Genomic DNA, 60,948 nt, shown 5'->3' with positions numbered 1-60,948 from the left:
TTCGAAAATAAGGCAAATTTTTTCAGACGCGTAACTTTTGATGGGTAAGACTAAACTTGATGAAACTTATATATTTGAAAAAGACGGGCAAAGGACATAGAAAATATTGCCATCATTTTATATACGCAAAGAATAGTTACAACGACAATGATCGTTCTCAAAGCCAATCCTTGTAACTTTAATTTTCAGTTATTTCAAAAGAGGGAGGGGGGTATAAGTTTACGCTGTCAGGGGTTCATTGACACACATAACTTGTTTTTTAAGTTTTTAGTTACAGAATACTAGAAAAAAAACTTCCTCTTTCCCTTTTCAGAAGCAAAAAAAAACAAAAAAAAAACATTCAAAGCTTGAAGCTTGTCTACTCTAAACTGAATCAAGATCATAAAAATAGGTTGCTAAAGCTTAAATTTAATCTACTAACAACTTCAACAAGCTACATACTCCGTGCAAAGTAACTTATATACAAACACAACAAATCACATAATTAATCAGTTTCAGTACGAAGGAAATGCACTTCATCTCACCAATTACATCACGGAGCAATTTTTACTTCCCCCTTCACGTTCACTCAAAGCAATAGCTCTAGCTAGCATTTCATCTTCTTCTTCTTCCTGTGCAGTTCGGCTACTACCAGATTGCGCTTGTCTTGTATGGTCAGAGGCTTTGGAAAGTTCCAAGGCACGTCGTAATGCTTCTTCTTCACTCTAAAATTAAGACATGAAACGGTTCTTTAAAAAAATTCAAGTGGATTTCTAGACCAATGCAATCCCGACTCCTCTTTATGTTGATATTGGAGAAAGCAGGGCCATCGAGAAGGGGCGAACCCTGTTGTGAAATTTTTTTTAATGTGGATATTTACGTTACCTGTTTAAATGTTAAAATAAAGCCAAGTACAAGGTCCCAGAGACAAGTCTTGGGTCTAAACGATCCTGCTAGTAACCACAATTAACGCAAAAGGCACTGATTATAAATTACCATAAAGCACATTATCTAACATTAAAATGAATATTGTACTCTTGAATATTAGCTAATAGGGTGGGGTTTATTAGACCGTAAACTATTGCTAGATCTCGTTTTCCTTTTTCTTCCTTTTTTTAGGGTACAGGGCAGAACTTCTGTGTAATCTCAACACATGGCCAGACACCAAAAACAGAAAATGTGTTTGAAGGTTGTGTCTGCAAGTGCAGAAATATAAGTGGTTATAGATCCTTTTTGACCACATCCCTTTTATAAATCCAAAAGCAGTCTTCCATCTGAAAATACTGCTACATCATTGAAAACGACGCTCTTGTGTCGTAAGCCCACAACATAGACATACAATCATAGCACAATAGCCTTTTCTACAGGAACTCAATGAGCATGTACACGCTTCGGAAGATATTTTATGTAACTAGATATTTCTTGAGACTTCTCTTATCAACCTAATACCAGTAAATTGACGGCCGAATAAACAAAGAATTGTTTTTGTTCCGATTTCTCGAAGTTTTTTTTTACCAACTAATACTACAAATGCAGTTGGAGTTTCATTTTGGTTTTAGAAATATCAGGAGCATACGGTATATAGAGTAGCTTTACATTTATGTGTTATATGCGAAATTATCTTTTATATTGGTTCATTTCCTTATCCAGGTGAATTTTCCACTATTCCCTTTTCAATATACCGTGGTTAATTAGCCCTTTTCCATATTGATTTTAGCACCAATTTGGTACCACACGCGTTTATTATTTTTCAATAAAAAAGTGTTGCAAAAGGAAATTATTTCCACTTAAAGATACAACTTTTGTGAGCATTTTCAAAATTAACCATGAAACATTAATTAGAACTTTTTTTGGTGAAGAACAATAAAGGCGAACAAAGCTAAGGAGGATCTAAAACCGAACTGGAATACCACTAATTGAAATAGACACCCAATAAAACTCAAAAATATCGCAATTCAAAGCTTGTCCCTTAAAATTGCAATCAACGAGGTTCCGCCATCATACCATCACACTAATATTCAGTATTCACAATAATTTCACTAATATTAAGTATTCACACCATCACACTAATTACACTTAACAGCCCTTTTTCCTTTAGCAATATTATGTGACACCCACGCTGGCAGCACTATTTAAGCTTCCGACAAGGAGGTCGTGTTCTTCTATAGCTTCAGATTTCTAAAATATTATCTAAATTAGAATAATGGGAATCCCACTTATATTTTCCCAAGAATTATCAACATAAAAGGATCATTCATAATATTAGCTGAGAGATTCTTTGAAAATGAGAACTGGTGCATCCAAGGCTAAAACAATATTCAATCTGAAATATAGATTCAATCTTACAGGAGTGAATTTGGTTTTTCATTAGATTATCACTGTGGGGGTCATGATAGATCGTACGAAATAAAACTACCCTCTCCCGATATTGGTATGAGGAACTAATTTACCAGAACTCAGTTTCCTCTCAAACTGAATCTCAAAAGTCAATAGAAATGGTTAGATAATGGGCACACGCGACGTCATTCTGAATAATTTCTGACACAAAATAGCTAATCATGATAAAAAGTAAAATATATTATTAAAGAGAAACACGAGGATTATACAAGCCAGTGAAAAATGTTGAATTAAATGCAAATATTTCGGTCAAGACCTCCGCTTGACCGTCCTCAGTGCACGATAATAAAATAAAAATTACTAATAAAAATACAAGGATATTATAAAAAATTTCAAACCTTAAAACAAAGCACAACTAAAATTTGACGACCCTTTCCATGTAACGGTGAAAGGGTAACTGATTTTTTTTATTAATTTTTCCCCAAGGTGTACTGACTTTTTAATATAAGAAGCTTGCGTCGACATCAGAGGACGAAAAAGTGTGGATAACCATTTTCCCAGTCTGGAAGCTGGCGAACTATAAGAGGCCACAATTGAGCGTAGAGGAACTCCATCTTTGTGAATTTTTGGGAGACCATAGAATTTAGGAGCGGAGCACCCCTTAGGATAAAACATTTTGTACATTTGTGGAGTAACGAGTCTTTCATTTTGTAAAATTCCCAGCTCTTTTCGTACTTCACGGGTGAATTTGTCGGTGGGGTCTGAATCTAGTGATTGTCGGACAATATATCCGTAACTTTTTTGTTATATGATATTTTATCAAAGATAACAATTTTATTCCCTTTATCAAAGGGAATAACAAGTTTATTCCCTTTTTCCCAGACATAATGATGTCTGGGTCTTTTGTTAAATTTTTCAGAATTTGTGTGTCCTGATTTTTTGAATTAGAGGAATATGGAGTGAAGTCAAGAAGATTCTTAAAAACCTCCCCTCGAAGTAAGTCTGGGTTTTCGACAATACCTCTTGAACCAAATATACCCGCCTCCACACTGGATACTATCTCTGAGAAATTACTCATGGATGAGGCAAGCAGAATTTTGGTCCCTTAGACAAGACATAGATTTCTTCCGGTGTAAGAACTTTCGAAGATAACAGTGAGTTACCCTTTCACCGTTACATGGAAAGGATCGTCAAATTTTAGTTGTGCTTTGTTTTAAGGTTTAAATTGTTTTTGATTATCTATGTATTTTTATTAGTAATTTTTATTTTATTGTGGTTCACAGATGACGGTCAAACGGAATCCTTGACTGAAATATGCCTATTTTAGTCCACATTTTTCACTGGCTTGTATAATCCTCGTTTTTCTGTTTTTAACTATTTTTTTTTCGTTTTGTCATTCTGAATAATTTTTGAGACGTGATATAACTACAAGCACAATTGTTCAAATGTCTTTCGCTGATCTTTTTATGCTGGATATTGGAGATACATACGTGAAGTTTTTAAAGTTGCCAGAAAATATTTAACATTTGAACGTATACGGAGATATATACGAAATACGTGTCTGCCATCTACAACTTTCTTAGTCAAGAATATTCGCAGATGGTTCTCGAAGAATACAACTAGAGCCATGGAGCCGAATGATTAGAGATTTAGAGAATCAATTTAACATTCCTGACATTAAACGAATTTTGTGATTGGTTTTAACATAATTTTTTTGAGCATCAAAAACCATTAAAGCCTATCTTTGCTGGGCTTTTTCAGAAAAAGGCAAATGAAAAAATTATCGGTGTTGCGCTTTCATTAGTTTCTTTGTAAAAGATAAAAGATAAAAAAAAAAAAAAAAAAAAAAAAAAAAAAAAAAATCGACTTAAAGCCAAAAGCAACATTGAAACTTAACACAAAGAGAAATTATTCCGTATATGAGGGGTGTAGATTAAGTATCTAAATCTAATAAAACGGCCCTTGTGTTTCAGGAGTCGTTCTTAAAGAATTGGGACGAAACTTCAAATTTTAGCGTAAAGAGCACCGTCTTCAACATTCACAACGTACCCCCCCCCCCCCGCGACAAATGTCTATATATACCCCCAAAACAAATACTATACATGAACAATGGGTAAACTTCACAACTTACAGCCCAGCCCTCAGGGGCTGTGGGGGGCCAAGTTATCCCCAAAGGCATAAATAATGGACTTTTCGACTATGTTGAACAGAATATCTATCTAAAAATTTTGATCGGACACTTTTGGGAAAAAAGGGCAATAGAGAGGGGGCTAGGTGTCCTCCAATTTTTTTGGTTACTTAAAAAGGGCACTAGAACTTTCGATTTTGGTTAAAATGAGTCCTCTCCCGATATTCTAGGACCGTTGGTACGATACGATCACCACTGAAATAAAAAAAAAAATAAATAAACAAGCATCCGTGACCTTAGTCCTGGTAAAAAATAAAAATAAAAAATCCAACATTTTTGGAGATGGGAGCTTTAAACCTTTACAGTAAGATTGTCTAATGCGCCGAATCTGATGGTTAGATTTTCATTAAGGTTCCTTGACTTTTTGGAGGTATTTCCCCCTTTTTTCGAACATCAGGTAAGTTTTATTAGGCGTGTAGAACTCGATGTGTAACGGTAAACTAAATGAATCTTATACATTTGGAACCAGCAGCAAAAATCAATACTTTTGACATGTCTATTGAAATCAAAAATTCCGGTTTTTATATTGAGCCGACTCGCTCTTTAGTTACAGTTCGTTACCACAAATTGTTTGATCTGCCTTTTAAAAATATGAAATGGAAAACCTAACATAATATTCGTGTTTTCTCATAATAAATATCATAGCTGGAAACTACAATTAGTTAGTTTTAATAATAATATATTATCAAAGTAGAAGATCCAGGGATTACAAGATACGAATCTAACATCAAATTCGCTAACACTAAATCTATTTAGAGAAAGTAGCAATGATAGATTTGGTAGAGCAAAGTTTTCCCCTTTTTTGCTGGCTCTCATTTTTCCCGTTAAAAATAGTCTGGCTTTACCAATTTAATTACTACAAGCCTATTTATTCAAAATAATTTTTTAGAATATTTGTCTACATTGCATTCCGTTTATCCTTCAGCCGTAATACAGCAATAGATACAGAAACGGAGACATGGCCAAAAATCTTGCTCACACTCAACACTTTTCCATGCTTCCTTGAAAACATATTACAGAGTCGCTAATATACTTAATTTAAAAAAATTATGTAAGTATTTATCAAGCTAGGTTCTCATATGAGCAAAAATTCACTCACTCCAGTGGTTAGATTTCGCGTCGCTCAATGAAACAAATATCTTCATGTTGGCACAGAATAAAATGTACGGTTTACTTTCTTCCGTATCAGAGTTCGGGAATTCGTCTCTTTGACAGGAATGCAAAATCGAGAAAATGTAGGCGGGGGCGGGGGGATGATTTTTCTTCAGTTTTTTTTTTAATGAGGCTACAAAAGATTATTTGTAATATCTAGTTGGAGAGACAACTAGTTTTTTTTTCAATGAAAAAAAAATAAAAATTTCTAAGATCTAGGGGAAGGCAATTGCCCTCAGCCTGCCTCCGTCCCCCAGTTAGCACCCGTGCTCTTCATGGTAATATTGTGTTTAAAATACGGAAAACCTTCCCGCTTATACACTGGTAAAAATAGGCTACTGTTTTTTTTTCCTTTTTTTGTCTTTTTTATAGCTATCTGAAGGAGTCAATTTTTAAAAAAAGTTCTAGGAACAGCAACCATCAATACCATCTAGAAGGTCTGCTACATCCACTAAGTCCTAACCCCTAATGGTGATACACAGACTGATACATCAAGACGAACAGAAAAAACCTGGGACACACTTATTAGTATGAAGAATTCCCCGGAGAAGACCCAAGATCAGCCTGAAAACTAAGATGAACGTGTATGAGGCAACCGTACGATGTATCCTGATGTACGCCAGGGAAGTCTAGCCTCCAAAGAACGAAGAAACTCGCTCCCTAAAAGCAATCAACCATCGTCCCATGAAATATATTCTACATGTCAGCCGATGGTCTCATATATCAAATACATGAATCAGAAGGTGCAGCGCCCAAAAACACCCACTCTAGGTGATAAAAAAAAACGACGACGGAAATTCATTGGACACACGTTTCAACGACAAACCGGCACCATATCCCATGACTTTCTCACCTGCGATCTTCTTCGAACTTGGAAATGTAGTTCCAACTGCCAGATAAAAGAATCTGTAGCAGACATTTAAAAATGACCAGGATCCTTGGGGTGGCTTCCGTCGAAACAGGCACCGCTTGAGTAAATACTGTATGAGGATTTCGAATGAGCCTGCCGCTGACAGATCATGCTGAGCAACGTTAACCATCCTTTCGTCTATTGGTGCCAGGCAGGATGGACCTTAGTTTGGTTCCCACCGAAACTAATAACTAACTAATTCTTATTAGGAAAATGGTGTATACAGTGCAAATGAAAAAGTTGAATACCCAAGGCACATGGTGCATTTTTCAGTTGAAGAAAGTTTGGAAGGATAAGAAGTTAAGTATGCAAACTAAGATTAGAATATTGGATGCCACCGTAATGACACTGCCAATGCATGGCTATAATGAAAAAGACGTATGTCTAAGATATAATGAAAAAAGGTAAGAAGACAAGGTTAACATTTAACGGAGCTTCTTTGCCATCCATCTTGGACCTGACGAAAAGTAGATCGTCCCTGAATGGGGTGGGAAGAGATCATAAGAAAAAAAATTATAGGAAAAAAGAGCTTCGTGGTAGACAGTAAAGAGCAAAGCTTAGAAAAAACTGGGGCAGAGGAGAGTGCAAAGCTAAGTAGACATCAGGAGGCTGGGTGCTTCAGTGAATTGTTAGTGCTAGAAATAGCAAATTCATAATCTTCAACAGTTTATTTTTAACTTCGAAACCATTATATCTCAAAAATCTAATTTACCATGCTATTAGCACCAAAGGCTTTATTAGTTTCAAATCCTTCTAGTACTGCCTGTAAGTCCCCTTACAAACCGAATTTTCCTTCACTCCCAATTTGTTATTTGCCTACAATTTCCCATACATTTATCATAGTTTAACATTTTCTCAAGACATTCTACCAGTCCCTCACTCTTTTACTCTTTCTATATCGACAAGTGCGACAGGCTTGATAAAGCTTACCGTATTTTGGTACTAATAAATAAATAAATATCAATAATTGGGGGACCCATTCCTATCTTTAGTCCGGACTAGTCCAGACGGGTTACTTCTTCTAAATTTCTTAGCATACCAATCCACTATTTTTCTATTGCCGTCTGTCTGCGTCTTCCATATACTCCGTAATTTTATCCTAACCATGTCCTCAATTTCAAATCTCCTTATCACTTATCACTTTAATGTCTTCTCTACTTCACTCCTTTCTTTCCTTTTAGTCTCGGAAAATCTATCTCTCAGAAATTTCTTACACAAACACCTTTTCTCTTCTATCAGGCTTTAAGTATTTTCAATCATATTCCTAGCTGTATTTCTAATTTTCCTTCCTAAAACATCTTCTACTACTTTGCAAACTATTTCCCTAAAATCTTTTCATCCATTTTCTACAATGTAAAATTCTGAACTTCCACTTTCCTATCCAGCTGTTCTTGGAAAGCTCTTTAAAAGCCCATCCCGACACCACGCAAGCAGGGTTCCCCTCTTATGTATAGAGATGGAGGAAGGAGCTAATGCAAGACGGGAGACCATTACCAGAATTTCACAGCATTACCAGATCCTACTATTCAAATCCATTGTCTGTGCTCAGATATATAAATAATTTAAAAACAAACTGGTTGATACGATATCATTGAAGCTAGCGATGCATCTTCCCAATTCACATTAATGGGTTATGGTCTTGTTTTTAAAACACCCCCTCCCCTCTCTAGAAAATCAAATTTCAAAAGTGTTCACTAAAATTCCTAAGATTTTCATACAAGTTGCATATGTTTGTACTACTACATTTTTTTTACACAGTTATTTAAAGAAGTAAGTTTTTTTGTAAGAATTTTCTAGGAGGACTTGAGCAAATTCCATTTTCAATTTTCAGCCGTCCCAGTCGGCATTTATAGAGCCACATAGTTTGGTCATTTTCAACTGAAACGATTTATGAGTGTTAGACCTCATCTTCATAGCCTCATTCCGTAAGTCTTAAGACTTTCCTTCCTCAAAAGTTTCTCAAACTGTCCTATAAATTCTAAGCTATTGCTAAAAAATCAATTTTCCCTTTCGTCACTCCAAATAAATTCGTGGACGTGACCTTTGCTTCCGTAATCCATTGCATCCGTTGGTAGTCTCTAAATTAATCAATTCGTCAAGTTAATATCATGTTTTCTTTATTCGGTATTGAAAACTTGGGGCCTATGTACTTTACATGTTTTCAACCCTCCACGACAAAAACAAAAACCCGAATCCAACCACTTAAAGAAAAGATGGGATATGTGTTCAAGTAAGTTCTCTAGGGAAATGAAACACCCGGTAACAACCATGATTGTAAAAATTTACACCAAAAATACAAATTAGCAAACAAACAATTATAACTTACAAGCCCTCCTTGCAGAGACCGTGCATCCATTCTCTGGGAAGGCTGAACCTTCGAGTTTCTAACTCCTCTTGACGTAACTCTTCTTAAAGCTGCATCTCTGATTGCAGCTTGTCGGCCTTGGCATTCATGATCAGTCGTATGTCGATGCCTCAAACAATAATTCCGTTTGCATTCACTACATACAACTGGTATCATTTCCTTCTGTTTGCATTTCTTGTAAGAACAGAGATTCGAAAACAGTTTCCTTTTTGCCTGCAGGAGAAAAAGAAATCATCATCATCCACAAACGAAGGTCGTATCTAATATTTTCATAATTTTACATGAGAGTCAAATAAGGTTTCAAAGCTTTTCAAGACAACAGTTGTTATTCAGGGGTTTAAACAACGAAAATTGTATTAATGTGGCTTCATTTTAATCTTCGAACAGGAAAGTAACAACATGTTCTCTACCTCAGTCATAAGCAGTCTCTTCTACCTACTATAAAGTAAATCTACCGATGTAAATGCAATCAGCGGATAAGAACGTACTAGAAGAATCGTTTTTGCTTTCTAACCTGTTTCCGAAAACAATGTGAGAGATACATCTTCGTCTTGGGTGTGAAGAGGTTTCGAGACTAAATGAAAGTTACTTTAGATCATTTTAAACAATTCTTTAAAATTCATTTTAAACCAACAGACTATAAATACGCCTGCCAGAAGAAGTTTGGAGAGAGAAGAAAAGACTACTATTACCTAAACCAGCTACATGGAAAACGGTAGCTTTTTAAGAGAAGAACTATATAACTCTATTAGCAATAGCCAGTATGGGTTCCGCCAGAAACGCTCTACGTTTGACTGGATATAGAGGATCTGGTGTGGGTTAAACTTCTGACCCAAGGGCACAATATTAGAGCGTTATCTTTCAATATTACAAAAGCCTCTGATAAAGTCTGTCATAGGGGCCCATTGAAAAAATCCAAGTGTACGGAATTTGTGACAGCATACTTCAGATTTCTTGCAAGTTTTCTAAGAAATCCTTCTGTCCATGTAGTTCTTGATGTGTTTGTGTCCAGCGAGTGTCAACTTCCAGTTCCTGGCGTAAATCGACGATATAGAGGAAAATCTCATTTACCTTTGGCTGACAGCACTACAGTCCATGCAGCTGCCCAAAAACAGGATAATCCTGTACAAGCCTCCCTGTCCCTACAATTGGATTTTCTGGATATAAAAAGTGGTCCGATGCCGGAACGGTGAATTTCAGTACATTGAAGACTAAAGAGCTACTAATCACCCGATCGAGGGTCTTGCGTCGGCATCCCGACTTTACTTTACCTTCAAGGGCAAACCTATTAAGAGAGCTGACATACTTTGCCTCCGGGGTCATTTCTCCTCAGACCACTCTTGGGACACACAACTGAATCGATGTTGATCCTCCTGCATGAAACAAACTGGGTGTAATTCTTCGTTCTAACTGCCAGTTCCTATCCAACTCGATTATCCGTCTTATAAATCATGCACTTGACCTATTGTCATGCATATCAATCGCGCATATATTCCGAATATGGATATTCGCTTTTTGCAAGGGCTCCTATTACACTACTGGCACCAATCCATAGGATACAAAACAGGGTCCCAAGGACGAGCGCTGCACCGATCGAATTAGCTTTACTACCTCTCAGAGAGAAAGACTTGACTAGTAGTCAGTGATCCAAGGCTCGCTATCTTTCAAAAAAAAGGGAAGGGGTGGCTCACATCAGCTGCAGTTAGTTTGAGGGTGGATTCTAGGGTAATCGGGGGCGCTTACAACGAATATCGGGGTGCACAAGTTCGCACTCATGTAGAACATGGTCATTTTAGCCTATAAAGTCAAATTTAACCTATGGCGACCTCATACCACTCTTGATTTTTTTTTTTACATGGTAAAATAAACTGGAAACTGTAAACTTGACATATTCTGAATTCTAAGAACAAGCACTTTCACCTGGTATTTTTAGTTTTTCCCCACAACCTTAATTTTTTAGTTAATCCCTATTTAATTTTGAAAACAAGGTTTTTTAACTACTTTTTCTTATTTTTTCGTATTTTTCTGAAATTTTTGGCCTACATAAGTATATCTTTTTATGCTTTATTTGAATTCTGCTCATAATTACGAGTCAAACCATGTGCCTCTTTTCCAAAAAATCTTAATTCTTGAGCAACTATTTATTTTTTCTAAATAATGTCATACCTTTCAGTAATTAGCCTATAATGACCAAGTTTTTTTTAAATTTATTTTAGCTGTTAAAAAAAAAAAATGAAAACGAATGAAACTGCACATACTTTAACCTTTAGCATATCTCTAACACGCTGTTAACAAAAACAAGGTCCATACTGGAATATGCAAGAATATATAATCGTTTGAACAAGAAAATCAACCCCCCCCCTTTCAAAAAAAAGAAAATTTTCTAAATACTGGCGTTTTATTCGAAATATTTTCGACACGACCTATAATTTTTATCTCACTATACGATATACTACTCTTTTTTAATCAAATTTTGTATTTAAATTTTTATATCTAATATTTGAACCGGAAAAAAACAAAAAAAAACAACAGATGCCTCGTTCTGCGATCGCATGTGCGAATTTGGTTTCCATAGCAATAAAAAAAACCTGAGCATCTTACATATCGGGTTTTAGTTGCATAAAGTAGCAAAAATTACAACATAAAAGGAAAGGATTTAGGATATTTACCTGATCTAGCTACAGGTAAGGATTCCGGCAACAACGATTTTAGGGGGGGGGTGTCAGTTGTCTTGCGTGAGTTACACCTTGTTTTCTAGCTTAATAATGTTGTTTCATTGTTGTTTTCATTGTCGGGTTTTCATTCTTGTGTTACAATTGTTGTGTTTTCTTCTGAAATTCAGTTTCTTCCGTTTCCTGTTTCCCTCCGACCGAGGGTTCCACAACTTGGGAGTGATGTAGGCTACATTCCATGTCCAAATTAATCCAGATTTAATCTCGGAATTTTACTTTTATTGAAAATTTTTGTAATGAAGTTTGATATATAATGATGATTTATTTTCTAAAGATTGCTCTTCAACGTCTCCTGCAGACATCAGAAGAACTGTTCATGTGACTGGTGCGTCGAGCGGATGTTTCGGAATCCTCGGAAAAGAACTTGACAGATGGTAAACGACAACCCTCCTAGCACTCAAGCCAGTGAACATGCCTGGAAGGTTAAAATTCCCATGAAAACGCGACCTTGTGACTCTGCTTCCTTGCTGTCTTTGTTTGAAAATATTTACGAGAATCCGGTACCATTCTAGGTGACGAGCCTGGACCTCTGCTGGGCGCTTTGTAGGTTGTGTCCTACAAAACTTCTTGAAGTGGAATTTGAAGAGCCAACTCCCAGTTGGAAAGCCTTCAACACAAGAATCGTTTGTTTCTGGTGTCGCAAAACCACCGTAGGTTACTTACCCTTGCTTCCCTATTTACTAACATCCTGTGAAGTCGTAGCCTCTGCCATAAGCATCTGTCAAAAAACAGCAGCGAAACTTGGAAACAAGTACACGGTCATCAGTCAGGTCATCTAGCATCTAGCATCAGTCATCTAGCTGTTTATGAAATAGGCTATGGCCTTCGAAAGTCCCAGCCCAAAAAATTCTTTAATCTAGTTCTCTTATTGGGTGATTTTCAAAAGCTCATGAACTATTTGAAAGCGGTTGGATCTCTCATGGATGGAGCAAAGCTAAAAGAAGTTATTGTTGCGGCAGAGATTCTCAGAGAATTTACTGCGAATAAAGTCCTTTTAGGTAAGGATATATACTAAACACTCTATGCCTACTTACAGGTGTACGAAGAAATGAATTCACACTGGTGGGAGGCGTCTAAAAATTAGCGTGAAACATCCTGCTTCGTTTTAGTGCCTTCTACAGTCGAAAAACTTCAAATCCTGAGTAATTCAATTGAACGCTTCAAAATTGAAACTAGTTCTAAAGCATGTAAACAGATAGGAGATGCGTTGGACAGTATTGATCCGCTTTTCTCGAAGTACAACGAGTCCAGATCTATCATAAGGAATCATGACCTCTTGATTAACTATTTAGGTCTTATCCGTGCCGGAAACGACTATCTTTATGCTGAAAGAGCTGTGGACTGGGGATCACACTTAAACGCCACAAAAGAGATGATTCCGATTTTCTTCACCTCTGGAAACCATAAACACGCCGCAGCTGCGCTTAACTACCTAGAAGAAATGTTATGCCTGCCTGAAAAAGCGCCAGAAATTTACAGAGGGTTTGTAAGTGACAATTTTGTTGTTAGAAGAACAACCGAGTTGTGTTTCATGAACTTACGTGCTCTGGACTTAGAGTCGACTTTGAATTTTAATGTCAAAGTTCATCCACGAGTTTCTGGTGTCGTTGGTGCGACAACGAATGAAAATGCCAGGGATCGATATCTGGCTACTCTCCCCTTTCTTGCAGCAGTCACCAGAACGCTGAAAGCAAACCTGAATATGGATGAAGCAAATCTGAAAGCAAACCTGAAAGCCCTGAATGAAGCATCATGAGGATACCACTGCGTTTACGAATTTAACAATAAAAGGCGGAAATTGGGTTATGGATTTGGTAGAGTTGTTTGGAAACCCATTCAAGATGACGATAACAGAGCTGCACAACTTTATGACAGGGGATATAGCTCCAGAAGCCGTAGCAAATAGTCTGCTGAACCTCCGAGAAATTGATTTCGATGCGATGAGCTCGTATCTTAAAGGGACGTCCACTAAACTAAAATTTGGCACAGTACAAACTTTCACCTCTGTGGGCAAAAAAGGAAAAAAGAAAGAGCCACAAAAAAAGTTTTTGTTGGAAACTGAGCTGCTAAAACCAGCTCTACGTATATCAGATTCAACAAAAACTTCGTCCCTCTGTGAGCTGCTGAAGTACGAGCTACAGCCACCTCCGGTCTCACTTGCAGTATTATCATCAAGTCGTAGGGAGCCTCAGCTTCGTACTGGTACAAAGTCAACACCCTTGAACTACATTCTGCAACAGTCTGGCTTGCAGTCATTACCAAAAATGGTTCCACATACGCTTTTTGAAGACTCCTCGATCTGACTCTACGGTTGGTGTCATGACTAGCATAAGGTCTTATGGACCTGAACGAAATGAGAAGCTAGTAGATTTGAAACTAAAAGTTTGCGATTGGATTCTTAGACAAATACCTGAAGCTTGTCAGTCTATCCATTTGTTTGGTGAAAGTTATGACGGTAATAGTGACGATAGAACCGGTGATTACTACTCGTTTTACCTCAAAGAAGCATCTGGCTGTCGAAAAAGAAGAGGAGATCCCAGAGGAAATATTTCCAGACCGTTCACTTCCTCCAGCAAAACTGCAACACTCTGGGACGGGATTCTCAGTAGTCACTCAACCAAAGGTCGACTCTTGAAAGTTCTTTTCGAGGTCTGGGAGTATAAAGTTTAGACCCGTCGGATGGTTCATCTCGCTGGAAATTTCGAGAGTCGACATAGAGCTGTTACCGTTGCGCCCCATGGAAGCTCTGTTGATGACGATCTATCGTCTTTCCATGAGGAAGCAGACACTCGGGTGTTATACCACACAGCAGTTACCGCAAGACGAAAGAGCACACTTGTAATAATACAAGCCAACGATAATGATATCGTCTTACTAGCTGCATACTACTTCCAGTGTCTTGCTAGTCTCGGCCTCAAGCAGCTCTGAGTTTAATTTCCGTCCTACTGCACACCTATTCATAAGGCAGCACAAAAAATAGGAGTAACATTTTGTAATGCCTTGCCACTTGTCTACAGCTTGAGTGGATGTGACACGACAAGCTTTCTGTATGGAATTGGAAAGGTCCGCTTTTTTCAAGCTGCGAAGTCTTCAGAAACTTTGTTGGGGTCTTTAGGTGATGAAGTTCAAGCCCTTGCAGAGAAGCCATCATCTGTGCAAAATGATGGTTTAGTCAACGCCTGTAAGCAGCTTTTGGTTAAAGTGTATGGCAGAAGTGTGACTAACTTCAATAGTATGAATGACCTTCGAGCACATTTGTACCCAAGATTGGAGGATTTGCGGCTTTTACCACCAACTGATATCTCGTTTCTGCTTTATTTGAAAAGGTGCATGTTCCAATCACTGATTTGGATCCAAAGCCACAAGCCCTGTATTGATTTACCTCAGGCTACTGATATGAGCTGGAGAATTGAAGATCATGAACTGAAGCCAGACCTAGTTTCTGCGATACCGCATGGGCTAGCATCGCTCTCTTTTTGCAACTGTGACAAGACGAGGTGTGTCTGGCACTACAAATGCTCCAAAATAGGTTTCTGCGACAGCGCATGCAAGTGTGGAGCTGACCCCCAAAAATGCCTACTTTCTGATGTGAATCAGAACGAGTCCGAAGAAGAAGAAGAAGAAGAAAAAGAGATTTGAGCCACCGTTTCATGTTCAGTTTTAAATATTTGATTTTTATTTGTTTTGATATTTAACTACTAATGCAGTCGTCTACTACATCAGCGGCCGTTGACCCAATCTAACCGATTGGATCATTGGCCCCTGCTACGCTGGGATTTAAAGAAAAATAGTATCTCAAATCAGCCTTAGTCACCTCTTCACCACGTGTTCACACGGCTTCGCCACCTTGAGACTCGTGTATGAGCCTACGTAAGCCAGATTGTATCTACTACTACAGAAAAAATAAATAGTTGCTCAAAATAAGATTTTTTGGAAAAGAGGCACATGGTTTGACTCATAATGACGAGCAGAATTCAAATAAAGCATTAAAAATATACCAAATTCGCGCATGCGATCTTAGAACGAGGCATCTGTTTTTTTTCCTGGTTAAAAATATTAGTTGGATAGAATGTAAATACATGATTTGATTCAAAAAAGAGCGATCTATCGATGGTGATATAAAAATTATAGTTTGTCTAGAAAATATTTAGAGTAAAACGCCACTATTCAGAAAATTTTCGTTTTTTGGGGGGGGGGATTTTCTTTTTAAAAAGCGTATATATTCTTACAGATTCAAGTCTCGACTTTGTTTTTATTACCAACGTGTAAAAGACATTCTGAGGGTTCGAATGATGTGCAGTTAGATTCGTTTTCAATTTTTTAACAGAAAAAAAAAATTTAAAAAGAAAACTTGGTCATTGTAGCCTTGGCCTAATTTCTGAAAGCTATGACGTTATTTAGAAAAAATAAATAGTTGCTCAAGAAGTAAATTAAAAAAAAAAAGGTACATAGTTTGACTTGCAATAACGAGCAAAATTCAAATAAAGTATAAAAAGATATACTTATGTGGGCAAAAATTTCAGTTAAACCGAAAAAACTAAGAAAAAGTATATTTAAAATTTTGTTTTCGAAATTAAATAAGGGTTAACAAAAAAATAAATGGTTTTAGGGAAAAACTAAAAATACCAGGTGAAAGTACTCGCTTTTAGAATTCAGAATCTGTCAAGTTTATAAAGTTTTTAGTTTATTTTACCATGTAAAAAAAAAATCGAGAGCGGTATGACGTCATTACATGCCAATTTTGATTTCTTATGACAAAATTACGGTATTCGAAGTGCTTGTCAACTCATGCCCCCCGATATTTGTTATTAGCTTCACTAAATGCACTGATACAAACCGTCAGGACCGTTGCGGTGACTCTGAGCCAACCTTGGAAAGATAACGGTCCCTGGATTACTGACTATAGGCGTCAAATGATGTTTTCTACAAATGCATCCATTACCCTCCCTACAACGAATTTTCTCTTCTTTTATCGCCGTTTGCCAAACCAATACGGCCAACATGGAGAAACATGTTACGGCTCGATTACCCATAATAGGAGACACCCTGCACAAAATACTAGAAAAACAGCTTTGTAAAACACTGAGCTACCATTGGGAATGGTTTCCAAATGATGTTATCCCTGAAAACCAATCTGTAAATCCCTTTGAAGGAAATTCAACAGATTTTATATGAGAAAACCAAGGGAGACTTAGGGAGAAAAACCTAGACAAACGGTTGACTAATGGTAAATCCGGGGCTAAGTTTTTAGCACACCGTCACCATGAACTTTGTCATAAAAAACATGTTTGTTCATATTTTGCTTAGTAATAGCTAGGAAGAATTTGTTGCTGATTCTATACGAAAAACAAGTGAAATAAGAAATTCGAGGGAATAGCTTAGTCCTCTTGCCAAATTAGCACGGTTGCCCATAAGCTGAATTTTTTGGGAGGGGCTTACCTGGTCTAATCGGCACTTCCAATGCTGTATAATAGAAATCACAAAAACAAAAATATCATAGGCAGCGCAATAGAGCAATGTGGAACACAAAGAGCAATGTGGGCACAAAGTACAATTTTTTTTTTTACCAGGGCACTTTTGAATGGGTCTCCAAACAACTCTACCAAATCCATAACCCAATTTCCACCTTTTATTGTTAAATTCGTAAACGCAGTGGTATCCTCATGATGCTTCATTCAGGTTTGCATAAGTACAAAATTATGTTCTGGCCTTGGGAAGGCATAGGGGTTTTGAGTCCTACTCATGTTAATTTCTGTTGTTGTTTTTTTAGTTTGACTCGGTTATTTATTGTAACTTCTGTTTGTTTGGGTTGCATTTATTTATCGATTCTGATTTGTGATAGTTTCACGCTTGGTAGATTATTTTATTTTTTGCTCATTTTTGGTTTAATGGAATACTTTACTTTTCTTTGAAAAACTTATTTTGTGGAAAAGGTTTTTTTAATTAATCATTGAAACATTTAAAGGAGCTAATTCAAAACAAAATTAAAAGTTCTTGTGTCCTTTTTAAAAGTAAAAAGATATTGGAGGACAATCAGCCCGTCTCTTAAGGGGAATTATTTTACAAACACATCCAGGCAAAATTTTGAGACAACGAACTTGTTCAGCATACTAGAACGGTCCAGTAACTATGTCTTTAGCAACTATGTCTAAGTCTTATTGGGCATGTCAACCAGCCTCCCCCCTTTATGCAATTGACTCATTATGATATAAAACTAAATGCTACTTTAAAACCAAATCAAAATGCTTTGTTTTTATGCTTGCCAATAAGACCCTTCGTCAATATATCTAGAACGACTGGGGGTATTACGTTGCAGGTTTCGGGCTACTATTATTACTACTTCTCATACAATTCAAATAAATAAATAGTGTAAATGTATCCAGGTTGTCAAAGGTAATAGATAGAATGTTTTGGGAATGATATTAACTTTTATTTTTCAGGTCAACTTGAAGCGATATAAAATTAAATTAAAAATTACTATGGAATATACTGTTTTCAGTAAAGCGCAAATTATGTTCTGGTCTTGAGAAGGCATGAGGGTTGTCCGCCATACTAATGTTAATTTTTGCTCGTTTTGAGTTTGACTTGACTATTTTTTCTAATTTCTGTTCGTTTAGAGTTTCATATATTTACTGATAGTGATTTGTGGCAGTTTTACGCTTTGAAGATCATTTGACTTTATTTCTACCTATTTTTTAGCTTAATGGAGCTCTTTACTTTTCTTTGAAAACTTTGTTTTGTTGAAAAGTTTTTTAAAGTAATACAAATACAAGGCAGCGTCACTCAGCTTGGGGGGACTGGAGCCTCCCTCCTGAGAGAGATCCTAAAGATTTGTGACTGGCAATGCTTATTTGTTCCATTTTTTTAAACCCCAAGAGGGGCCACTAGCCAAAACATTTTAGGAGAAGTAACGTACTTTACTGGCCGATTGTTCTATCGACCAAGATTCAAAGCATAAATTAAAGAAACATTCGGGGAAATATATGAAAACAAAAGTACCAAGGGTAGACATCAGTGTCTATCCTAATGTATGTTGTTTTACTGAAGTTATATGTGGAGAAACAAATTCTTTGAAACGAAGGAGCTGAAACTTACCATCTGGAAAAGCAATACATAGCTGTATTAAAATGCTTATAAGTATATTTACCTTAGCTGGGTCCGATTTACAATCATTATCAATATGACCACTAACAGCTATATCAGGAGGATCATCTCGATTTCCAGGAACCGGTACATTACACAAAGGGCACACTGGAACTTGTACGTTCTTTTTCTCAGCTGAAGTGCAGGAATGTGAATCGTATTTATAATGTTCCAAACTGTAAAGAAAATTCAAATGCTATCATAGGTGTACATACAGGTACGCATCGCCATTTCTTCTGATTGTCCTTTGACAAGGACAATCAGAAGATTTTCCTACAAATGTTATGAAAATTTTCTTATTGCCCAAGGAAATAACACAAAAAGAGAAAATAAAAAAAAAATTTCAAAGGATTTTCAAAACCAGAGATCATGAAATAATAAAACAGCCCAATTTAGGCTGTAGATCTATTCCTACAAGTTCTAATCAGTTTGCTTCCAAGTCCCATCACAACTTTCCAAGGTCCCTCATCTACTTTCGCCACAAAATCTATTCTTACATTTTCGAGTATGTTTTGTTGTATGAAGAACCCGTCCCCTTTGATAAATCCAAGATGCCTGCACAAGGTAGCACCGTACACAAAACAGATTACCCAAATGAAATAAAAAAACACACCAACTCGAAACTCCATTCTGTTGGACAGAGTAGAGGTAGTCCAAAGAGGTGCCTAAGAATTATCTTCCATGAGGGCAGAGTCCCTCATATCTCCCTTTGTGGAGAGCCAATCTGGTCACCCTGAAGAAACGGAGAGCACAAATTTCCTTGCGTTTCACCAATACACCTCTCCATAAACCTGAACACATTCGCTTTGCCAAGTCACCCCCCCTTGACCTTGTTTCCCTCATTCTGCTTCAAGAAAAATCGCTGTTTTTACCTATTTATTTATCTTTACTCTTTTTCTACCATTTTTTTCACCTATTTTTTATATTTTGTTATATTTATTCCTATCACTGTACTAATTTTGAACATTCTTATTATAGCCTAGTCTTTTTTTACTATACGGTATACAGTTTTGTATATTTTAGTTACAAGACTAATGGGTCTTTGTGCTTTTCTTTACCAATGCCATAAGTTTTATTTGTTTTCAACCATTTGACTTCTTTCTGAGCAACCTCATCATATTTGGTGTCTTCTTGCTCCTATTGTGAATTGCAAATTTGGCCCATGAGAGCTAGTAAAAACAATGTTTTAGAAATCAATCTTATCTTAAGATTCATTTTGAGATGAACAGAATAGTTTAGAGCATGATTATCCTAACGTCTGGGCTTTCTGGATTTCATACACAAAAAAAGCAAACTTGCCTTCAACTACACTTACAATACAACATTACAAACACTATCAACACGTCATGAGCAGAATAGGGAAGATCCTCGGGCAATTTTGCAATTTCTGTCATAAATTAAAATTGCGACAAGCTTATGGCTTTCTCCTGTGTTGAATAAAACAAATAGAAAGTCAGATTTTTATTTAGGTATGAAATACATGAAAAGGACAAATTTAACTTTGCTACTCTTTCATGGCAGAAGCAGAAATTATGTGCAACATTAAGCTATTTTTGATTCGAGTATATTTCTGAAAAACATTCAGGTGGACCGAACTGCTTGAGCATAGTGTCCGTGCAAAGGTAGTTCAATTGAAGCAGGAATGTCTGAAAAATATAGATAAAACATTTGCTATGGCTGTGGTAACTGTGTTTTATGAAGATTTGACCAGGTAATATTTGCAACCAGGTATCAAGTTTCAAATTTGGAATTCTATAAAATAAAGCCCTATAATTATTGAATGGTTGTCTTGACTCATGTTCAGTTTGTTGTCAATTTTGAATATTTAATTCACCAGTTTGCAATAAAATGAACACATTTTATTTCATTTCTTCTGCTTTATTGCAACTTGTATTGAATCAGGCGGGTCTTTGCATTTCACATATTGAACCTACAATCTTTGAAGATGTGCAACTTATGTATGCTAGCCACCCAATCAAGCAGGAATTGTTTTAATATGTTATGAGTAAAATTGTTTATTTGGTGTGCAAGAAAGAATACACTAAGTTCTAATTACTTTATTTTTCTGAGTGAAACTTGGGGTAAATAAAACTAAACTTAAAAATTTACTTACCAAAAGATCTTCCTGCATGCATCACATTTGAAAGGCAGAAAATCTGAAAAAAAAGATGTGTTATGCATGTGCAACATATTTTCTTTGGCTCAAAAATTGCCAGTTATAACTTAAGAATTTGCCTGCCAATGGCAGTTCTGTAGATATTGTTACGTTTTTTTTGTTTTTTTTTACTGGTCCTGGACAATCATGTAAGGGTGCAACCTCAACCAAGTACATTTTTGTAATAGTGTCAATAAAGGAACTCAAATGAATTTGCCTAGTATTAATTCCTAAGATCAGTAACATCTATGATAGCTTGCTGGGGATGCAACGAAAAATTCGAACTGTTGACATTTGCTTGAAACATGGTTTCTAGATCTCTAAAGGCAAGTAAACTTTACCCAAGAAATGAAAATAAAAGTATTCATTGACTCCTGAGCTCTATAGTCCAGCTGCAAGCGGGCTTCAAAGTTTCACAATTTAGAGAACTTCAAGCTTCTGGAACTTTGAAGCCTGCAGCACCTTGATATAAATAAACCAATTAGATAGAATTTCTTGGGGAAAGTGTTTCTCAATGTAAGTAAATAAGAATCAAATGGGAAGGTAAAACTCTCCTAGACTTAGATTTTGCAGAGATCATGAGTGTCCTAGATTAAAGTATTAGCAAATGAGTGATTTTTTGAAGGTTTATAGAGTTCCGGGTGTAAGAATATTTTTGAATATTAATGTTAAGAAGACAAAGTCACTTAGACTATGAATAAACGAAGGCGAAGAGGTGATGTTGGGTAACGAGAATATTGATCGAGTGGATGATTTCACTTACCTAGGCAGCATTATTAATAAATATTATAGATGTAACGAAGATTTAAAAAGTAGAATAGCAAAGGCGAGGGGTGTTTTTTTTTCACAGTTGAAATAAGTTTGGAAGAACAGGAAGACAAATCTGATGGTGTATTGGGATAGTAAATGGTATTTATTTCTTTATTTTTTAACTTTTTTTAGGTTATTTCTTTTAATAAAGGCAGTGCAAAATAGAAAAAAAACTTTTTAATGCAAAAATAATATAATGTCCATAAATTTTGGCTTCACATCAGGAAGCCTTCATAAAAAAAAAGAAAATAGCCTAAACAAAACATTTATGTGTTTTGTTTAGGCTAGTTTAAACAAAAAGAAAACAAAGGTTAACTCACATTTAAACCAAATCCAATATGGCAAATCACTAAAGCACAAAAAATAAAGCAACAAGGCAAGATATCTGTATATGAATAGTATTGTGCATCCAAATTATCTTTTGATATGAAATTCTATAAAAATAAAACAGTATTTTTATTTAAAATTTCATGTATGCCTCCATTGCAGTGCTGCATAAGATTGTCCTTATTACTGTAGAAAATGTTAAGTTGAGAAAACCCAACAAAATTTAGAAAACAAACTCTAACAACACAAAGTGCAACATATTCTTCCTTATAATATCAATTTAAAAAACAAAGTTTTTTTGAGGGAAGTAAAGAGCGAAGTTGAAACTTAGAACGAACGAAAATTATTATTTCACAGCCTATCTAACATATATCAATAAAACTAATGCAAATAAATCAACTGGCGATATTTCCCTATGTTTGTAGGATTACAGAAAACTAGCGCTTTACTGAAAACACAAACGACAAGTATAAAAAACAAGAATATTGATTTAGGAGTCAAAAGTAAATACGTAGCCTAGCAACAACAAACTAATCTATAAGGCTTTTCATAGTCCTAAAGGAGCTGTGATATCAGTAACTTTCAGTATACAATTAAGATCATCTTAAAAACTTAGGCATGAACATTATGAGTTTGAAGTCATTACAAAGCATATCAAATAATGGATTGATTTATCAGGTAACATCTTTGTCTCACCTAGTATTACTCGGAATGAAGAACATATCAACCGTAAATATGAACTCTGGAAATCCAGTTATTTCTCTCTATAAAACGAAAGATTTTAAGTTGCGATACAAATTCTAAAGTGATTTTGCAGTCCTAATACTAATAAGATTCCGTTACTTCGAAATTGTCTACAAAATAATTATGTCCTTTTCAGATCCAAAGCGACAGTCAACCTTTACCGTAGACGAGTCAAACTCAAAACAAGCAAAAATTAACATGAGTAGGGCTGATAACCCCTATGCCTTCTCAAGACCAGAACACAATTTGCGCTTTACTGAATACACGATTCCTGCTTGTGTGTGTGTGTTTTTTTTTTCAATTACGGTTTTCTCCCTTCTATACGATAATTTTCAGATTATATAACTGTTTTTGTAAATGTGATGCACTCATTTTTTAAAGCATGTCCCAGGAAGGTATTTGGTCAAGTATTTTGATTCAAAAGGGAATGGCGGTCATCCAGTTCATGATTTGCAACGACATTCTGAGTAGATCAGTAGATCTGAGTAGATATAGCAATAAAAAAGGTAAAGATATACTGAAGAAACTGACCTGTTTCAGTGGATGCTATAATTATGCAGGCTTATCTTAGTTTTGACAACATTTTTGTAAAAAAAAATTTCAACTGGGAGCTGGGGGTGGGGGGGGAGTAAACTGTGGTCTGGAGGAAAAATGAGGTCTGGGAGGGGAACTTGCCTCCTCTGTCCTATAAAAATTACGCCCCTGACCCCAACCCCTTGCCACTAAGCAGTTGGAGATGTGTCGGGATGTGGTTCTGGAACCACTCAAAGTTGTATATTAAAAGAAGGATTACTTATTGTTATACTTATAGTCCAGTAAATCTACGGAAAAAATCGATGATTTAGGACAAAATTGCTATATAAATGATTTTTACACCATTTTGTAGAGAAAAAAAATCTGTACAACATACCAAAGGTTCCCAGGAATCCTCTTGGCGGAACAGGGTGAGAAAAGGGGGAAAAGGGTAAAATCCAGGGGAAAACACGAAAATCTACAACAGGTAGTTTTTGATGTTGAAAATGGCATTCCTGATTCTCTTGGGTCCAAGAAGATCGAAACTGCGTTTTTTTTATTGCTGTGTAATAAGCTGTTCCCTCGTTTCCCCACTAACAGGGGGAAAAGAGGGGGTAAATAAAGATCATGTACAACAGTCTACAAGACTTGTTTTCTGGGGGTTTTCCTGTACGAGAAGAATGAATATGTTACTTTGATTGCTCAGTAGATAGCCTTTCCCCCGTTTTCCAGTTACAAGGAAAAAAGAGGGGGAAATCAAGATATCCTCTAAAACGAAAAGATAGTCAGATGGCTCTACAGAATTTGGAGAGGAGACTAAGGTCTATCAAATCGGTTTTAAAACCCTCTAACACCGTCTTGACGAGAGTTTAATATCCTATTCCCTGGTGCTTCTCTGTTCCTGTTTGCTGGAGATTCACTACCTACTGGTAAGTTTTGGCGACAATGTCAACCACGCCATTTGCACTATCGACGGAAAAGGTACTTTCCATGGGATGGGCATGCTAGCTACTGCCACAACAAGGCTACCCAAATTTCCAATCATATTTCAAAGAGCAGTTGTAAACCTTTAAGTACTCCAGCATGTTGGACAAGTGCCTTTCATCTTCTACAACAGAAGCCAACAGGAGAACAGTATTGTGTACAAACCCATCCCGACCATCACCTTCGACGACAAGATCGATGGCATTGGCCTACTATGGCATGCAAGCTGGATACATGACACAAAATGGGTCAGATGGAGTGGACTTATGCAAGCAATTCACCCTGGGTCATACAAGGGTACTTTGGTTATCGATTCTCGGTCAATGATCGACTATAATCCCTTCGATTGTTATTGTGTGTACACTGCTTTGCATTTTGCATCCGATAAAGCGCACCGGCACGGAACTGTAAAGTGCGTTACTTTCAGCCAGCCTTTGAACATAATAACGGTGAACGTTATCAATGCTGAGCCTGCTGATAGTCCTCTCAAGGTAGCAGTTCCAATGATCGGTGGTCTCCATTGCCGTATGAGCTTTCTTGGAGCGATCGGGCACTTGATGACGGAAGCAGGAATAAAAGAATTGCTCGAATGCCTATATGTCGGTAACACCATTAAGCATATCCTTAGCGGTAAGTCTGTTTCAAGAGCCATGAGAGTGCAGAGCTTATAGATTCAGCATTGCATATCATTCTCATTTGCAAATCGTAGTATTTCGACTGCACAGATGATATACGTGCGAGTCCTCAAGACTTTGTAGAAGCTTCGGCAATAAGTATGGCTATACTGAATGAGGAAGTAACCCTTGAGGACGCATCCAACGCAGACGTAGTGCGTAAGATCCAAACACGAATAATGGAGTTTCAAGACACGCTGCAGAACAACAGGACTGCAAAATATGGCTTCAGTATTCAGAAATGTTCGGAGTGCTTAAGAAGGCCATCAGGGCAGAACGGACTGGAAACAGGGTGCAGTATCATCAAGCACTCTCTGAGATGCTCCCTTACTTTGCAGCTGCAGGCCACAACCTATATACGAAATCGGTGAGAATAATTCTTCAGCAAATTGAAGAGCTGAAAGAAAGTAACCAGAAGCTGTATAAAGACATTGCAGATGGGATGTTTGTCATTCGAAGAAGCGGTAGATTATGGGCTGGGCTCTCTTCCGACTAAGTAATTGAGCAAGTATTGATGAGGTCACTGAAAACAAGCATGGGACTCACGAGGGGAAATGAAACGAGTGAGACCCAAAGGTTGGTCTGGACAATGTCAATGCCAGCGTGAGCTGAAATTAATGAGCTTATGCAGCCTCTCATCAGTGTTGTGTACGTGTTATCTGATCGGGACGTTTCCGCAAGACCAGCTCGGATAAAAAGGACGTAAAGGCTTTAGTAGCTTTTTTTGCGCAGTCTTGTCCAGATGACAACTGCACTCAAATGCGCAATATATCGATTGCTATGACAGCAGCAAGGGATGTCAACACTGATACAGCAAAGGCGATAGGAAAAGAAATTCTGAAGTCACTGGACGACGCCGATGCCGGTCGCTACATCTTCAAGCGCAAAAGCAAAGCGATTACGCTGGCCTATTAAGGAACATTGCCGAAGCTGACGATGAAGACATAAAAATTGACGCAAGTCTTCTGTTCCTACGTCTTGTAGCAGCGGCAACTACAGCCGGAGGGAATATGGAAGAAACTCTCAGGCTCAACTCTCTAGCTACCCTACTGCCCTTTTCGAATCGTCAAGCCTGCCGTCACAGCCAGATAAAGCGGAGCTAAGGAAAGTTGATTGGAAATTAGAAAAGGAAGAACCTGTGAACATCCTATCAAAAGAGCCGGAAAAATACGTGATCAAAGGTGGCTGCTCCAGCATATTCCATGGAAAACAGGAAACACCTTCGAACAGATTTGCAACAGTTACGTTTCATTCATGACACAGAAGTATTCAAATGCCTCCATCTTTGACGGTTACACTTCAGGTCCGTCTACCAAAGTGTCACCTAGGTTAGACGAGGGAAAGGTATCCAGTTCCCGACCGAAAACACTGCAAAAAAGCAAGATACGAATCTAATACCATGTTTTTTTTGAAATCATCGAGTCAAAAAACCTCGAGGGCAATATTTTGACCAGCCATATCGCACAACTCTCAAGAATACTGTTTTCCCCCTTCCCCTCCCCGGCTAAAGGGGGAAATCAAACCAAGTCCAGCGATAAGACAACATAACTTTCTTTTTTCGATTTCTCCGCGCAGAAAAAGAGCAGACTTGAAATTCGGGCGCACAATAAATCTGCCCCTGAATTTTTCCAATTTTCCCCCTTTCCCCCTGTTTTTTAACCTGTTCCGCCAAGAGGATTTTTGGGGACTTTTGGTATTTTGTACAGAATTTGTTTCTCTACAAGACGGTGGAAAAATCTTTTATATTCCAATTTTGTCCCAGAGTTTCGTAGATTTACTGGACTATTACTTATTCAAATTATTTGCTTGACGATTCCACCATAATCTCCATACGTAAGATTGTGCATCCAAAGAGGAAGAAGACAAATGAAAACAGTTCTGTAGGAGAACTCAGGTAATTCTTCCCAAAATTTTTGAAACAAAACCAAACTTAGGTTATAATACCATTTGTCATACCTACACAAAAAATGATCTTTTTTGAAATTTCCATTAATTTCTGAGTAATTAGTGGCTTTTTATTTAGGGACAGGTCAAATAAATCCCTAAGCCTAAAGGCACATTTCTGTTCAGCTAGCAAAATCTCTGCAAGAATGTCAATATACAAACCTGTCCGCTCAGTTAACCTTTTGTGTTGAAGGTACTCTCCTGGAGCTAATTTCTTAAGTGTGACTAAATTTAATTTTTTTAAACAATTAATTAAAAATATATTTCTCCTTTTTTTTTTTTTTTTTTTTTTTACAAAAACAAACGACACTATGTTTTGATTTTTTTCCACTTTAAATTTATTTTTTCCCTTAATTCTTGTACGGCTTCTTAGTTCAGCTCCCTAATTAGGATTGAGGTGTCTTATTTCCCCAGATCGGAGGTGATTAGAAATTATATATATAAAAAAAAAAAAAAAAAATCATTTTTCAACTGAAACTAAGGACCAACATTAAAACTTAAAACGAACAAAAACTATTCCGTATAAATAGTTTCCATATAAATTATTCCGCAGTGTTGTTTCTAAATTAAATTTTTATCAAAAACGAGCATAGATCAATTTTAAAAAACAAAGTTTCCAAGGGAAGTAAAGAGCGAAGTTGAAACTTAAAATGAACGAAAATTATTAATTCACGGCCTATCTAACATACATCATGCCAATAAATCGAAAGAAACAAAAATTACAATAAATAGCCACGTCAAACTCAAAACAAGCAAAAATTAACATGAGTAGGGCTGATAGCCCCCATATCTTCTCAAGACCAGATCACAATTTGTGCTTTACTAAAAATAAACAAACAAATAATTGTGGATTGTAAGTTATATTGACATTTACTGGCATTTCTTCGTTAAGGTTTTGGTAATTTTTCATTTATGAAAGTAAGAAAGGTGAAAACGTTTCAAACGTATTTTGTTTTCAGTAAAGTGCAAATTGTGTTCTGGTCTTGAGAAAGCACAGGGGTTATCAGTCCTGGTCATGTTAATTTTTGCTTGTTTTGAGTTTGACTTGGCTATTTATTGTAATTTGTGTTCCTTTTGAAGTTTGAGTTTGATTTTTGAAGTTTCTATGACAACAAATGCCATCTAAAAATTTCTATCAGATGCATTACGGGAAAATACAAGGTTTAGGGGTGGAGGTGGGGGGTCATCCACCCTCCGATCACTCTGAATCTTATAAAGGGCACAAGAACTTCTGATTACCAATTCAACAAGCCCCCTACTAAGTTTTGTAAGATCACCCTTTCTATACATACCTTATATGGCCCCAGGGCCTAACGTACCTTGCCCTGAGGGCTGTGGGGAGGGCGATCAACCTCAAAGACATAATTTCCGGGCGTTTCGGGAAAATACAAGGTTTGTGGGGCTATCCACCCTCTGATCACTCTGAATCTTTAAAACGGCACTAGAACTTTGGATTACCAATGCAATGAGCCCCCTACGAAGTCTAAACAATCAACCTTTCTATATGCTCTATATGTCCTCAGGGCATAACTTACAACCCTTGCCCTGGAGGCTTTATCCTCAAAGACATAATTCCCGGACATTTCAAAAACGTTGAACAAAATGGTTACCTAAAAATTTGGATTGGATGGGTTTGGGAAAATGGTGGGCATGGGGTTAGTTGCCCTCCAATCACTGTCAACTATTAAAAAGGGCACTAGCCCTTTCAGTTTCCAATCGAATGAGATCTTTTTAAACTTTCGAAGACAAAAAATGGCCATCTCAAAATTTCTATCAGATGAGTTTTGGGAAAATATGAGGTTTGGGGGGGGGGAATATCCACCCTCTGATCTTTCTGAATCTTAAAAAGGGGACTAGAACTTCTGATTACCAATCCAATGAGCCCCCTCCAAAGATTTTTTTTATTTATTTTATTTAATATAGGAGGAAGCCATAGGCTTGTCGCATAAGACCATTTCTATATATATCTTATATGTCACTAGGGCATAACTTACAACCCTTGCCCTGAGGACTGTAGGGGAGTTGTCATCCTCAGACGTAATTTCCGGACCTTTCAACTACGTTGAACAAAATGACTATCTCAAAATTTTGATTGGATGTGATTGGAGCACTTTTGACTATTAAAACGAGCACTAGCCCTTTCAATTTCCAACTGAATGAGCTATTTTCGAAGTTTCTATGAACAAATGGTCATCTCAAAATTTCTATCAGATTCATTTCAGAAAAATATGAGGTGTGGGGGAGGTGAGGGGTATCCATCCTCTGATCACTCTGAATCTTAAAAAGGACAGTAGAACATCTGATTTCCAATCAAATAAGCCCATTCCAGAGTTCTTACAATCACCCTTTCTAAATATACCTTATATGCCCCCAGGGCGTAACTTATAACCCTTGCCCCTAGGACTGTGGGGTATTGTCATCCTCAATGACATAATTTCCAGACCTTTCAATTACATTGAACAAAATGGCTATCTCAAAATTTTGATAGGATTGCTTGGGGAAATGGTGGGCGTGGGAGGGAGGTTAGTTGCCCTCCAATCACTTTTGACTATTAAAAAGGGCACTGGCCCTTTGAATTTCCATTCAAATGAGCCTTTTTGAAGTTTCTACAACAGCAAATGACCATCTCAAAATTTCTAACGGACGTATTTTGGAAAAATACAAGGTGTGTGTGAGGAGAGGGGGGGGGTATCCACCCTCTGATCACTCTATATCTCACAAAGGCACTGAAACTTCTGATTAGCAATCCAATGAGCCCCCTCTGAAATTTATACAATCCCGCCCTTTCTATATAAACCTTAAATGCCCCAGGGCATAACTTGCAACCCTTGAATAGTGGGCTGTGGGGGTGGGGAGGCGGTGTCATCTTCAAATACATAAGTAAAAAATTAAACAAGAAAAATGGGTTTTAATTTCTATAAAGCAGTGAATACAAACACTTAATTAAACAAAAATACTCCGAATATTTCGGCCCCACATCCAGGAGCCTTTCTCAACTAAAAAATAAAAATAAAAATGAAACAAAAAAATTTTTTTTTTTAAAAACCTTAACTTACATCAACATAAAAACATACTAAACAAACAAAAGAAAAAATTTAAATAAGTATGAAAACAAAACTCACATATTAAATAAACACTTCCATTCACTGGCGTATAAACAAAATTGAATGTTTATATTGATTGGAACACGCCTTCTCACAGTATATAAATGGAAAGCTATCAAAAAATTAAAATATATTTATGCTTAAACTAAAACAATAAAGGTCAGCTAACCCCCGGCCCATAACCCCTAATTCGATCTTACAAGTTCATCACCCAATGTTTGGATTATAAATTGAACGGATTCGTTTGCTTGCAAGCTTAGCTGCAGTTCGTTTACCTTTCCCAGCATTTAACCCAGTCTGATTTTTGTCTGCAAGGTCATCTTTCGTATCAGAACTATTATTAAAATCAGTATTGGTTGAAAATCTTACCTGCTTTTTGATCAAACTATTATAAATCGAATTGATCCTAAAATACCCTTCATCTCTATTGATACTAATACCCCCATATATTATCTTATTTATTTCTATAATTTCCCTGAAGCTTTGTAAAAGTCCTACAGACGTATCTACTATTTTTGTTTGATCAAATAAAATACTGTGACTAGGAAAATTATAAAGATGTTCTGCAACAGCTGACTCAAACGTTTCTGGTATTTTGTTATGTTTTAGAGTGCAATCTCTGGCGTTCTTGTGTTGGTGTAGCCTATTTTCTAATATCCGTTGTGTTCTTCCCACATAAAATTTACCACAAGAGCATGGAATTTTGTATACTCCCTTTTGCAAATTTCTCGGTACCTTTTCTTTCCCTTTATTTAACAAAGAGCTTATAGTTTGTCCTGATTTAAATGCTGTATTTATTGTATCATAAATTGTATCCCGCCTGGAGAAGTTACAGATTCCCGCCCTCTCCTATTAACGGAAGTGTGGGGATGTCATCATGGCGTACAAAATGCTGCAAACTGAGTCCTTGTAACAGAATATGCTTGAACTCAACCAGTAAAAAAAATTAGAGTACACTCTAAGAAGCTGTACTGAAAACAAGCCAACACCAGACACATGTGTGTACACACATGTACACTCATGTACACACATGTACACACAGAACAACTTCTTCTCAAATAGAGTTGTGGGGCTTTGGAACTCCCTAAGCAAAGGAGCAGTCTCAGCCCATAGTGTGGAGGCCTTCAAGGGAGCTGTGGACAAAGATTGGTTGTCCAAGCCATGGCTTCGAGAATGGGACAGCCAACACGTTGCCTCAACATCTTGACTAACCAGCACCTACAGGATAAATTCCTTATTTGCTGGACAATGCAATTTCAGGTAATTGAAGATTATGATAACCAAAAAGTCTAAAAATGTGTTTCTAAGAAAACTGGCAAGTGAGAAAAAATTGCTATTGTTAACTGATTCAGGAATGGTAATTATTATTTTCATTAGTCTTTAATAGTTAAATATTATTATGAAAACATAATTGCAGAAATTTTTAAGAGCCAGAAACCCCTCGAAAATGACACCAGTTTTGCAGTGACATCATTTTTGAAGGGTTTCAAGATATTTCCAAAATTTATGCCCATTTGTTTTCAAAATAACATTTAATATTAAGACTGAAGAGAATAATAATTACAATTCCTGAATCAGGTACAAATGGCTATTTTTTTCATAAAAATGTTTGGGAACCTGTTTTTAAATTTTTGTTACTATGAACCATTTTACATCTTGGGGCCCCATTAATGCTCGGAATGTAATTTCCCCCAGAAGCAATTACTGAATTACAAACGAGGCACTGAGTGATGTATTCACTTTCATCCTAGCTAAATTATGGATAGATATTAAACTAAATTCTGGAAAGAATGGTAAATGACTGTTATGAAACATCTCAAAATTAACGGAATACCATACCATTGCCCAGACAACATGGATTTCAACCAGAAAAAAAAGTAGAAAAAAATTTGCTAGATTCTGATGACGCAATAACAAACCTGATCGATTAGGGCCTACCTATGGATATCCTGTTGTTTGATCTTGCAAAAGCATTTGAATTAGTTCTATATCCACACCTGAAAATAAAACTCGTCTTGTGTGGAATGAATGCAGACCTTGTGGGTTGGATCTCAGCTTTGCTTACTGATAGAAGAAAACAGGGCTATTTACTGATAAATCAGAAGCAATACTATCTACGAGATGGAAAGTCACCAATGGTTTTCTGCAGGGCAGTGCATTGAGACCTGCCCTGTTCAATATCTACATAAAAGATATTTTTTAACTGGCTACAAATCATCTCATTCTCTATGCTTATGATTTAAAGCTATTTGGTGCAGTTAACCATGAGTCACTACGAGTATATCTTAACTGTAATCAAAACAGGACAACAACAAGGTGCATGAGTTTCAACATTGACAAATGTTGTGTTATACATTCTGGCTAGCCCAACCTAGATTTAATTATGCTATGGTCAATCCAGCAGTAAATAAAATACAAAAGTTGCATAGTGTGGATGAGGACATACAGCTTCTAGGAAGGGTACAAAGGAGAGCTACCAAGATATTTTTATTGATCAAAGACAAATTTTATGATGAATTTTGAAGGAGTTAAAAGTATCTACACTGGTGTACTAACAACCAAGAGCTGATACGCTGTTGACATGTAGGCTTACTTCACAAGAATCCCCCCCCCCTATTCATTTGACAACTTCTCAAAATATTGGAACTGACAGGAGGGGACATTTGAAGAAGCTGTTCAAGCCATCTGTCAAAACTCAACACTGGCAACAGTTTTTCTCCTGTTGTGTAGTAAACCACTGGAATAGTCTCTCATATACAACAGTCTCCACACCTAATGATGAATCTTTCAAGAAGTTACTGGATGTTCAGTGGAATGGCATTCCCTGGAAGTACCAGTAGGTAGCAAATTGCTTAGTAATATGATACTTTTTAGACTGAGAGATACTGTAGACAAAGTATTAAGAGAAGAACAGTGCAATTTTAGAAAAGGTAGAGGATGTGTCAACCAAATTTTCACTCTTAGGTTAATAATTCAGAAGTGCCTGAGTTGTCAAACACCTTTGGTCCTTGATTTTATAGATTATGAGCAAACGTTTGATTCTGTTGATAAAAGAGCTTTAGCAAAGGTTTTATCCTTGTATGGTATACCAGACAAAAACATTAAAGTGATTAGTGATATGTATTAGACTAACACTGCTGCGGTTAAGGTAGGAAATGAGGTTAGCAGCTGGTTTTGTATTAAAGCAGGAGTTTTGCAGGGTTGCGTTCTATCCCCCTATATATGGATTATTTTGATTGATTTTGTATTAAGGAGCACAGGAAAGGCAATCGGAAACCACAGAATCAAATGGGAAGGAAAAAGTCTCCTGGATTTAGATTATGCTGATGATTTAAGCATCCTAGAAGAAACTGTGAGCAAAATGGATAAACTTTTAGAGGTTTTAACAGTTTAGGGTGCTAGAATAGGTTTGAAAATTAATGTTAAGAAGACGCAGCTTCAATTACCTTGGAAGTATTATTAGTAAGGATGGTGGGAGCAGTGAAGATGTTAAAAGTAGAATAGCCAAGGCTCAGGGTGTTTTTTCACAATTAAAAAAAAGTTTGGAAGAATAAGAAGATAAGTCTGCAAACCAATATTAGAATATCATGTTAATACAAGACTAACTCTAAATGGAACAACTATTCAAGATGATAATCATATGAACTACCTAGGTCTCATACTTGACCAAAAATTTAACTTCAACCTCCATAGTTCAAACACAATAAAAAAAATGCTATAGAAAAACAATTATTCTAAAAAGACTTCTTTCTACACCCTGGGACTGTAAGGATAAAACCTTAATTCAGTTTTATAAATCACATCTAAGACCCCATATTGACTATGGGCTCATCATCTATGGTGCATGTGCAAAGACCCAGATGCAAAAAAATGAAACAATACAAAATGATATAATACGTCTCATATTTGGTCTTAGGAAACCCACAAGCACCAAGTGTCTGCTTATGGAGAGTGGATTAACAACAATAAGGGAGAGACGTAGCTTTCTCTTGACAAAACATCTTACGAAAATCGAATCAAAGAGCTCACACACCCTACATAATTGATTGAGAAATCCAGTCATGTATTAAGGGATTGTAGATGAGTATAGCAACATTCAGAAGAAGTTTCCTGTACCGCTAAAGTCTATTGCACCTACTTTCCCCCAATCCCCTCCATGGAATTGGTCAATTCCCATAATAAATACTGATTTCTCAAAGTGGACTAAAAATTTAACCCCCATTGCTTTTGTCCAGAAAAAATTTGCTGAACTTAATACAATTACTTATAAAAACCACTTCCAAATCCTTGATGGGTCCAAAATGAATGAGAAGGTAGCAAGTGGTGTTTTCCTTCCTCACCTGAAAATTGCAATGAGTGAGAGATTGTATAATAATGTATCTATAATGTCTGCTGAATTAAATACCATAATCATGGCATTAGAACACCTTATGGACAACCAACCTTTGATTGCTAATTCAAATAATATTATAGTTTATTCCGACTCTTTATCAAGCCTTGAGTTGCTGGCCTCAGCTCCTCAGTATAAGTTGGACATTGACACTTATCATTGTCTTGGTATTATAGATAATTTTGCTTCAAGTGGCATAAGAACTTATCTTCAGTATATTCCTAGCCACTCTGGTATAAGTGGTAATCATCAGGTTGATGAAATAGCAAACAATGCTATAAATATTGACCAACCAAGTGGGAGACTAATCCCCATTAGAGATATTTACCAATGGAGACTATCAGATATTACGTTTAATAAGAATAATCCTATCCTTTCCCCCTTTCCCAATAAGTATTTTTCTAAAATTTATCATAGAATTCGTTCTGGAACAAATGGACTAAACTTTCTTGCATTCTCATACCAGTTTCCTAATTCAAGTGGTTCAGTTCCCCTGTCCCCTCTTTGCAGGTATTGTAATATGAATAATGAAACAATTGACCACTGCCTATTTGAATGTAATATGTTGACGTCTGCACAACATACCTTCTTTGTAAACTGTTAAAATGCTTCAAACACCACAACATCTCACTATCAGCCAAGAGCCTAGCCAACTATACCTGCACACAGAGCATAGAAATCGACATCTATCATCTGATATTTGAACTCCTTGAGTTGAAAGATCAACTGAAAGATATCTGAGAATATCTAACAAATAAGAGGCAATCAAGCCAGTAGCTCTGTAGCCCACAGAGTGAAGCAAAAGGAAAAGGGCTAAATAGTAAATACTGAAAAGCCCGCCTGCTGTAAAATAGAAGAAGAAAGAAGAAGAATATTAGAAGCTACAGTGATGACAATAGTAAAATATGGCTCTGAAGCATGGGTGCTTTGAAAAGTGGATGAAGATTTGCTAGATGTTTTCCAGAGACATTGCTTAAGGATTGTTCTGGGCACCTAGCTGACTGACTGTATTTCAAACAATAGGCTGTACAAAAAATGTGGTTCAATACCGCTCTCTAGGGCTATAATGAAAGAAAAGTTGAGATGGCTAGGGCACATTGTGCAGATGAAGGATGACAGATTGCCAAAGATTGTTCTTTTTGACCAACCGTCTAGGGCTAAATGGAAAGCAAGTTTTCCTCGTCTGGGGTGGGAGGACGTCATAAAGAAAGATTTTAAGGAAATGGGAACTTCGTGGGAGGGTGTAAAAGGGAGGCTTTGAATGGATTGAGATGGAGGAGGAGTGTGCGTAGCTGTGTTGGCCTTGGGTGGCTTAGTGCTGCAGTGAGTTGTTAGTAGTAGTAGTAGTATGGTTCTAGAGCAATTTAGAGATCAAGAAATATCTTAATTTGCTCCAAAGTAAAAAATTAAGGTAATATAGCTCACTAAATTTAGGGGAACAAAATATATTTTTGCCCTCCTACATTTCTGGGAATTTATGCCTCAACTGGGATGCAACCATTTTGTCAATGATTATTAAGAACTCTTGATTCAATGATTACTGTCAATTGGATTGAGAACTCTGGCTTGGATTACAGATTACCTAACACCTAGGTCACAGATTGTTAGGGTTGGCTAAGCATTATCTAACCAGTGTAGTATTTTCAGTGGAGTGACTCACGGTACTTGCTTAGGACTAGGTCTGTTTAGTAAATATATAAATGATTTGCCACAGGTAATTCAACATAGTAAAAAAAAATGTTTGCAGATGATGACAAGCTTTACAAGGACATATCTTCCCCAGATGGTGTGGCTCTTCTATAGGATGATTTAAATGCATTGGTTAACTGGTTTAATTTAAATTCAATGACTATTAATCAGGGAAAATTTCATATGGTAAATAATGTAGTGAATGCAGTAGTATACCAGTATTGGTGAAGTTGTAATATGTTCTGGTGATTCTATTAGGACCTTAGTATTGTTTTTGATAACTAGTTGTTCTTTGATAAAGACATATTAGCTGTATCACATAAAGTCAATTACAGTTTGCTTTGTATCAAAAGAAATTTTAATCTGCAAGGCTTTACTAAGCTGTACAAGGCAATGATGCAACCAATAGTTGAATACTGCACATCTGTGCGGTATCCAACAAGAAAATCTGACTCACAGCTTATTGAAAAAGTACAAACGATGGGCATCAAAATTCATTCCTTATTTGAAATGCTTGCCTTATGAGCATAGACTAAGATATTTGAGACTACCATATTTGCAATTCAGGAGGGATAGATTGGACATACTCAATGCATCTCAAATTATTAAAGGTGTTGATAACCTGTCTTTTAGTGATTTTTATCAGTTTAGCCATTATTCATTCACACAGCAAAATTCAAAAAAATTGTATCAGGAAAGGTTTTTAAAAAGGTTGGACAGGATTCTTTTGTAAATTGGTCCATTAGATCATGGAACATATTACCTGATCATGTTGTCTCAAGAAATAATGTTACATCTTTTAATACAGCTTTGGCTGGAACCTCTTTCTATGAAGGGCAGTATATTGAACTATAATATTTATGGCATTGTATGATTTGTTTTACTCAGTACTCCTAAAAAGAATTTGATGAATTTGTCTCTTTTTGCAGCATTCTTGTGTATTTGCTTATTTTTTTGTAATGTGTTCAGCTTACCTTAAATCCCATCTTCTAGCAACTAGGGTTGAAGATTAGTTAAATGTGGTACCAATCAATACCCAAAGGATTCAGTTCTAGTATAGCGTCTTTTGTGTATTGTTGCTTATTGTTTTGTTTACTATTAATGTGCAACAAGACAAACCTATGGGTTACTCTGTTTTTGTTTAAAATAAATAAAAATTATTACAGGCTAAATAAAAAGGAACACTGAATAAGGAATTGATTGGTATGGCATTCTATCTAATTTCTGTCCTAAAACTAAACTTTTCTCTGATTTCTATATTAGCCTAGGTTTAGAAGTTGAATTTACCCAAAATTATGCCCAATAAAATATGTCCAAGCTCATGTCTTTGTAAATATTGAGCAGTTCATATAATTGACCAACAAATAAAGTGAACATACCAATAGATGCCATTTTGTATTTTCTTTTTGAATATAATAATTGCTTTTCTTGCAAACTTAATTTTAAGACCTTATAGGACCCATTAAAATAATAGCTACTTTCTATTTTTTATAAAGAAGATATAAAAAATAAGTGCCTTCATGATCTGATCCTACCTCAGATAGTTGAAAAGCCAGCCAGGCATCAACTTTCTCAGAGACCAAACTTCCTTGATTTGGTATTCCTGAGGAATAAAGAACAGCTACAAAACATAAGTTATCACCCCCCTTTAGGCAAAAGTGACCACCTTGTCATCATTAGCCTTACACAAGATAACAATTTAGCCTTACACAAGATAACAAACAATTATATCAAGAAGACTTACACTGACTATGCAGCAATCAAAGGAGAGTTGAGTGGCGTGGACTGGAGGTCTTTGCTTCAAGGGGAGGTAGATCAACAGTGGACCAGATTCCAAGAAGAGCTTACAACACACCAGAAAGAACACACATCTGCCAAACTTGTGCCAAAGCCCAAGACACTCCCACACATGACCCCTTAGATACATAGAGAACAAAACCGAAAAAGCTGATACTGGAGCAAGTACCTTAAAATGGGGAAAGATTATCACTATGAAAAGTTTGCAAAGGCTCAAAATAAACTACAAAATCTCACTAAACAACTATATTAAAACTTCAAGTCCAAGCTTGCAGATGATAGCAAGAGAAACCCCAAAAGGTTCTGGAACTACGTATCTAGTAAAGATCATAGTAGATGTTCAATAGAGAAACTGAAGAAATCTGATGGCACAGAAACTATTGACCTATGAGAAATTGCTGAATTACTCAACAAGCAATTTGCATCAGTGTTTACTAATGAACATGACGGTCCTCTCCCCAACAGTCCAGCATACAGTGTACCAAACCTTATGTCACCTATCATGATTACTCTAGGGTCTCTCACAAAGCAACTTGAAGTGCTAGATGTTAATAAGTCAGCAGGGCCAGTTAACATTCACCCAAGGATCCTAGAAGAACTGGCTAATGATATAATGAGGCTAATGAGATATCAACTCCATTATGTCAAATATTTCATAAGTCACTTGACTCAAAGACTGTGCCTTCAGATTGGAAAAGCTCTTACATTATATATATATATATATATATATATATATATATATATATATATATATATATATATATATTATGCATTATATAAATTTGTTGATGACCTTTCAGTTTCACTTAACTATGAAGCTAAAAATTCAAGTTTTACCCCTTGTTTCTCCCACAAACTGATGGAAATGTTGAATAAGGAGGTTGAGGAAGCTAATCTAACCATAAACTCCACCAAATCAAAAGTTATTTGGTTTAACCATCCAAAGCGTGATCTTGATGTCCCAAACTCTCTGTTTCCCCTGTCCAACAGTGCCAAATTACTAGGTTTAATACTATCATCAGACTGTAAATTCAACACCCATGTGGAATCAGTGACATTGAAGGCATATAGTGCCCTTCAAACCATTATTACAATGAAACGTTTTGTTTTTTCCAGACAAGTTAAGAATGGCCTTTGTGACCTATGTCCAGCCTCACCTAGAATATGCCTGTCCAGCATGGGGTGCTACAGTGCAAAATTCACCATCCTTATCTGAAATGCTGGAAAATGTACAAAAACACACAGTGATTCTTGACAGGGACTGCACCAATTACAAGGAAGGACTTAGAACAATTGACCTACCATCATTGTCCAAAAGAAGAGATAAATTGATAATGAATTTTGGTATATTCCTATTAAACAACAAACACCATAGATTCATAATACCCCATGGTGCCCCTATCAATATGAAGACACATACCCAACTTAAACTGTTACCACCAATATGTTGCACTCAAAGACCTGAAAATTCTTTCGTGCCGTTTTTTACCAAAATGTATAACAAGAGCTGGTATTTTTACCCTTTGTTTTTTTTCTTTTTTTTTTTTATTTGAGTTTGTAAAAATCTTTGTAATTTAGCAAGTGCTACAAAACAGATTTATGAAACCTGTACCTACCAGATTTTCAGATTTATGAAACCTGTACCTGCCTACTTACCATTACACCAATATTCAAGAAAGGTGACAATACAAATGCACAGAATTATTGACCAATTACCTTAACCTTAGCTGTAGCAAAAACCCTGGAATGCATTGTGAATGCCAAAATTCTAACACATCTTCTGTCCAACAGCATACTGTCACTAGACCAGCACTGCTTCCTTGCCGGAAAGTCAGTTGAGACCAAATTACTTGAAACCTACTATATAATCACTGACCTTCTGGAGAGGGGATTACCTGTTGACTTCACCAAACTGCCTGCTGAAGTAGAATGGGCTATGAATTTCCTGACATTCCAAGAGCAGCATGTCCAACTTTTCACAGAACATACAGGTCAACACAACACTAGAGGACACAGAAGCTAGCAAAGCAAAGAGTGAAGACCAGAATACACCAAATTTTTTTTACCAAGTGTATTTCCAACAACTAGAACAACCTCCAAGACAAAACTATGACTGCACCCACTAGTGCTCAAGTCAAGACTTGACAAAGAATGGAACAACAAGCCATGGAAATATAAGTAGGAAAGTCCTTCCCTCTCAGTTGCCAACTAATGCAACATCACTGGGCCCATTTCACAGTGACATTCAAAATAACATCATTGATGCAGAGCAGAACAGATCTACCATAGGCCTTATTTTGCTCTGAAGTGTGAATTAAAGTAATCAATTAAGGTATACATAAAAATGTGTTAAAACATTTGTTTCAAACTTACCATTTCATTATAGCCAAAATCATCAACAATACTTTTGTGCCCAGTGCCCAAAGCACCCAAGAAACCAAAACATTTACTTTAGCGCCCACAGCTCCCAATTTGAAAGATGAAGAAAAGCACACCCAAACATTAACTTATAAAACTAACTATTAAGTTATTTCACCTTTAGTACAGCGAATTCTTCTCTCTTTTTTAAATAGCGATTTAAAAAATTATCCTAACAACTTTGTAAATCATAGATGGGGCTGACATGCGAAAAAAAATTCTACTTGTCACAAAGATAGAAGTCAGCAAACACAATGTGTCAGCTAAGGGAACTTGACAAAGAGAGATCATATCAAGTTACAAGAGGGGAAATTTGGCAGAGACATATCAAGTTACAGGAGAGATCAACTTTGGGTTCTTTCTGGGTGTTCAGAAATATTTCAAATATGTCATTCATTTTTGTGTTCTGATAAATTAAAAATGCTTGTATTACATGCATGCAGGCGTTGGCCTTGCTTGGGCTTATTATGCCCTATACAGTGTTTTTATTAAGTAAAAAACAATATCCCTGGGATTTGTCATAAAATGGAACATGTGCCCCATTGCTACAGCTTTTTGTGACTTTCTTATTTTTAACAAAACCAGTTTTTTTAGTGCCCAGGTCATAAAATTCTATCTTTAAGGCAAAAAATGAGAAAAAGGTTCCTATTCATCTCAAAACATTGAGTGCTATCTTCAGACCAATGAAACATTTAAAATGAGCTGTAACTCACCATAATTCAGAGAAAAAACTCAATTAGTCAGTACAGAGGCGATTTTCAGGGGTTACACACTATTTTTGGGGATTAAACCATATCTGCTTGACTAGTACCTCATTTGGTACCTCAATTCTTTTGTGTATGCCTGCACCATCTGTGATTTGCAAACTTTAGATATGATACTTTTTTAAATCGCTATTTAAAGAAGAAATAGACTATAAATTTGCTGTGCTAAAGGTAATGCTAGTATTTATTTTTCAAGTTGAGAGCTGTGGGTTCTGGGTGCTAAAGTATTCATGAATTTGGGTTCTTTGGGCGCTAGTGGGTGCTGGGCTTTAAAGTATCGTTGGTCCAAAATCCAATTTGTAAAATTTATATACACTAATTTGTCAATATTATGTTGAATAGAAAAATTCAGAATAATTCTGCCATGTTTTCTTCTTATTCTGTTAGGCTGCCCAAAAACTACCATTTCACCTATAGGCTATGTTGGAAAATATCAAAGCCAACAGAAGAAACATGGTGGATAGAAAAATGGAGAAACTGTTTTGAATTTTTTATCCCACTTAATTGTGACAAATCAGTGTTTGTTGATTATATAGGCTAATATAACTTTAACAAAATGGATTTTATAATGAAATTGTAAGCTTGAAATCAATGTTTTAACCCTTTTTATAGCTTAACAAAAAACTAGAAAGAAATTATCATTTTCAAGGGTCCAAAATAATTGATTACTATATTCAGAAAGAGCTTAAAAAATAGCATCTAGCCTAGGCCTAGGCTATGTAGCCTATCTTCACTTTATTTGTAGGTCAATTACATGATCTGCTAAATATTTACCCCAGTCTCCCCTCTTCCTTAATTTGCCCATGGTTAAACTAGCCTAGATTATAGCTTCATGCCAGTGCACAATCCAGGGTTAGACAATAGGCCTAGCTAGATGAATAAAAGGGGCACTAATTTACTTGAAATTTAACCTTGACCTTACCTAATTGATTACAGGATTCTACAGAGCAATGTTTTCCTAAATCAGGCAGCTCCATTTTAAACCAATGAGGATATTATGTGCTACTGAAATATGAATCCAATTTTTTACATCAGCAAAAAATTTATGAATCATTAAAATGGATGTTGCCAATTTACGCCAAAGAGTATAACAATGTTTGTTTATCGCAAGATTTTACCGACCATCCGCTGAATCAATCAGCCAATGAACGAAATCACAAGTCATAAGGATCGCCGAGTGTTTTTTTTAAAAGAACTTCTTCTGAAATCTTCCATTCAAATTTTCCTCCCACAGTATATTCCTTAGCCGGAAAGGTACTATGGTTAGTCATTGTGCTGGTGAAGTTGCTAAAAAAAACTAAATATTCATAAGCTCAAGTGAGATTTCTAGATATTTCAAGAGATATTTCTCGATGGAGAATATCAGAGACCCATGTCAAAAATAATGACTGAAAATTTGTCGTCACTTCCTACCAAAGACTGTGAAATCTAGCATAAAGTCCATGCAAGCTCAAATGGGCTCAACCAGTAAGGGCTTGCCTTACTGAATCCTCAATGCAACTGGTCTCACACCCTCATCCACAAATTTCAGGTCCAAATGACATAAAATGAAATATACAAGGATTTAATTCACATATATATGTACAAGGAGTATCAAATTGAAGTATTTCAGAAGGATAACTACCTCCCAGGAAGTTATGATGCTGATAGACTCGAGGATGAGAATTTGAGAGAAACTTTCCGGCAGCAGTTGAATACTAAACTGAAGAGTTTAACATTTGACAGTGTAGGAGATGGAAGGAATAACTTTAGGAAAAATTTGCGAGGTTCCTGATGGTGTCATAAGGAAGAAAGTTAGAAACACCACTTGGAATATTAGCGGAAAATGTTTATGTTTAATAAAGAGGAGAAGGGGCTTGCACAAGAAATATCTGAATGATAGATCATGTAAAAACAAGAATAGTGTAAAGAAAGTGGAGAAAGTATTAAAATACAAACTAAGGGGGTGTGAATTGGAGACCATTGATAAAATTCCCAAGGATGTAGAAGATGGGGCTAGGTTCCATAAATGCAAAATATCGTATTGGCATGTTAATAAATTGAGATGGACTAGTCAGTCCCAATTTGTCCAGCTAAAGATAGGAACGGGGCCAAAATTCGTGATAAGGTAAGAGTTAAAGAGAGATGGGCAGAAAATTTTGAGAATGTGCTGAACTGAGACAGAGTTACAGGAAAAGATTTATAGAAAAATGAAAAAGTTTTTGATACCTTGGATGTGAAGGAAGATTTATTTTGTGAGGAACAGTTAGCGATACTACAAAATCGAATAAGAGATAATAGGGTCCCAGGCTCTGATACTGTGGTAAATTAGTTTTTTAAATATGGTCGCTCTGAGGTTAGAAATAAGTTTCTGAAGATTATGAACTTAATCTTTGGAAAAGGAGAAGTATCTAGCAATTTAAATAAAACCCTACTTAAATCACTGTATAAGAAAGGTAATAAGCGTGAGTGTGGTAATTATAGAAGCATTGGCCTGGTCTCTGTAGATAGCCAATTTCTTGGTAATATAATACTTTTCAGACTGAAATATGCTGTTGACAAAGTGATAAGAGAAGAACAGTGTGGTTTTAGGAAGGGCGGAGGATGTGTAAACCAAATTTTCACCCTTAGGCTCATAATTGAGATGCCTGAGTCATCAAACAACTATGGTCCTCAATTTTTTAGATTACGAGCAATCTTTTGGTTCTGTTGATGGAAGAGCTTAAACAACGGTCTTATGCTTGTATGGTATACCAGACAAAAACATTAAGTCATTAGTACTATGTACGAGAATAACACTGCTACGGTAAATGTTGGAAGTGAGATTGGAAACTGGTTTCGTATTAAATCAGAAGATAAGCAAAGTTGTGTTCTATTCCCCTTTATATGGTATAATTTTGATGGACTTTGCCTTAAGGAACACTGCAAAGGCAATAGGAGAACACGGAATCAAATCGCAAGGAAAAACTTTTCTGGACTTAGATTATGCTGATAAATTAAGCACCCAAGATGAAAGTGTGAGCAAAATGAATGGACTCTTAGAAATTTTGCGAGTTCAGGGTGATAGAATAGATTTAAAAATTAATATTAGGAAGACTAAGTGGCTAAGGATGAGAATAAGTAAAGATGAAAAAGTGACATTGGGAAACGAAAATATTAATCAAATGGACAGTTTCGTTTACCTTGGTAGCATTATTAGAGAAGACGGTGGGAGCAGTGAAGATGCCAAAAGTAGAAAAGCACAGGCTAAGTTTGTTTTTTCACAGTTGAAAACGTTTGAAAGAATAAGAAGATAAGTCTGCAAACCAGGATTAGAATATTGGAAGCCACGGTGATGACAGTGACCAAATATGTTTCTGAAGCATGGGTGCTCCGAAAAGCAGATGAAGATTGCTAGATGTTTTCCAGAGAAATTACCTACGGATTATTCTGGGTACCCGGCTGACTGACCGTATTTCAAACAGTAGGCTGCATGAAAAGTGCAGTACAATCCCGCTTTCTAGGGCCATAACGAGAGAAAGGTTGAGATGGCTTGGGCGGATGAAGGATGACAGATTACCGAAGATTGTCCTTTTCGGCCAACCGTCTAGGGCTAAATGGAAAGCAGGTCGTTAGCCGTTGGAGGAGGGGGGGGGGGTGTCATAAAGAAAGATCTATGGTAGATGGGAACTTTCAGAGTGGGTGTAAAAAGGGAGGCTTCGAATTGACTGGGATTAAGGAGGAGCGTGCTTAGCTGTGTTGTCTTCAGGAGGTTTGATGCTGCCATGAGTTGTTAATAGTAGTTGCAGTAGTAGTAATAGTAATTAGTATCAGATCTATCCGTAGACTAAGTCAGAATTAAGATATTGCTTTTATTTTTTTTTGAAGAAAGATGTGAACTTGCTTAAAAATGAAAAAAATTGTCATTTTTTCAACAACTTCTAACCAATTTCGATGTATTTCTGAACTATTTCTCTTGATTTAGATCAACCAAACTGAACTGTTAGTGCAATGTGAATGCTTAGGGCGCGATTGTTCCCATCTTACCCTGGAAAGCGAAATTTTTTCGAAAATCATAATTTTAAACATCAAAGCACTATGATAAAAAGTAATAGTTCCAATTTGGTGCGAAATACGGGGGGTTAATAAGACAGTTGTCCCTTTATAGTTGGTAGTCAAGTTGGTTACAACCAAGAAAATTGTAAATGGCCCTAATTACCTTTGTAAGTCTTGTCCTCTTTTTGGGAAGCAGAACCATGAGGACCCCGATAGCATCCCAGATTCCAAGTGGATTGCACATTTCAAAAGTCAGCTTGTAAAACCTAATAGTAGTGTAAAATGTTCTTTCGATAGTGAGATTGCTTCGTTGATTGATTCTATTCAAAAACCAAATTCTCTTGTGATAACACCGTCTGCTATGAAGAAGACTGTGTTGAAGCTTAGAAAGAAGAATTCTCAGCTGGCGGAGACAGTATTTGTGCTAAGCATTTTATCGCTGCAAGTGAAATCCTCTATAATCACCTTGCATTACTTTTTCAAATGGTTTTTAACGTTGGTGTCGCTCCGGACAGGTTATGCACTGGAGTGATAGCCCAATTCTGAAAAAGAATAAATCAAAATCATCATGTTCATCATATAGGCCAGTGTCAAGCGTTTTGCAAAAATATTTGAGCCTCTGATTGTTGACCACTTAAAAATAAAAGTGTATTATGCCATCATTCCAGTTAGGGTTCCAGTCGGGCTTATGTTGCTTCCGTACCTTTAGAAGTCTCTGTAATATACTCAGAGAAACAGAAGCATCTGGGACTACTCTGATTCTCAAAGCATAGGATGTTCCGAATGCTTTTTATTCCCTTATCCACTCACAGGCCATGTAGGAGTTGCATATCCGTGGTGTTAGTCTTTAGTCTTGATGTAGTTTTTCAATTATATTTTATGTGTAGTTATCTGAAAGTTTGTTTAAGTTGGCACATGTACATTTAGATAGCAAGCTGCCTGTGTTAGTCAGAATAAACCAAGGAGCCATCGCATCACCGATTTTCTACAACAACGCGTCTCTTCCTGTGCAGATTGGCCTACATATTAGTCGCATTTAAAAAAGTATGGATACATCAGTGCTTTGTTATGCGCACGATCTGTTAAATCCGTTCCGGTCAATAGCTAGTCTTCAACGGAGTTCTGATAACCTGTATGAGAGATATCTACAAATAGGACTAAGTATGAATGCTGCCAAGTCCCAAGTCCTCTTTTTTAACTTGACGGTATTTCTGCACCCGATAGTGTGCTTCTAGTTATGGTGAGGGGGCACCCACCACTGTACTAAAATATTTAGGTCTCTCAATTGTTTCTTCGATCAAGAATACGCGAAAGCTTTTGCTTTGGAATGCTGAACGCAAACTTAGTGTGGTTAGTTATTTACTTAGATAGTTAGTTAGTTAATGCAGTTACTCAGTTTAGAGTTTTAGTTCAGAGTTATAGTTTTACTTTAGTTATAGTTTACATTTTTAGATTAGAGTTTTAGTTTAGAGTTTTAGTTTTTATTTTTAGTTTATATTTTCAGTTTAGAGTTTTAGTTTAGAGCTTTAGTTTAGAGTTTTAGTTTAGAGTTTTAGTTTAGAGTTCTAGTTTAGAGTGTTTTAGTTTAGAGTTTTAGTTTAGAGTTTTAGTTTAGAGTTTTATTTAACAATTTTAGTTTTAGAGTTTTAGTTTAGAGTTTTTGTTTAGACAGTTTTAGTTTAGAATTTTAGTTTAGAGTGTTTTAGTTTAGAAGTTTTAGTTTAGATTTTTATTTTAGAGTTTTAGTTTGGAGTTTTAGTTCTTAGTCTGGGTCATTGACCTACTTACAGACAGGTATCCGAATACAAGATTAACAAGTATTTTGGACCAGTCATTAGTTTAAAGTTATAGTTTTCAATTTTAGTTTAGAGTTTTAGTTTAGAGTTTTAGTTTAGAGTTTTAGTTTAGAGTTTTAGTTTAAAGTTTTAGTTTAGATTTTTAGTCTAGAGAAATTTAATTTAGAGTTATGTTAAGAGTTTTAGTTTAGAGTTTTATTTAAGAGTTTTAGTTTTAGAGTTTTAGTTTAGAGTTTTAGTTTAGACAGTTTTAGTTTAGAGGGTTTTAGTTTAGAGTTTTAGTTTATATTTTTAGTTTAGAGTTTGAGTTAAAATTTTTAGTTTAGAGTTTTAGTTTGGAGTTTTAGTTCTTAGTCTGGGTCATTGACCTACTTACAGACAGGTATCCGAAAACAAGAGTAATAAGTATTTTGCACCAGTCATTAAAAGTAGAATAACTAGTTTTTCTTTTTCTGTACCGGGCATTATCTCATTTTCAAATATCTGTATGAAAGTGATTGACAAGGTGAATCTATTGAGAGTTATATGAATAAATTATTTATTTGGGCTGGATAAAATCGGCTTATATTTTTATAAGTATCCTACATTGAGTGAATATAAAGTGGAATTTTAAATGCATTATATTCAAAGGCGTCGAAAATTAGTTTAGAGTTTTAATTTAGAGTTTTAGTTTAGTTCTAGTTTAGAGTTTTAGTTTAAAGTTTTAGCTTAGCTTTAATTTAGACTTTTAATTAAGTGTTTTAGTTTAGAGTTTAGATTTAGAGTTATAGTTTAGAGTTTTATTTTAATTTTAGTTTAGATTTTTAGTTTAAAGTTTTAGTTTAGATTTTTAGTTTAGAGTTTTAGTTTAGTGTTTTAGTTTAGATTTAGTTTAGTTAAAGTTATAGTTTAGAGTTTTTATTCAAAGTTTTAGTTTAAAGTTTTAGTTTAGTATTTTAGGCAAAAATACATACAAACATAGATCCAGAAGCAAAATCACAAAAAGACAGACATAAAGACGAGCAAACATCCACTCCGACACACAGGTACAGAGAGATAGAGGAAAAAATACTTATAGACACACAGAGTCAGACACAAAATCACACAAAGACCGACATATAGACAAGCAAATATCCACTCAGACACACAGAGAAAGAAAGGGAGAGAGGAAAAATACCTACCACACAGAGTCAGACACAAAATCACACAAATACGGACATAGAGACAAGCAAACATCCGCTCAGACACACAGGCACAGAGTGAGAGAGAGGCAAAATACTTACGAACACACAGAGTCAGACACAAAATCACACAATGCGAGACATAGAGACAGACAAACATCACTCAGACGCACAAACACAGAGAGAGAGGGGCAAACAAACCTACAAACACACAGTGTCAGATACAAAATCACACAAAGACAGCCATAGAGAAAAGCAAATATCCGCTCGGACACCAAGTCACAGATAGAGAGAGAGGCAAAATTAACTAGAAACTCACAGAGTCAGACACAAAATCACACAAATACAGACTATGAGACAAGCAAACATCCGTTCAAACACGCAGGCGCAGAGAGAGAGAGAGAGGCAAAATACTTACAAACACACAGAGTCAGACACAAAATCACACAATGCGAGACATAGAGACAGACAAACATCACTCAGACGCACAAAGACAGAGAGAGAGGGGCAAACATACCTAAAAACACACAGTGTCAGATACAAACTCACACACAGACAGCCATAGAGAAAAGCAAATATCCGCTCAGACACAAAGTCACAGAGAGAGAGAGGGGCAAAAATACCTAGAAACTCACAGAGTCAGACACAAAATCACACAAATAAAGACATAGAGACAAGCAAACATCCGCTCAGACACACAGGCACAGAGAGAGAGAGGCAAAAATACCTTCAAGCGCACGGTTTCAGACACAAAGTCCCGCAAATAAAGGCATAGAGACAAGCATACATCCGCTCAGACACACAGGCATAGAGAGAGAGGGGCAAAAATACCTAAAAACGCACAGAATCAGGCAGAAAATCACACTCTGCTCAGGCTCACAGACACAGAGAGAGAGAGAGAGAGAGAGAGAGAGAGAGAGAGAGAGAGAGAGAGAGAGAGAGAGAGAGAGAGAGAGAGAGAGAGAGAGAGAGAGAGAGAGAGAGAGAGAGAGAGAGAGAGAGAGAGAGAGAGAGAGAGAGAGAGAGAGAGAGAGAGAGAGAGAGAGAGAGAGAGAGAGAGAGAGAGAGAGAGAGAGAGAGAGAGAGAGAGAGAGAGGCAAAATACCTACAAGCAGACAGAGTCAGACACAAAATTCCACAAAGACAGACATAGAGACAAGTAAACATCTGCTCAGACATACAAGGCACAGAGAGAGAAACAGAGAGAGAGAGGGAGAGGAGAGAGAGAGAGAGAGAGAGAGAGAGATAGTGAGAGAGAGAGAGAGAGAGAGAGAGAGAGAGAGAGAGAGAGAGAGAGAGAGAGAGAGAGAGAGAGAGAGAGAGAGAGATAGAGAGAGAGAAGAATACCCACAAAACACAAAGAGTCAGACACAAAATACACAAAGACAGACATAGAGACAAGTAAGCATCAGTTCAGACACACAGGCACAGAGAGAGAGACAGAGAGAGAGGAAAAATACCTACAAACACACAGGTTCAGACACAAAATTCAACAAAGACGGAAATAGAGACAAGCAAACATCAGCTCAGACACACAGACACAGAGAGGGAGAGATGCAAAAATACCTACAAACACATAGAGTCGGACACAAAACCCCACAAAGATGCAAAGTGAAAAGTAATTTTCAAGTTCTATATATTAATTTTTCCCTTCCGATTGGCGTCCCTGGCAAGTATTAATAAATGTAGAGTTTCTGTCGTAATAATGCCAAGATTTGTTTTTATTTTCTGGATATTCTTTACCAAACAATGCCCAACAGGTAATTTAATAATCCTAACTTTATTTTTCGAATACTTTTAAATTAAAGATACGGTTACCATTTTAAGTATGGGGAATTTACAGGGAAGGGGATTTTCCACGGAGGAGAATTTCTGCAGGGGTATTTTCCCAGAGAAATTTGTTTGCAAGTTATTTTTCACGGGACAATATTTTTTTTTTCAGTTTTTAAAATGGAAAAACAATCCAAAGTGCACTTTTTGGGTACCATATGGCACTTCGTGATTGCCTTGTTAAGTTGAATTTGTAAAAAGAAATTAAATATTGAATATTAGTTTATAAATGAACCTATAATTAGCTCTTTGTGATGTTCATATCTCCGGGTCAGCCTTTATATTTCGAAAACGTCACCCTAATTACGCTTTTAGGGTACCATATGGCACTTTGTGACGGCTTTAGAGTCTAATTTATAAAAAAAACTATAAATCTGGTTGAAAAAATTTGAGACTATACGACATTCACCTTCGACTTCCCGAAAGCTTGTTTTCACTTTACTATACTACTGTTGTCTGCAGCAACTAATTGCTGATAATTTTAGTAAAAGCCGAGCACCAGTTCTAAATTTTACGTTTGTTTAATGGTGTTTGTTGATCATTATGTATTGTGTAATGTTTTGAGTTTAACCGAGTAGCGTCTTTGCTAAATAGTAACTTTTCTTCACAACCGCTTAAAGAAAAACGGGCTATTGAAGACTTAGGGCAGGCATATGCCACTTTTGCTTTTTTCCTTTTATTGGGTATTGAGTATCCATTATGAAAGAATTTCCCAAAACTAGTGGTCAGACATCTTGAAAACACAATTAGGCTTGTGTTTTTCACAAATGCTCCAACACCCCTTTCCCCTGAAGGATATCTCAAGCCCCTTGATTTCCTGGATGTTGACCCCCTTTAGCCCCCCCCCCATCCCAATAAAAATGCTGAAGCTACCATCCTGGTAGTGGTAGAAATAGTAGTATTATTAGCAGGCTGTTAGTAGTAGTAGTAGCAGTCACAGTGGTGGTGATATCGGTAGTAGCAGCAGTAGTATGCATATATTTTCTTCTGGTCAATTGAACATCCCCCCATAATATCCTAAAAGTTCCAACATAATAACTTAAGCTGTTCCTTAGATTTTGCTGATACGGCCTTTTGACAATCTGTATGCTCATTATATGGTTTGATTTGCTTCCAACATTAGCTCCGCACTCTCTGTAATTTTCACCTTACTACCGTTAGCCGTAGCAGTAGTAGTAGCGGTAGCATTAGTAATAGTAGTAGCAGAAGGTAGATAATCAGCAGTAGTAGCAGAAGATAGATAGAAATAAGGGATGAAAGATCGGATTGATTTTGGGTTGTTGTGTGACCCAAATGAGCTGGACTCTAGTAGTAGCAGTACACACATGGTAACTTTTGATTAGCTCAATATCTCCCTGAACATATCATGTGAGTTTCAAATAAATACTCTAGGCTGTTTCTAAGATACACTCTTTTGACAACCTGTATGCCCATTGAGATTGTTAATATAGTTCAACTTCACCCTCAACATTCCTTGATATTTTCATCTTAAAATCCTTAGCCTTCGCAGTAGAAAGAATAGTTGTTGTAGTAGCAGTAGTGTTAAGAGTAGTAGTAGTCACTATTAGTAGTAGTAGTAGTGGTAGTAGTAGCCTGCTTATATAGCTTTTTTTCAGTTGAACCTCCCTCTCATTCATTCCCTGCAGTTTTCAACTTAACATCCTAAGCCGTTCCTAAGATACGCCCTTTCGACAACCTGTATGCACATGGTGTGTTTTCATATAGTTCAACACTGCCTTCACCTTTCCCTGAAACCTTCACCTTAATAACCTTAGTGTATTCGGACATGAAGGATCAAACATATTCCATTTTTCAAGTAGTATATGTAAACAGTGGGTGGATTGTTTAACTTACAGCCCTTGCACCGAAGGCTCTGGTGATCTTGTCATCCCCTAAAGAAAATTGAACCTTTCAACTGGGCTGAACAAAATGACTTTTTAAAATTTTTATTGGATGTCTTCGGGGAAACAAGTGGCGTGGGGAGGTGTTTTTCTCCAATGACTTTTTATTTTAAAAAGGAACTAGGAGTTTTAATTTCTAATCGAATGAGCTCTCTTGGAGTTTCTACAGCAGCTCTTTTCATATGAAGTGCTTTGGTAAAAAATATATAAATAATACATTGAGTATTGACCCCATTTGGCTCTTTACTTACACAGCGTCATTGCGCTGCCAAGAATGCTAAATATCTCAGCCGTCTTATAAATAAAATTAGCACTAGTTCTAGACCAGATTATTTGTCCATTATTTGTTTTGCTATCTAAAAATAAAAAGGCAGCAGTATTTTTCCTCACAATTGAGTTGTCACTAGCTTATAGGAAGTGCGGTATCGAGTGCTGGTAAAATTCTGACGTAACTTTTAACACTGCTAAAAAAAAACTTCCTGAAAAAAAGGTCGAAGAGAAGAAAAATTTCTTCGTTTTAAGTAATGACCGGGGCGACTTTTTTCACACTTATTCCCGTTTGAAGCTCGAGTTGCTGTTTTACCTATGTTTTTTCTTTTTCAAGTTCAATCCCCTGTATTGTTCTTTGGGTTCCATCTTGGCGTCGATTTATTTCTTCAATCCTCATTGCCCAACTTGATCCTTTCGATGACTCACTTTATTAGCTTGTCGCTTTATTATTATCAATATTGGTTTTTGTGCCCTCCTCAACCATCGCTACCACAATATAAGTAGATCCCCTAAGAGGAAAATGTCTTTTTCTATTGGTAAAAATTTTGTTGATTTGCCTTGCAAACAAGCAAGAAATGTTGTAGAGTTTCTTCTGCGCTTTAGAAAAGCCAACATCTCGCCCCTTGTTCAACAGAGCTTGCAAGATTTGTAACAACTGAGCTTACTTAACGCGGGACGTACAGTTGTCAGATATGTGCGCCAATTTTTCTGGCAAAAAAATCAAACTAATTTTACATGGCTCTGTTTGAATTTTGCCTTCGGCTAATCTATTTTGTGAAGACTTTGGGGTCGAAATGCTTCACATCAACAACTGTATTTAGTAACCTAATGAGAGGACTATTTTGACATATAGGATGTCACTGAAGAGGTGAGGAAATTAATTCAGCTCTAGGCCTAGTCAACTTTAATGTAGTAGGCCTGGGCTACAAAAACAATTGGCCTGCAGGAGTAAATTCTAGAGGGTTATTTGAAATTTTTTTTGTTCTCTTACTTCATTTGTTAGCTAAAAAAAATTAGGAGGCTCTTACTCAGTAGGTGTTTTAACACTGTGTATTTGACATTAAGAACCAACTGTTGATGAGAAAATAATGCAAACTTAGAAAACAAAAAATGAGTAAATTTGCAGTTGACTATATAAGTTAGCTAGGATGCAACTGAAAATGTAGAATCAACATATCCCCTTGCTTATGTTGGTATGTGAGAGATGGTATATTGAGTCAGTTTGTTTAGTAAGACATTTTGTTAGATCAGTTTTAATTAAATTTGCATATTAAGAATTCAGTGAATATTTCCCTAATTCTTTGTTTAAAGAAATGGGTATTTGTTTAGCCTTGTGACACCTGATAAGGAGACATGTTAAGAAAACAATTCTTACTTTAAAATATGCATAATGATCCTAGTTCTTATATTATCCAATGGGAGAACCTTTATCACCAAGTCTTTCCTCTAAAAATCCTCAAAAGAGAAAAATTTTCCAAATATCACCACGTTGAAAATTCAATGCTTAAGTCTTTTGAAATTGCCACTGTAAACTGCTGCCAAATAGGTTGTTTTATAGATAGCGTTTAGCACGTGTGTCAAAAAACGTGTTTAAAGAAAAAGTAGTAGTAAATTGAAATGCATCTTTTGTAACCTAACCTGATAACTTCAATTCAAAATCGGTAAAATTCTACTTAAGTTACTTTTGGCTATCTTGGAAAGGGGTTGGGTTAGGAAAATGAAACTTTCAGGGATGGATGTACATGCTAAGGTATGTCCCGGGAAGGTACTTTGAAGTACCTACCTCCACTCATCCCCCCTCTATATAATGGTAAATTACTACACATTACTAGTTGTTTTAACTCATATTTCCTCCAATATTACTATCATAATTATAAATCACTGCTTACCTTACACAACTTCAGCTTTTAACCTTGTTCATTAAAATATATTCCAAAATCCAATTTAAATCCTAAACCATTTAATTTCCTATCCTTGCTGACTTTTGTTATAGTATATTAAAACCAGGTTTATTGTGATGTCACAGCTTTGCTTATCAGAAACCCTTACCCTTGAGGGTAGCAGGCACATGCCAAACACCTCTGTGTTGATAAGACCATTTAAACTGTATTAATTAGGAAAAGGATTTGACAAGAGGGACCAGTAAAAATAACCTAATTGTTTTTAGAGGACAAATTATGTCATGGGAAGATGTTTTTGAAATCCCTCTTCCACCCGTGGTTGAGGAGGGGACAGCCCCTTTCATATACGGAATAATTGAAAGTAAGTAAGAACTGAAACTGAAAGTAAGGAGCGACGTTAAAACTTAAAATGAACAATAATTATTCCATATATGAAAGGGGCTGTCCCCTCCTCAACCCCTAGCTCTTTTCGCTAAAGTAACGTAAAGAGCAAGGTGTGTAGGAGGGGACAGCCCCTTTCATATACGGTATAATTGCTGTTTGTTTTTAGTTTTAATGTTGCTCCTTACTTTCAGTTAAAAAAAACATTGTTTTTATTACTCAATCTCATAAAGATGATACTTCTGTCAGCATATGAAGAACCGTGTATATTGCAATTATGTCTGTCTGGTTTATATGCAAAGTAACACAAGAGACAAAAATTAACGTACAAGAGATTAGTGAAGAATTATGTTATACAAAGTAATATTTGGCAGGGATAGTCACTAGTGATAAATCACTAGGGTTGGCTACATGATTGGATGATTTTTGGGGATTTGGGGAACCAAATTTTTTTGGGGTGGCAGAGAGATTTCTGGGAAAATCCCCGAAAATTTGGGAATAGTGCAAGCCCTGCTTAATGTCTAATCAGGAAAATCAAAATACTTAAACCTCACGAGAAAAGAAAAGCTTCGATTTTGCAGTTGAAGCAATAAAGAATTGCCGCATAGTTAATTCAAAGTCAACCAAACACCGCCGCCTCTTCCAGTGGCATGCCAGCGACATTGTGACACTTCAGTGGCGGTCAACCAAGCCTCTTGCTGGCAGCGTTTGGTTGATGTGCCGGCATGGTGCTGGGGTCTAAGTAAGACACAGCACAACAAACATCAGAATCAACTTCAGAGGACAAGTTATGTCATGGGAAGATGTTATTTAAAAAGCTTCTAAAGTGTAATTTTTAAAATTTTTGAGTTTTGGGGGAAGGGGGGTTACAAAAACATCTTCCTCTAACATAATTTTTCCTCTGAAGTTGCTTCTGATATTTGTAGAGTTCTATCTATTAGTTTTTTAGAAACAATTAAAAAGCTACTCAATTAGAATTTCGGAAATTTTTGAGTTTGGGGGGAAGGAGGATTTCAAAAACATCTTTCCATAAAAAAAATTGTCCTATAAAGTCGATTCTGATGTTTTTAGCGTTCTATCTCTTAGAGCTTTATAAATATTTAAAAAAGCGTCTGAAGTAGAATTTTGGAAAATTTTGAGTTTGGGGGGAAGTGGGGTTTTAAAAGCCTCTTCCCATGATATAACGTGTCCTCTGAAGTCGATTCTAATGTTTTTAAGCACTCTATCTATTAGTGCTTTATAAATATTTAAAAAGCTTCTAAAGTAGAATTTTGGACAATTTTGAGTTTGGGGGGAAGGGGGATTTCAATAACCTCTTCCCATGAGATAATGTGTCCTCTGAAGTCGATTCTGAAATTTGTAGCGCTCTATCTATTAGTGCTTTAGAAATATTTAAAAAAGCTTCTAAAGTAAAATTTTGGAAATTTTTGAGTTTGGGGGGAAGGGGGGTTTTAAAAACCTCTTCCCGTGATATAACGTGTCCTATGAAGTCGATTTTGATGTTTTTAGCACTCTATCTATTAATGCTTTAGAAATATTTAAAAAGCTTCTACAGTAGAATTTTGAGTTTGGGGGGAAGGGGGATTCCAAAAACATCTTCCCATAACACAACTTGTCCTCTGAAGTCAATTCTGATATTTTTAGTGATCTATCTATTAGTGCTTTAGAAATATTTAAAAAGCTTCTAAAATAAAATTTTGGAAAATTTTGAGTTTGGGGGGAAGGGGGGTTTTAAAAACCTCTTCCCGTGATATAACGTGTCCTTTGAAGTTGATTCTACTTTTTTTTAGCACTCTATCTATTAGACATCTTCCCATGACACAAATTGCCCTCTAAATTCGATTCTACTGTTTGTATCGTTCTATGTCTTATCGCTTTAGAAATATTTAAAAAAGCTTCTTAAGTAGAATTTTGGAAAATTTTGAGTTTGGGGGGAAGGGGGATTCCAAAAACATCTTTCCGTAACACAATTTGTCCTCTGAAGTCAATTCTGATATTTGTAGTGCTCTATCTATTAGTGCTTTAGAAATATTTAAAAAGCTTCTAAAGTAGAATTTTGGAAAATTTTGAGTTTGGGGGGAAGGGGGATTTAAAAAAAATCTTAACTTGATATAAAGTGTCATCTCAAGTCGATTCTGAATTTTTTAGCTATCTATGTCTTAGTGCTTTAGAAATATATAAAAAGCTTCTAAAGTATAATTTTTGAAATTTTTGAGCTTGGGGGGAAGGGGGGTTTTAAAAACCTCTTCCCGTGATATAACGTGTCCTCTGAAGTCGATTCTAATGTTTTTAAGCACTCTATCTATTAGTGCTTTATAAATATTTAAAAAGCTTTTAAAGTTGAATTTTGAAAAATTTTGAGTTTGGGGGGACGGGGGATTTAAATAACATCTAGCTGTTATATAACGTCTCCTCTGAATTTGAGTCTTATTTTTTTAGCAATCTATATATTATTTCATTATAAACATTTTAAAAGCTTCTCAATTAGAATTTTGGAAAATTTTTATTTTGGGGGGAATGGGGATTTTAAAAACCTCTTCCCGTGATATAACGTCTCCTCTGAAGTCGATTCTGATGTTTTTAGCACTCTATCTTTTAGTACTTTAGATAGACTTTAAAAGCTTCTAAAGTAGAATTTTAGAAAATTTTGAGTTTGGGTGGAAGAGGGATTTCAAAAACATCATCCCATGACATATTTTGTTCTTTAAAAATGATTAGGTTATTTTTACTGGTCTCTCTTGTCGAATCCTTCCCCTAATTAATAAAGTTTAAATGGTCTTATCACCACAGAGGTGTTTGGCATGTGCTTGCTACCCTCAAGGGTAAGGGTTTCTGATAAGCAAAGTTGTGAAATCACAACAAACCTGGTTTTATTATACCATAACAATAGTCAGCAAGGATAGGAAAATAAATGGTGTAGGATTTAAATAGGATTTTGTAATATATTTTAATGAACAAGATTAAAAGCTGAAGTTGTGCAAGGTAAACAGTGATTTATGATTATGATAGTAATATAGGAGGAAATATGAGTTAAAACAACTAGTAATGTGCAGTAATTTACCATTATATAGAGGGGGGGAGGAGTGGAGGTAAGTACTTCAAAGTACCTTCCCGGGACATACCTTAGCATGTACATCCATCCCTGAAAGTGTAGCGATGGAATTCTTATGTGACTATAAAGAAATTGTGGCTATAAAGGGGAAGGGACTTGGCTTAATTGGTAATAAATATTGACCACGTCAAAGGCAATATTATGCCCAGAGGTCGTGAACTTACACCTTATAATTTCTCCGATAGTCCCACTTTTAGTGCTAAAGATTGGTCCACGAGTCTTGACACGCACCAGTAGGAAGTGAAGCAACCTCATGACCGTGCCACCCTCAATCACTTAGAGAAAATAAAATGCGTAGGAACATAGATGTAACCTTTTTATTTGATCTATCTGGAGATCAGATTTGCTGGGAACGTCCTTGGAGATTTGCGAAGTAATTTCCTGTTAATAGGCTAGATCCGGACATATAAAATGAAAAGAACACAGGTAAAAAAGCAATAGATTTATTGAAACTTGCATATTTAGGTGAACAGCAGTGGGCCACTCCAAATGACAATAACGGTGACTGAGATACAACATGAAAGAATTGCCAAAGATTCAAACGTTCACACGGTTCTTTTCATTTAAACTTCCTTAGAAATATTGTGCGTAGCACCTTTTTTTATTGCCTACTGTCTTAGCGAAATCCAAAGCTTGGATAGCGCCGTTCTTTGTCTGTGGCTAACTACAGTTTTTTCTCTTTGCTTATTACCGACTTTTGATTTTTTAAAATAGTTTTAACGTAATTATAGGAAGTCGCAATTATATTAAGAAAGAAAGAACTTCATTTTTGTATTTTAAATATATTACATTTTACTCCACGGTACATAATACCCATCCCATCAATTAATGACGTCCCGTCATTAGTACTTGCTTGCCTTTGGGCTTTTAAAATGTTCGCAAATTTATTAACTATTTCTTCTACATAATTATTTTATATTTATGTTATGGCTTATGCAGGAGTGCTAAAAATTTTCTCTATTACTTTTCTTATTTTATTCTACGTCCCTATCTAAAATTCATCTACCGGACTAAGATTATTCATGGTTCTAGGCTAGCTACTATACTAAAGATTTTTTTTCTACATCTAACACTGATTACTTTAACATTTCCAACAAGGTTGGGGCTACTCTACCTTCACATAAGATTTTTTTTTTAATTCACTTTTTACAAGGCTTTTTTTTATTTTGCTGTCTATATGGCACACTACTTTCTATCTACGCTACATTAAATGAATAGTTCGACAACGCAACATAACTCTATCTGGACATCTAACACTACATACAAGAACGATTTAAAACACACAATATTGGGTTTACCATATTCACTGGTAACATTAAAACACTTTCACTGGGGCTGTTTGCTACGCAAAGTTAATGATAGGATATTGGGATTTTTGAGTTATCAAAGTTATTAAGAAGTAACATATATAAATTCACATCTATTTCATCACCATTCGAGTCTTTAGTGTACTCAATCCTTCGGTTGTAAATTATTGTCCTTCACTCTTTTCGTCTTGGCAAAATTTTTTTTAAGCACTTACGATATAGTTTCTTCATGGAACAGTTCGAGCATGATTGTGTTCACACGACAAGCTTTTTCTAATTGTCAGCTGGGAAATGTTGCTTCCAACTACAGGTGTGAGAATATGCTATCAGAGTTCATTCTCACCTGCTTTTCGATAGTTCATAGGGTGCCTTATCATTAAGGGGTCGAACACTGGGAGTGCGTTTATTTTCTTCTCAGTATATAATTTTTGGCTTATTTTGAGGCACATAGAGAAAGTATTCTTGCATAAAAGTATTCATTCTTATCTCTTAGAAAATTTATAGCTTGTGGCTTGCGTCTATTAACCTTTGTGGTGATTTCTGGGTTAATCATGGGGGAATTGAAATTTGGGTTTGGAACAGGTCAACATCAAACTATAGTGACTCCTTCAACATATTGTCTTTAACTTGTGGGAGGGGTATATGGTCACTGAGGGGTTGGTCACTGGGGTTAATTTTGTTTTCCAGGTCCATTGTTCAGAAATTATCTCGTAACATTTATGGGATAACAGAGATATGAATTTTCCACACAGAAGGGATAGGATGGATTTCGAGTGATGGTCGAAAGGGATTCGACACGTGAGTTTGTGACACATAAATAGTTTTCGGGGTCCTCAAGTATCGTGACTATATGGTTATATGGAATATGAGTCCATAATGATTATCAAAGGCGATATTCATGTACTTATATCTTGTAATGGTCGGTTGGGTTCTCAGAATTTATGTGATTGTATTGTTCGATGAAGCACTGAACATTAAGATTCCGATAAAATGTTACATCATTCGTAATATTGTTCATGGTTTAGGAAACAACAATCGAGGGTAACTGTTATTTTTGTAGACGAAGTTTGGATGAAAATTGCCTAGAGTGTATAGTGAGTACTCTTCGTTGGTTAAGGTATGATGAAAATAGATGCTACTAGGTTGTATCTGCACTGGGCAAATCATTGTAATGATCGATATCCAATATGTCAATCCACTTCCTGTAATAAAAATAACAAGGCAGAATCACACTTTCTTTAAAGTAAATACTCATAGTACAAATAAGTCACGTATTGATTGGGTACATGAATTTTACGCTATGGGACAGAGTTAAATAAATACACTAATATTAGTACACAAAACGAAATTTTATCATGTTGGTGGAAATATATATGTAGTCCCCATTGGGAAATTCAATACAGAGAAGTTTCTTCTAAGTTGTTATAGCCTGACGACGATATAAAAGATTAATTCTTTAACTTTAAGTGTGGTCTCTTATTATACTTTCTAAGATACACTACTACATACACTTTATTTTAACTTCTTTCAACACTTAGAGTTAATTTTACATTAGATTTAAAATAATCATTTAAACAGAGTTTATGCTACATGATTAATTTTGAGGTCTAATTTTACAACATATTTCATGCCTACATTGTTCACGCACGTCCGTGCTGTTTAAGCAACGCATGTTGCAGTGTCATAACCACACGGTGTTACGTTAACAACCTTACAGTGGGGGAACAAGACAGAGAGGACGAGTGGAAACGTTTATACCCACTCGTTTTCTAATGTCTTTCCTTTTCCTTGGCTTAGACGTTTTCATAGGGTTCCGGGTTTAACCTCTACATTTCAGCCGTTTTCCCGTGCTCTTCTCTTGGTTTTTGCCTTCTTAGTCTCAGGATTTTTCCGTAATTACAACGTCAATAGGGTTCTTATGGTCAGGGAAGTTGCGAATACGAAACATACGGCCAATAGTAGGTTCCACCAGAAATTGGTTGAGAACAATCCGTATCTATCATCCACATACTTTAATCTTTGGTCTTCATTTGTAAATGTTGCACGCCCGCAAAAAACCAAACGCTGCTTGAGGGCGAGCTCCCCCAGACTTCCCACAAAACGTGGTCCAACACCACTTGTCGTTTTCAGTCGACCACGATCTTCCTACCTTTGGTT

The 60,948-nt window shown here is 36.2% G+C and overlaps 1 protein-coding gene and 1 pseudogene across 2 annotated transcripts in view; one reads left to right on the top strand and one right to left on the bottom strand.

Moving 5' to 3' along the window:
• Window positions 1-388: 388 nt before the first annotated feature.
• LOC148940826 (AN1-type zinc finger protein 2A-like) lies at window positions 389-42,176 on the bottom strand. Its single transcript, XM_089105368.1, has 5 exons — window positions 42,042-42,176; window positions 20,920-20,962; window positions 18,811-18,982; window positions 8,893-9,144; window positions 389-704 (listed from the first exon to the last, which is right to left on the bottom strand). Exons 1-5 carry the CDS (start codon window positions 42,094-42,096, stop codon window positions 528-530), a joined length of 699 nt encoding a protein of 232 aa, XP_088961494.1. The 5' UTR covers window positions 42,097-42,176; the 3' UTR covers window positions 389-527.
• A 10,644-nt stretch (window positions 42,177-52,820) lies between these two features.
• The window catches only part of LOC148940823 (phosphatidylinositol N-acetylglucosaminyltransferase subunit C-like), a 98,734-nt pseudogene continuing 90,606 nt past the window's right edge, over window positions 52,821-60,948 (top strand). Inside the window, exon 1 of the transcript XR_016143334.1 lies at window positions 52,821-52,958. The product of XR_016143334.1 is annotated as a phosphatidylinositol N-acetylglucosaminyltransferase subunit C-like (transcript). The remainder of the gene's footprint in view (window positions 52,959-60,948) is intronic.

The sequence above is a fragment of the Artemia sp. Qi Xiang Cuo genome, chromosome 19, assembly GCF_049724085.1.
Source record: "Artemia sp. Qi Xiang Cuo chromosome 19, ASM4972408v1, whole genome shotgun sequence".
NCBI lineage: Eukaryota > Metazoa > Arthropoda > Branchiopoda > Anostraca > Artemiidae > Artemia > Artemia sp. Qi Xiang Cuo.
This window is presented reverse-complemented; position numbering and strand designations above follow the sequence as displayed.

What these genes read in the sequence shown, in the direction of transcription:
- LOC148940826 (XM_089105368.1), bottom strand. Translation starts at nt 42,096, where the DNA reads ATGGAGCTGCCTGATTTAGGAAAACATTGCTCTGTAGAATCCTGTAAT. An exon ending in GTAAATCGGACCCAGCTAAG is followed by an intron (nt 9,145 to 18,810) that starts GTAAATATACTT and finishes TTTCTCCTGCAG; the next exon opens with GCAAAAAGGAAACTGTTTTC. An exon ending in GGTCTCTGCAAGGAGGGCTT is followed by an intron (nt 705 to 8,892) that starts GTAAGTTATAAT and finishes TCTTAATTTTAG; the next exon opens with AGTGAAGAAGAAGCATTACG.